This window comes from Trichechus manatus, unplaced genomic scaffold (assembly GCF_000243295.1).
Source record: "Trichechus manatus latirostris isolate Lorelei unplaced genomic scaffold, TriManLat1.0 scaffold00216, whole genome shotgun sequence".
In the NCBI taxonomy this organism is placed as follows: domain Eukaryota; kingdom Metazoa; phylum Chordata; class Mammalia; order Sirenia; family Trichechidae; genus Trichechus; species Trichechus manatus.
The window spans coordinates 2,551,281-2,623,369 of NW_004444152.1; the positions used below are offsets into that span (position 1 = coordinate 2,551,281).

Sequence of the window (72,089 nt, forward strand, 5' to 3'; positions counted from 1 at the left end):
TGGCCCCCAGACACCCTTTTAGCTCAGTGGTGAAGTCACTTCCGAGGTTCACCATTCAGCCGGGGAGTGGTCTGCCCCAAAAAACAAATCAGGACTAATGAGGCACAGCAGTCCAGGGACAAGGACTAGAAGGCAGAAGGTGACAGGAAAGCTGGTGATAGGAACCCAAGGTTGCATAAGGATAGTGTTGATGTGCAGCGGGGTTGTCATAGGGACATGTGTACTAACAGTTTAATGAGAAAGTATTTTGTTCTGTAAACCTTCATCTAAAGTGAGAATGGCAGCACAGCTGGAAGAGCGTAGTTGATGTCACTGAACTGTGCATGTAGAAATTTTTGAAATGGTGTATCTTTGGCTATGTATATTTTCACCAAAAAAAAAAAAAAAAGTCAAGAAGAGAGAGTGTTGACATTTTATGAGGTTGTTAACCAATGTCATAAAACAATATGCGTACTGTTGTTTAATGAGAAACTATTCTGTAAACCTTCACCTAAAGTATGATAAAAAAATGGAAAAAAAAAAAAGAATTATCTCTGGTGAAGTGAAGGACAGCACACAGTACAGGGGAAGTCAGCACAACTGGACTAAACCAAATCTAAGAAGTTTCCTGAATACAACCACTTTGAGGGACAGAGAAGCAGGGGCGGGTGTCTGGGGACCATGGTTTCAGGGGACATCTAGGTCAATTGGCATAAAAATGTTATTAAGAAAATGTTCTGCATCCTAGTTTGGTGAGTGGCATCTGAGGTCTTAAAAGCTAGGGAGGGGCCATCTAAGATGCATCAATTGGTCCCAACTCACCTGGCGTAAACCAGAATGAAGAACACCATAGACACAAGGAAAGTATTAGCCCAAGAAACAGAAAGTGCCACAAACCAGAGGCTGAATCGGCCTGAGACCAGAAGAACTAGATGGTGCCCAGCTGCCACCAATGACCACCCCGATGGGGAACACAACAGAGTCCCTAATGGAGCATGAGAAAAGTGGGGTGCAGAACTCAAATTCTAGCAAAAAAAACCATACTCAATGGTCTGACTGAGACTGGAATATCCCCAGAAAGCATGACCCTGGACTCTCTGTCTCCCCAGAAGTAAAACCATTCCAAGGCCAACTCTTCAGACAAAGATTAGACTGGACTATGGGACATAAAATGATACTTGTGAAGAGTGTGCTTCTAAGCTCAAGTAGATACATGAGACTAAATGGGTAGCTCTTATCCAGAGGGGAGATGAGAAGGCAGAAATGGTCAGGAGCTGGTTGAATGGACACGGGAAATCAGGGGGGGAAAGGAGTGTGCTGTCACAGTATAAGGAGAGCAATTAGGGTCACACAACAATGTATGTATAAATTTTAGTATGAGAGACTAACTTGAATTGTAAACTTTCACATAAAGTACAACAATAAAAAAAAAAAATCTAACAGGCTCACGAGACTGAAGGGGCACACCAGTCCAGGGGCAAGGACTAGAAGGCAGGAGGGGACAGAAAAGCTGGTAATGGGGAACCCAGGTTCCAGAAGGGAGAGTGCTGACAGGTCATGGGGTTGTTAATCAATGTCATAAAACAATATGTATACTAACTGTTTAATGAGAAGCTAGTTCTGTAAACCTTCACCTAAAGTAGAAAAAAAAAAAGTCAAATTAAAATTCTAACGGGCTCTCTACAGAAATGGGAAAGCCAATCCTCAAAGTTACATAGCATTGTAAGGGGCCCTGATAGCCAAATAATCTTTCAAAAGAACAACAAACTAGGTCTCACATACTGTAAACCTACAGGAATCAAAACATTCTGGCACTGGAATAATGATGGCCACGTATGTCAATGGGATAGAATTCGGAGTCCAGAAAGAAACTCATACTTCTATGGTTAATTGATTGTCAGCAAGAGTGCTATGTCATGTAATGGGGGAAAGAACAGTCTCTTTCATAAATGCTACACAGACACCTGGATTTCCACAAGCAAAACAATGAAGCTGGATCTGTACCTCACATCACACATGAAAATTAACTCAAAACGCATCAAAAAACTAAATGTAAAAAGTAAATGCACAGAGTTCATTAAAAACAAACATAGTGATAATATTTGTGATCTAGCTTTGAGCAATGGATTCTTAGATATGACACCAAAAACATGAGAATCAAAAAAGAAAATAGATCAACTGCACTAGACGGTGGCACAAATAATAACATGCCTTGAGAATAGAGGATAGGAGGATGACAGCAGCCAATTAGGTTAATATCCATATACTACTGAGGACTGCAGTACCGAATAGCTTTCTACATTGTACCTAATGATCATTTCAAGGAATTTTTTTTTCCTGTTTCTTCTTCTGGATACAGTTTTCAAATATTGTACATTTCTTCCTTTTCTTTCTTTAGCAAACAAGTACTGAGCACACCTAAGAATGGCTACTCACGTTACAGTTGTGTAGATTCATGAGGAAAGTCCCAGCCTTCATGGAGCTTATGTTCTAGTGAATGTTGGTTTTGATGTGTCCATCATTTTCCTTTGTAAAGACATGGTCAAACTCTTACTCTAAGGCCTATCACCTGAGTGATATTTGGCAACTCTCAAGGTTCTGACTGAAGCCTGTAGTGCACCACTTACACCGAGTTCTGTGTTGTGTTATCTCTTGACTACTGGGATTTGTTAAGCTATGGCTGAAACAGTTACTTTAATGACACAAATATTGTCTCGCCAATGAAAACTGATGATTACATAATTCAGGATACAAATGAGTTTTCATATAACATCATCTTATAAAATTTCTTTACTCTGAGGATTCTCTACATTGTTTCCACTCTCATCACTTTCATTAAATACATCATCATCATGGATTCTTTGATGTCTTATAAGATATGAACTTAACTGGAAGTGTTTACAACATGTCTCACATTTGTAAGATTTTACTCCTCTGTGAATTTTATACCAATTAGATGTCCAATGGAAGAGTTTATCACACGTCACATTTGTATGGCTTCTTTCCAGTGTGGACACTGTTGAGGACTTCAGCTATGACTGTATTAACACAGTACCCACACTTATTTTATTTCTCTTGAGTGGACTTTCTGATGATTATCTAGACTGTTGCTCCACTTGAATCCCCTCCCACACTTCTCACATCTGTATGGCTTTTTTCTAGAGTGAACTCTCTGGTGACATTAAAGTTGTGATTTCTGACAAAAATCTGTTCCCACACTCTTCACGTTTGAATGGTTTGTCTCCACTGTGGATTCCCTGATGGATGTCAAGACCTGAGAGCTGAATGAAGCATTTCCCACACTCTGCACAATTATAAGGTTTCTCTGTCTGGGTATGCCTATGTCTATGCTGCTCTTTATATAACTGAGAAGTGGTTAGGTTTAGGATCTACCCTACACTGGTTTGACCTCAACTGATTGATGAGTTACATTACATTAGATGGTGTTATCAAAGGCCATTACATTACATCCACAGGATAGGGGTTAGGATTTCAACAAGTATCTTGGAGACACAATTCAAACCATGACAGTTCCTCCAAAAGTCAAACATAAAATGACCATATGAGGAGTAATTAAACACCTAGGTGTATACACCATAGAATTGATTTGAAAATAGATAAATACTTGTACATGAATGTTCATAGCAGCACTATTAACAATAGGTAATGTGGAAACAACACAAATATACTTTAGTGGGTCACTGGATAAACAAAATGTGGTATATACATACAATCCAATATTTAGCCATAAAGAGAAATGAAATACTAATACATATTAATATGTGGATAAACATTGAGAACATTATGCTAAGTTAGACGCTAGAAAGAAGGTCATATATGATTCCATTTATATGCACTATCCATAACTGGCAAATCCATAACAAGTGTGTAGTTACCAGGGGAAACAGGAAGAGGGAAATGGAAGTTACTGCTGAATGGATGCAGGGTTTTCTTTTCGGGGGGGATGAAGATGTTTTGGAATTTAAGAAGTGGTGGTTTCACAACATTGTGAATTTACTAAATGCCAGTGAATTGTAGACTTACAACGGTTAATTTTATAGTGAGTTTCGCCTTAATAAAAAAGTTTAGAAGAAAAAGCCTACATTAAATTTTTTTTCCAGGCCAAACCTCCCACCCACCCCCCAAAAAATATCCAAAGATAAAAGACAAACTGGAAAAAATTTGCAATTTATTTAAAGGATAAAAAAACTAAACCAGTTGCCATGTAGTTGATTCGTATAACAGATAAGGGGCTATATGGTAGTTACTGATATGTGTCAACTTGGCTAGGCCATGATTATCAGTAGTACGTAATTATCCTCCATTTTGTGACCTGATGTAACTGTCCTCCATTTTGTGATATAGGGTAATCACTTCTATAATGTGATCTGATGTGATCATCCAGTCAGTTTCCTCGGGAGTGTGTCCTGCACCCAATATATACATGGACATTCTAGAAAAGCTCGTTTTCTTGCTCTGGATCCTGTTTCCAGGTTTTCATCATCTGACCTCCAGTTTTTGGGACGTACACCAGCAGCTTGTCGTCTGACTTGGCAACTTTCGGATTTGCCAGTTACATAGCCCTGTGAGCCATCAACCTGTTGTCTGACCTGCCTGCATTGGGATTCGCCAGCTCTGCAGTCCTGTGAACCAGCAGCCTGCCATCTGATCTGCTGATTTTGGGATTCGCCATCTCTGTAGCTCTGTGATGCAGAGTCTGTTGTCTGCTCTGCTGACACTGGGATTCACTGTCTTCGGCAGCTCTAGGAGCCAGCAGCCTGCTGTGTGACCTGCCAATTCTGGGTTTGTCATCCCCTAAAGCCATGGGAGCAATAATCGCACCTAGCACCTTGTTCTTGACCTAACTAGATTCTCCATTCATTGAAACCAGGGCTGTTAGAAGGATTGGCTGATCTCAGGACTGGGGCATGGTAAGTACACAATCAGCCTGAACTATATAGTATTAGACAGTAAGTATTCAGAGAGCTCAAAGCATGATGAACACAAGTCAGAATGACAGAGAAGATTGCTTGAACAGGATTTCACTAGCCAGATCTGAAGCAATTTGAGTGTTACATGAATAATAGTAGTAAATATGAATCCTTTCAATAATTCATAAATCCAAACTAGTATAAACAAAAGAGACGTGGAAAGCCCTTTGTTATAATAGAATACCAACTAATAAACATGGAATAAGTTGGAAAATCACCAATTTTATATCCATAATAGTAATAATTTAGGCCAGAAATATCAATAAATGTTAAGACAAATAGATGAAAATTTGATGGATAATATAACATTAACCTAGTCTGAAGTATCTATCCACAAAATTTATTGAAAGGGACTTTGCAGTGGAGAATCCTGGAGGCTTAATCAACTGTTCAAATGTAACAGCACCAGTAATTATAAACACTGATGTCTAGTACATCCTGATAATGATACCTTAAGAAGGACGATATCATTCCCATTAAATTCCTGCCAAAAATACATAATGTAAAATCTTATCATGATGAAATATCTGACAAGTTACCCTGAGGGATACCACACAAAATAGCTTTACTCTTTGGGAACATCTTTTTTTTTTTTTTTTAATTGTACTTCAGGTGAAGGTTTACAGAACAAATAGTTTCTCATTAAACAGTAGTACACATATTGTTTTATGACATTGGTTAACAACCCCACGACATGTCTACCCTCTTCCTTCTCGAACTTATTTATTTTGGTGAAAATATACATAGCCAAAGATACACCATTTCAAAAATTTCTACATGCACAGTTCAGTGACATCAATTACGCTCTTCCAGTTGTGCTGCCGTTCTCACTTTAGATGGTTTACAGAACAAAATAGTTTCTCATTAAACAGTTAGTACACATGTTGCCCTATGACAATGGTTAACAACCCCACTGCACGTCAACACTGTCCTTACTCAACCTTGGGTTCCCTATCACCAGCTTTCCTGTCCCCTTCTGCCTTCTAGTCCTTGTCCCTTGACTGCTGTGCCTCATTAGTCCCGTTTTGTTTTATGGGGCTGTCCAATCCCCGGCTGAATGGTGAACCTCGCAAGTGACTTCACCACTGAGCTAAAAGGATGTCTGGGGGCCATACTCTCGGGGTTCCTACAGTCTCTTTCAGGCCAGTAAATCTGGTCTTTTTTGTTTGTGTTAGAATTTTGTTCTACATCCTTCTCCAGCTCTGTCCAGAACCCTCTGTTGTGATCCCAGTCAGAGCAGTCAGTGGTGGTAGCCGGGCACCATCTAACTGTACTGGACTCAGTCTGGTGGAGGCCTTGGTAGCTGTGGTCCATTAGTTCTATGGACTAATCTTTTCCTTGTATCCTGTTCTCTTCATTCTCCCTTACTCCCGAAGGGGTGAGACCAGTGGAGTATATTAGATGGCTGCTCACAGGCTTTTAAGACCCCAGATACTACTCACCAAGGTAGAATGTAGAACATTGTCTTTATAAACTGTGTTATGCCAGTTGAGCTAGAGGCAACATCTTTTTTTATGAGAAAAACAAAAGATTCTTTCAATCTCCCAGTAGATGTTCCATTATATCTCACTGACCAGTTCTATCCATAGACATCCCTGGCTGCCAGGAAGGTGGGAAAGTGCAATTTAGCTCTTCTATGTAGTGAAGGCAGTAAGAAAGAAGGGCTTTGTGACTTGCAGTTGGTTGACAGCCTATAGTGTCTGTCCCAGATAAACATACATCGATGTATGTTGTATCTTCATTTAGAATAGCAAACCTACTTCTCATCAGGTAGCATGTGAAGTATTTTTTGGTTCACCCAAGAACATGTGTATTTGAAAAAGTTGGGTTTATTATATGTTGCTGCAAGGGAGTACACACACCATGAGGAACCATGAGGTGTTTACAAAGTTAAGATATTTTTAGAACTATTATGGAATTTGGGCTTTTGTGATCTTTTCCAGTGATCTGGGGGAAGGTCTAAGGAAGCTGGGCTTCTGTCTACATTGGATGTTCAGAAAAGCAGGAGCAAATCTAAGACTGAGTACCTGTATAAATGTTATCTATAGGGAGAACAGACTAGAGCAAAGATAAAGCTATAATTGGTACAGAAGCAGTCATTCATTTAGCCAAGAGAAGGGAATGTTAGCTATTTTGTGAAGGCACCAAAAAACCAAAATCCCACTACGAGTGAGACTATTACGACTTACAGCAACCCTATGGGATACAGTAGATCTGTCCCTAGCGTTTTCAAAGCTGTAAATCTTTACGGAAGCCAACTGCCACATCTTTCTACCATGCAAGGGCTGGTGGGTTCAAAAAAGTGACCTTTCAGTTTTCACCCGAGCACTTTAACCGGTGTGCCACTAGAGCTCTCTTGTGACGGCACAGTGAGCTTGTTTTAGTCTGTGCTTAAATGACATCATGAAGTGGACTTGTTTTGTCTCACTTTAGGATGGTCTCACAGAACCTTGACTGAAGTTGGTTTTTTTGTGAGGTCGTTTATGTCCAATTGGAAGTCCTAGTGGTATAGTGGTTAAGAGTTAGGCTGCTATCGAAAAGGTCGGCAGTTCGAATCCACCCAGTGCTTCTTGGAAACCTTGTGGGGCAGTTCTAGCGTGTCCTATAGGGTCGGTGTGAGTCGGAATTGACTCAGTGGCAATGGGTTATGTCCAACTAGATAATAATATGGCCTAGATGTGATCGCCAAGCCAGCTTTTGAATGTCAGAGGCTACTCTCTTTTTTTTATTGTTTTCTTCCTCCATCTGTTCACTGCAGCACTGTGCGGCCATCGATTGGGAGAAATTAGATTTTTTAGCGGTTGACACTGGAAAATATCTAGATTATATTGAGATTTTTAAATGGTTTTATTTTTGAAAAAGAAATACGAAGATGGAAAATGTATATCTTGGAGAAAGCATCTGATTAAGTAATATTTAAGGTGGAATTTTTCTTATCCTGCTTTATATTTTTAGTTCATTTGAACTTATATGTAAAAACACGTATTACTAAATACAATGCAGATATTTTAGCCAAAATATATGAAGGTAAAAACCTGTTAGCAGTAAATCATCTTCCCTCACCTTCACAATTCTCTTGAGTGCTCTCCCATCAAATCATAGGCTTTAGGGTTCAAGAATGACTCTAACGCCCAGCTATTCAGCAATTATACTTGCTTGGAGATGCCGGATAATGTATTAATTTCTCTGGAATTCAGTGTTTCCTCCTCCAAAGTGGGGAAGATGGTTTTTCTATGACCTCAGTGCTTCCCCTTTGGCGATCATAAATAGTGGTTGTTTTTCCTGCCAAACTAGTGGTACCAAAGGTACGAAGGTACCTTCGTTGCTCTTCGGTCCCCCTGCAAACCACTCTCCCTCTTCCATTCTTTAAACTGTAGGCTTATACTATAAGATTATATTAATACTAACCAGGTATTGTTGCGTGCTGTCAATTTTCCACTCCTAGCGACCCCAAGGAGTCAGAAATCTTGTCTGAATTTGTTATTTTTGGGAGGTTGTTTATGTCCAGTTGGAAACCACGGTGGCGTAGTGGTTAAGAGTTGCACTGCTAACAAGGTCGGCAGTTCCACCCACCAGTCGCTCCTTGGAAACCTTATGGGGCGGTTCTACTCTGTCCTATAGGGTCGCTACGAGTTGATATTGCCTCGAGGGCAACGGGTTTTGAGCGACCCCATGTCACAGAATAGAACTGCCCCATAGGATTTCCTAGGCCGTGAACTTTATGAGAGCAGATGGCAGGTCTTTCTCCGCGGAGCAGAATGGCAGGGTGGGTTTGCACCGCTAATCTTTGGATAAGCAGCTCAGAGCTTAACCACTGCAAACCCAGGGCTCCTTACGTTGACCGTTTCCCTTCTCCTTTCAGACATCTACTGATCCCCTAAAACGGACATTCTCCTTGATTACCGGGCACTTCCGCCCAGGAAGGCCGGTGTGCGGAATTCTGGGAAATGTAGTCCAGAAGCTGTGCGCAGTTACGGCACTTCCGTTCCAGGAACGTGAGGTTCCTGCCATGTTTTTCCTCGTGTTGGGCGTTCCGCCCGGCGTCTGGAAACACTTCCAAACTTTCTGGACCTGCGTTTGGCACCTGTAACGACTAGGACGTCGATTTTAGTGGAAAGAAGGCGCGACGCCAACGGAGGTTTGAAAGGCGAGGGCGGCGGTGCTTTCCCCTCCTGGAGACTTTTCCATTTGTGGCCGTTCGCGCGTTCCCGTGTTGAGGACTGGCTCGGTTCGTGCCTCGCCTTATTTGTGGGTCTCCCGGGCTCTCAGCTCGCCAATCCACTATCCTCCACCTTGCACACACGCTGCCAGTTCCTTTCGGTACAGCATTGGGCGAGTTACTTAATCTTTATGTCTCTGGTGCGCTTCTGTAAAAAGGGAATATTAGTAGTTTCGTGAAGGAGCTCCGGTGGCGCAATGTTAAGCTCTCGGCCGCTAACGTAAAGGTAGGCAATTCGAACCCACTAGCTGCTCCTCGAGAGAAGACACCTGGTGATGTGTCTGCTCTCATAATAAAATTGGTTTGAAAATTAAAAGAGGTAGTATAAATAGAAGTCTCAAAACAATTCCTGGGACGTGATGAATGGTGATTATCTCCTTGTTACCGTTAAAAACCCCGTTGCCGAGGACTTGTTGATTCCGACTCAAGGCGACCTTCTGGCTGTTAGTACTAGTATTAAATTTCCCGAGAAGCGCTCCTCTAGGGTCCCTGTTAATAATTAGGAAACCGAAGCCCAGATGGACACGGTGATTTCTTCCTTCACAAACCCATTGTGGTAAGACATAGGCAAACCAAAATCTTTTTTAATGTTTGTGCGTAGAGTTTAAATTCACCAAAAAGTAAATTAGCCTTTGCCCTTGTTTCATGACGGGACAATTCTAGGCCCTTGAAATTTCCTGAGTAGTTGAGGTGCTTTATTATTTTAAAACTTCTAGACTATGCCTGAGGAATTGTGCAAATGAGTGGGGGTTGGCCAGGCCTGAGACCACTTCGTATCCTGCCGCCAGCTGTTCTCAGAAAGAGGGCATTGTTCAAACAATCGGGTAAAGATTAGCCAGAGATATTTTCTATTGTATTTCCTCTTAGCCTTGAAAACCTCATTGTAAAAACTGTAATCAATGACAGTGAGTTGGAAATGTGGAGGTTGGAGTATTGTGGAATGTGTTTATGTGTGTATTTTAATCACAACGAGAAAAAAAGCAACCTCATCATAACTGCCTTTCATTGGGCCCCCCTGTTTTTCCTAAAGAGAAGGACTTCCTGTGTTCATAGCTATTAACCGCTGAAATGAACCCTGTATGTTTTCATTTCTTTGTTCTTTATTTTTTTTTAACACCTTAAGTTGGGGATATAGTCAGAGCTCCAACTGCAGTGACCCTGGCCCTCCTTGCCTCTGAGTAGGGCAGGAAGATGGATCTTCATGGATCCCTTATGACCTGTTTTCTTTAGGAAGGAGGGGGTTGCTTCTGGCTGGTCAGAAAACGAAATCCGTTGCCGATGAGTCGATTCCCACTCATAGTGACCCTATAGGACAGAATAGAACTTCTAAGGAGCGACTGGTGGACTCGAACTGGTGCTCACCTTTTGGTTAGCAGCCGAGGTCTTAAACCACTTTGCCACCAGGGCTCCAGCTGTTCAGAGTGAGGAGAATAAACTGTGATATCTAGGGAACAGTCATGCAATCATTCTGATTCACAGCCTCCTTTCTTTCACCAGCCTCTACTTCTCAAGGAGTGCATCGAGGTGGAGGCAGTGAATCCTTGGCTACTGGTAGGAGAACGCCATGTGCAAAGGTCTTGGTGTTCTTCCAGATAGATTTTCACATGTGTTGTAGAGTGTGTGACATGTGCTCTTGCATGGATTAAGATTTAGTTGCTAAGTTCCATTCCAAGGGTTTTATACAAATCAGTACTTTCAAAGACAAAAATTATTAACAGCCATCTTGCTTTGATTTTAAGGTTTTCTTACCCATGAAACTGAATATTCTCTGTAAAGAAATCCCCAATCAAATTTCATTCTGCCAATGGCTTTTCTTTTACCCAAAGTTTCTGATCTTTTCTTTCCAGTTCACAAGCCAGGCTTACTAAGTTAGAATTTCAAAATGCATAGCTAAAGGTTGGTGGAAGGCCTGAGACCACCTCGTGCCCTGATAAATCATTTGATCTCAGTGAAAGGGGAGGCCGGTGTTCAATCAGTTATGTTGACATTGACCAGTGGTTGATGTTCTGTTCTTCTCTGTCTTTAAAAGTCTCATAGTAACTGGATTTTCAAGTCATTTACTTTTTCTGGACTCAAAATGGTCTCCTATATGCATTTAGAATAACTGCTCAGAGTAAACCTTGTTTCAATTTCCTTGAATTTTGAATATTTTTAACACTACATGATTCCCCACCATGGCTCTGTGAAGTGGTGCTGTTTTTTCACTGTTTTAAAAATGACTTATTTACCCAGGGAGCACTGGTGGTGCAGTAATTAACAGCTAGGCTGCTAACCAAAAGGTTGGCAATTCGAATCCACCAGGTGCTCCTTGGAAAGCATATAGGGTAGTTATATTCTGTCCTGTAGGATCACAATAAGTCAGAATCAACGGGACGACAACGGATTTTGGTTTTTGGTTTGCCCATAGTCATCTAACTAGTAGGAGGTGGGGCTGGGGTTGGAACCTCAGCAGTATGTGACCTAAGCCCGAGTTCATTATCTCTCTGATATATTTCCATGAGCCACAGAGAACTTGCTGGAATCAAATTGATTGTACCTTCAGTGTAAGGCTAATGGGCTTGAATGTTTCTCTTGAGTTTTTAAAAACCATTCTCAACTATTTTATTTGATTTCAAACATTGCTTTATATCTTTTTTTTTTTTTGAGAGGCTCGACTCCTCTGTTATTAAAAGTTCTTGGCAGAGGTTTACTTTTTCTACTCGGTGGTTTCCTTGGCCCTCTTTGCATGGATGCCTAGAGCCGAGACTTGGCGCAGGCCATGAAAAGACTGACAAAGGCGATGAAGTCCTTATCTTCCTGTGTGATGACCCAGAATTTCTCCTTGTAGATGTTCCGTATGGACATCTCTGGTCACATCAGCTCAGTGGCCAATTTGAGTTCCTGAGTAGAGCTATCTCCCTTCTTACGGGGATTGATGGCTTCTGGGGGAAGAGAATGAGCTTGGAGCAGTTACTCCTTCTGCCGCTGCACGTTAGCCTGCAGGGAATCTGTGGACTTGTTTTGCCACAAAGATCCTAATGGTCCAGGCTACCTTCTTGTGGGTGCTGGCTGCCCTCAGCTTGTCTAAGCTGAAGCGCCAGGCAGCTTAGACTTTGGTGTGATACTACACCGTGTGGCACTGCACTACGGACAGATAGATCAGGACGCGGGGTCCTTTGGGCTTTTGCTTGTCAGGCCTTGTATCTGCAGATCTTCCACACTGGCTGGTTGAATCATGTGGCCATGCGCCGCTGCGCATCCTTCTGGAAGTGGTGCTTTAGGATCACACCATTCCGGCTAGGTGCCATGGTTGTTTAAGGCCCTCCTCCAAGTGGAACGGCCTAGCGGAAAAGCTGTTTCATATTGTTATAAAACCAAAGAATTGTGGAGAATTCAGAAAATACAGAGATAAGTAAAGAAAAAAAAAATACGTTTATATATCTATGACTCTAGAATAGAAAGAAAGTAATGTAAAACTTGAGATGCATTTCTGTATAGTGGTTGTTTGTGAATATTTTATATAAACATTTAACAGAATTGATATTATACTTTCCTTAATGTTTTTTCCCTTATCTTTTTTAACTAGAAATTTCCAAACTCCTGCAAGAAAGAATACAGTAATGAACTCTGATATATTGTCATCATCATCCTTATTATTTTCATTACTGTTGTAACTAGTAGGACTCCTTCCTCATATTTTTAATGTTTTATTTTTATATAATTTTAAACCTTTGGAAACGTTATCAAAGGAATATGAGCAACTCTCATATACCATATACGCAGATTCACCTGTTCTTTACACTTTGCTTCTTTGCTTTGTCGGTGACCATCAGCAAAGTACCATCAGGAATATACCTGTAATCAAAGCCAGGTTGTTGTATCTTGCTGTAGCTAGGAAGCCCACACATAGCGGGGAATGGTGCGATGCCATCTTAAGAGGAGATGAAGAGGGGCTGGTTATAGCGTTTTAGCATGATCTGTATTTGTTAGCTGCCTAGGTTAGCATAATGTATAGTTGTTAGCTGCCTTAGAATTGGCCCCAACTCTAAGTCACCCCTGCGCAATGGAACAAAACACTGTCCGATTTTGTGCCAGTCCTCTGGCTGTGTTTCTGACAATGTTTCATTGTGATCCACAGGGTTTTCCTTGACTGCTTCTTGAAAGTAGATCTCCAGGCCTTTCTTTCTAGTCAGTGTTAGTCTGGAAGGTCCACTGAAGCCTGACAGATGACCACTGACAGATGGGTGGTGGCTGTGGTGCATGAGGTGCATTGCTTAGAAATTGAACCCAGGTCTACTGCACAGAAGGCGAGAATTCTATCATTAAACCATCAGTTTCTCATAGGATAATATATAGGATGCTTTTAAATGCTGTACTAAGTAAAAGTAGTTAATTCTGTTGTTAAACAGTAGAAGGTATCTGTCTTAGTTATCTAGTGCTGCTATCATAGAAATAAGCACAAATATGCGGCTTCAATAAACAGAAGTTTATTTTGTCACAGTTTAGATGGCTAGAAGTCAGAATTCAGGATGCTGGCTCTAGGGGACGGCTTTATCTCTCTGTTGAATCTGGATAAAGGTCATTGTTGCTTTACAACTTAAGTTTCTTGGTTCCTTGGGGATCTCATGTGGCCTGGCATCTGTCATCCCCCAGCTCAGCTTGCTGCTTCTGTACCTGACATGTTCTTTTATATCTGAAAAAGTAATTGGCTTAAGACACACCCTACTCTACAGTAGTGCCTCATTAATATAACAAACAAAAGCCATTTCCAGATGGAATGATAACCACATGTATAGGGGTTAGGATTTACAACACGTATTTTGGGGGGACATAGTTCAACCCATAACATTCTACCCCAAAAATTATGTCCTTCCCACATGCAAAAAAAAATCACCCCATCACATTTCCCTAAATATCTTAAGTGAACTCTAAGTCCAAAATCTCATTTTTTAAGTCACCTAAATCAAGTATGGATGAGACTTGCATATTCTCTCCTGGGGGAAAATTCCTCTTCATGTGTGAACCTGTGAAATCTAGACTACATTTAGAGTACAGTGTTGGAACACTCACAAGGTCGATATTTTAATGAAAAATGGGAGAAAATTGGAAGGAAAGAAGGAATAACAGGAACCAAGCAAGTCCAAAACCAAGCAGAATAAATTACAGTAGCTCTCAAGGCTTGAAAAGAATCCTTTGTTCTTCCCAGACCATCTGGGCAATGGCCCCACCCTCAGACTCTGGGTGTTGCCAGTGCTGTCTGGATTCTGAGTGTAGGCTCCTCTGGCCCTAGGGAGAGGCACCACCTTCCAGGCCCTGTGGTATGGAAACCTTGCCACTTGTCACCAAAGGTAGATTACTTGGCTTGCTGCAGCAAGGAAGCCCCCACACAGCAGGATATCATGGGATGGCTTTGTAAGAGACAGGAGGAGCTGGTTATAGGGCTTTAGCATAATACATTGTTGTTAGCTGCCTTAGAGTTGACCCCAATTCATAGTGACCCCATGCAAAAAGGAATGAAACACTGCCTCTTCCTGTGCCATTCTCTTGATAAGTTGTGAATCTGACAGTGTTCCCTTGTGATCCACAGGGTTTTCATTGGCTGATTTTCAGAAGCAGATCACCAGGCCTTCTTTTTAGTTATTCTTAGTCTGGAAGCTCCACTGAAACCTGTTCAGCATGATAGAGTGGTATCTTTGCATGAAGTGCATCCTAGAAATCAAACCTGGGTCTCCTACAGGGAATGCAAGAATTCTACCATTAAACTACCAATTTCTCATAGCATAATATACTAGATGGATGCTGGAATATACTAGATATGGATGTCAGAAGAGACTATGAAACTTGCTGTTGAACATTGAGTAGCTAAAGCAAATGGAAAAAATGTTGAAGTAAAAGAGCTGAACAGAAGATTTCAAAGGGCAGCTCAAGAAGACAAAGTAAAATACTAAAATGACATTTTCAAAGACCTGTAGTTAGAAAAACAAAAGGGAAGAACATGCTTGACACTTTCCAAGCTGAAAGAACTGAAAAAAAAATTCAACCCTTGAGTTGCAATATTGAAAGAATCTACAGGGAAAATATTAAACAGCGCAGGAAACATCAAAAGAAGATGGAAGAAATACATAGAGTCACTATACCAAAAAAGAATTGGTCAATGTTCAACCATTTTAGGAGGTAGCATATAATCAGGAACTGATGGTACTGAAGGAAGAGGTCCAAGCTGCACTGAAGACATTGATGAAAAGCAAGGATCCAGGAATTGATGGAATACCAGTTGAGATGTTTCAATAAACAGAGGTTGCGCTGGAAGTGCTCACTTGTCTATGCCAAGAAATTTGGAAGAAAGCTACCTGGCCAACCAACTGGAAGGGATCCATATTTATGCCTATTCCAAAGAAAGGTGATCCAACCGAATCCAGAAATTATTGAACAATATCATTAATATCACATGCAAGTAAAATTTTGCTGATGATCATTAGAAAAGCGGCTACTGTGGGATGTCCACAGGGAATTTCCAGAAATTTAAGTAGAATTCAGAGGAGGATGTGGAACAAGGGATATCATTGCTGATGTCAAATGGATCATGACTGAAAGCAGAAAATACCAGAAAGATGTTTATCTGTGTTTTATTCACTCTGCAAAGGCATTCGACTGTGTGGATCATAACAAATTATGGATAACATTGTGGTAAATGGAAATTTCGGAACACTTTATCGTGCTCATGACGAACCTGTACATAGCTCAAGAGGCAGTCTTTTCTGGAACACAAACAGTGTTGGTGGGAATGTAAAATGGTACAAACACTTTGGAAATCGATTTGGCACTTCCTTAAAAAGCTGGAAATAGAGGTACCATACGATCCAGCAATCGCACTTGTTTGACTATATCCTAGAGAAATAAGAGCCATCACACAAATAGAGATATGCACACCCATGTTCATTGCAGCAGTGTTCACGATAGCAAAAAGATGGAAATAACCTAGGTGCCCATCAGTCCATGAATGGATAAACAAATTACGGTATATTCACACAATGGAATGCTATAATGATAAAGAACAACGATGAATCCGAGAAAAATCTTACAGCATGGAGGAACCTGGAAGGTATTATGCTGAGTGAATTTAGTCAGTTGCAAAAGGACAAATATCGTATAAGACCACTATTACAAGACCTCAAGAAAAGGTTTAAACACAGAAGAAAATATTCTTTGATGGTTATGAGGGTGGGGAGGGAGGGAGAGGTATTCACTAACTAGAAAGTAACAAGACTTATCTTAGGTGAAGGGAAGGACAACATACAGTACAAGGCAAGTCAGCATAACTGGACTAAACCAAAGCTGAGACATTTCCTGAATACAACCAAACACTTCAAGGGACAGAGTAGCAGGGGTGGGAGTCTGGGGACCATGGTTTCAGGGGACATCTAGGTCAGTTGGCATAAAAAAGTTAAGAAAATGTTCTGCATGCCACTTTGGTGAGTGTCATGTGGGGTCTTGAAAGTTAGTGAGCAGCCATCTAAGATGCATCAATTTGTCCCAACCCACCTGGAGTAAAGGAGAATGAAGAATGCCACAGACACAAGGAAAGTATTAGCCCAAGAGACAGAAAGGGCCACATAAACCAGAGACTTCATCAGCCTGAGACCAGAAGAACTAGATGTAGCCGGGCTATCACAATGACTGCCGTGATAGGGAACACAACAGAGAGTCCCTGATGGAGCAGGAGAAAAGCGGGGTATACAACTCAAATCTAGTAAAAAGACTAGACTTAATGGTTTGATTGAGACTGGAGGGACCCCAGAAGACATGGCTCCCGGACTCTATGTTAGCCCAAAACAAACCATTCCCGAAGCCAACTCTTCGGACAAAGATTAGTCTGGACTGTGGGACATAAAATGATACTCGTGAAGAGTGTGCTGCTTAGCTCAAGTAGATACATGAGACTAAATGGGCAGCTCTTGTCTGGAGGTGAGGTGAGAAAATCGTCAGGAGCTGGTTGAATGGTCATGGGAAATCTCGGGTGGACAGGAAGAGAGTGCTGTCACAGTATAGGGAGAGCAAGTAGGGTAACATAACTATAAAATTTTTGTAGGAGACACTAACTTGAATTGTAAACTTTCACTTAAAGCACAACAATTAAAAAAAAAACATCTTTTTAACAGAACAAGGGGATACTGCATGGTTTAAAGTCAGGAAAGGTGTGCGTCATGGTTGTATCCTTTCCCCGTACTTTTTCAGTCAGTACCTTGAGCATATAATTCAAGATGTTGGACTATATGAAGAAGAATGGGGCATCAGGATTGGAGGAAGACTCAGTAACAACCTGTGTTATGCAGATGACACAACCTTGCTTGCTAAAAGCGAAGAGGACTTGAAGCACTTACTAATGAAGATCAAAGACAACAGCCTTCGTTGTGGATTATACCTTAACATAAAGAAAAATCCTCACAACTGGCATCAAAAAGCAACATCATAGTAAAGGGAGAAAAGATTGAAGTTGTCAAGGATTGCGTTCTGTGTGGGTCCACAGTCAACACCTGTGGACGTTATCAGTCAGGAGATCCAAAGGCAAATAGCATGGGGCAAATCTGCTGCAAAACACCTCTTTAAAGTGTTAAAAAGCAAAGATGTCTTCTTGAAGACTAAGATGCGCTGACCCAGTCCACGGTGTTTTCAGTTTCCTCATATGCATGTGAAAGCTGGACAATGAATATGGAAGATGGAAGAAGAGTTGACACCTTTGAATTGTGGTGTTGGCGAAGAATACTGACTGTACCATGGACTGCCAAAAGAATGAACAAATCTGTCTTGGAAAGGGTACAACCGGAATGCTCGTTAGAAGCAACAATGGCAAGACTAAGTCTCACATACTTTGGTCATGTTATCAGGAGGGATGGGTCCCTAGAGAAGGACATCATGCTTGGTAAAGTAGAGGGTCAGGGAGAAAGAGGAAGATACTTACCCAGATGGATTGACACAGTGGCTGCAACAGTGGCCTCAGGCATAACGATTTTGAGGATGCCGCCGGACCAGGCGGCGTTTCATTCTGCTGTATATAGGGTCGCTATGAGTCGGAGCTGACTCAGTGTCAACCTAACAACAACAGTATACTAGGCGCTTTTAAATGTTACAGTAGGTAAAAATAGTTAATATAGTTATCTCTTAGATAATAGTAGGTGACATATTGGATAATGTACTGTTATCTAATCCACAATCCATATTTAAATTCATTCTCTTGTCCCAAAATACGTCTTCTATTAAGGTTTTCCTCTCGGTTCAGGGTCTAAATTATGTATTACCTTTAGTCGTTACATGTCTGTGCTCTCCTTTCATCTGGAGTGATTCTTCAATCTTCCTTTGTTTTCTTTTTTTCTTCTTGTTTTTGAAAAATGGGGGCAGGTGGTTTAGGGCAAGGCCTTCATTTGGGGGTTGTTTGGTATTTTTCATGTTTCTCTTCAGATGATGTATTATTGGTAGCAACACCACAGAAGTGCTGAGGTGTATTTCCAGTGCAGCACATGAAGAGGCCAGTAATGTGGGTTTGTCCCAGTATTGGTAATCTCAGCTTTGTTCTCGTGGTTTAGGTGAAGGCTGTCAAAATTCTCTGTTGAAAAGTTACTATTTTATCTTTTGTAGATAATAAATTTTGCGGAGGTACGTTTATTATTGGCATTCTGCTGTAAAGACCAACTTCTCCCGTGTTTGTTTATTCATTCAGATACAAATTTTATATAATTATAGACTCAGAACCCACTCTTCTCAGTTTTGGTCCTTTATGATTAATGCTGCTATCAACATACAATGCAAGTCTTTAAGAGGAAATGTGCTTTCATTCTCCTGGGTGGGTAACCTAGGCAAGAAGTTGCTATGTTGAGTGGTAGTTTCATGTTGAACTATTTGCAAAACTGTTCTCCAAAGTGGCTTCATTAAACTGTTGTTTCCAGAATATTGTGTTTTTTAAAAAAAATTAGAAATGAATGTGTTTTCTTTTTTTTCCTAGCATATTGATGTATTTTGTTCCTACATGTTTCAATTATTTTGATCATGGAAATGAATAACCCTGGTTGAAAACATTCAGGGATACTGTAAGATTTGCCAGCATTTGTGTTGTACTTTTTTATGTGCATAGAAAGTCCTTTTTAGGACCTTTTTGCTTAATGACAGAAAATCACTTGTTTTTCATACCTTTTAGAAAATAATTGTCTATGCCAATTTAAATATTATTGTTAAGGCAACAGTATTAGGGAATACAGTAAAGCCCATTTAATGTATTTTCAGCGGGTACATGTGACCTTCACTCGGCAGCAGTCACATCAGAAGTCCAAGTACATGACCATGTTATTTTGGTAGAAATTAAATCTGTAAGGATAATTGCCTACTGCAGAATATCGTGTGCTTTTTCTATAGCTGCAGAGAAATAAGAACCCTGATAGAGTTCTAATAGCTTCCCACCTTACAACAGTCCTGTCAGTAGTGACTCTGTTACTTCCAGTTTTACAAAAGACAGAAATGAAGCAAAGAGGTGTTATTAATTTGTCCAAGATGACACAGCTGGTGCGAAGTCATGGCAGGATCTCAACCCCCGTGTGTATATTGACCCCAGAGCTGACTCTTATTCCGTATATTATATTGTCTGAAGTGTTGTCATACCAGAATCACAGGTGCTACCTTGGGGGCCACAGGACAACACTGGTGATGGGGCCACTGTGTGTAGCTGTGCAGAGTGTTCATTGAACCTGGAACAAAAGAGGTTAAGGTCATCTGGTGTCCACGTCATGCTCTGCACGTCAAGCGGTGTACAGCTACAGCCACTCAGACGAGGGTCCTCTTGGCTAATTCACAGTAAGCCTCTGTGAAGGTGAGTGACATCGCAGGCCACCTTTTCATGTCTTCCTTCTCCTTCCCTAGTTGGGCGTTCGCAAGACTCTGCGTATCTCAGGACTCTGTACGTCACCAGAAGTAGGAAGAAAAATGAGCACATTCATGGTAAGTGGGACTTACCTTTTCTCTCTTAAAATTCTTTCTCACTACTCAAGGAGAACAGCAGACATTTGTGGACCTGTTATTTGCCGGGTACTTGCTTTGTATGTTTTTGGCTGACTTTGGATTTGTTTTTAGTTTTATTATTTTATTTATTTGTCAATTTTTCTCAAAAATCAGAGTAAAAGAAGGAATAGGAATGAGTAATTTTCACACTTTTATTACTTTCATAGTCACTAATTAAATTTTGATTTCCTCATATAATGTTCCACTTATGATTTTACAAATTATTTGTATTCAGAATATACATTTAATTTTAAATTGTCCATTTGTCGTTCACTGTTGTGACAGTTTTGTTGTTGCATCATTTTCCACCTGAACTGTTATTACACTTCTGTATTTTTAACTACTTCCTAGTCTTAGACGTTTAAGTGGCATAGTAATTTTGTCGTTTTATGGTAATACTTTACCGTGTTTTTGGTGAAGGCTTACACAGTAATTTACATTTCTGTTCAACAGTTTATACACAAATTGTCCTGTGAAACAGGTTACATTCTTCACCATATGTGCACATTCTCAATATCTGTGTTCTGGTTATTCATTTCTATTAATCTGCTTTCCTGCGCCATTACATTTTCACCTTTGTTTTAAAGTAATTGTTGATCACTTGGCTTCATATAGACTTTTTTTTTTTTAAAGGAGCACAGTACTCATAGATAATATTCTTTATTCTGTGAGTCATTCTTTTATTCAGCTGAAAGGTGATCTTTGGGACGAGTTTTCCATTTAAGGTTTCAAGAATATCTCAGGTCAGTATTCTCAGGGAGCATTCCGTTCTCAACCTGTCCAGTAAGTCTTTTTGTTTTAGGAATTTGTGTTTGTGTTTCCCATTTTTCTCCTATTCTGTCGGGGTTCATCTGTTGTGGCCCTCAACAGAAGGATCAGTAGTGGTAGCCGGATACCATCTAGTTCTTCTGGCCTCAGAGTAGATGAGGCTGTCGTTTTTTAATACTGTTCTGTTGTACGGCTGCTAACCAAAAGGTCGGCAGTTCGAATCCACCAGGCGCTCTTTGGAAACCCTATTGGGGCAGTTCTGCTCTGTCCTTGAGGGTCGCTATGAGTCAAGAGTCAACTCGACGGCAATGGGTTATTAGTTCTTTAGACTAGTTTCTTCTTTGAGTCTTTGGCTCTCTTTTTTCACTTTTGCTTCGGACAAGTAGAGACCAATAGTTGTATCGTAGATATCCAGGAATCTTATTATTTTAAATAAGACTATAATGAGATTGTTCTTGTATAAAATATTTTTCCCTTAAACTCGATTCTGAAAAAAATTCTCCTTTTCTTCGGCCAGTGTACCATATGTCGAAGTACTTTTTCTTTTGTTACATTGGGTGTCTGGTAGATAGACTATACAAACATGGCACAGTGTGACAGGGCCTCACTACTGCTTCACACCAGTATTGTTGGATGTTTTCACGTAGCAGGGCCTGGGTTCTGCTCTCCTTTGCTGGAGTCATTCCTTGGGTGTGTTTTATTTAATGGTCTATTTTTCCCTTTCTGTTTTATTTCATTTTCTCAACGTAATACATAACTTACTTTAGAATTTGCTAGCATAATACTAGAAGATTTGCCAGGTACTTGTGTTCTTTCACTGTATTTACTCCTCAGAGCAGCTCAGGTAGGGTGTGCTTGTTGTCTTCTTCATTGTTAACGTGTGAAATAAGAGAAACTTACTCAGATTCCCACAGGAAAACTCAGGGTCACAGGAATTAGGCATTCTGTTCAATGGAAGAGAAGAGGAACGAGAAAGAGCTCATCTTATAGGGACCTGCATCCAGTAGTGTGGGTGCCTGGAGTGACGTCCTGAGTGAGGATTTCTATAGGTGACGCTGCTCCCCCTCACTGTATACCTCTTTTCTCCCAATGTCCACCTCCTCTGACGCCTTCAGAGCCCCATCCAGGCAAGTAAAATGATTAGCCTGGTTGTCATATAAAATTTTTAAATTCCTCCATGGGGAGAAAACTACACAGTGTTATAAGAAAAACTACAACTTGGGGTACAGATATTTACCATCTATATGCCAGAAATAGACATAAAATTTATTGTAGAACTATTACGGTACCATAGTATAAAGGAAAATATCAATAGGAATACAGACAAAGGGCATGAATAGACAAGTTAAGAGGGAATAATAAAGATGGCCAATGAATATAGGAAAAGATGATGGTATTCATTTACAGTTGAATACATGAGATTTATAAAAATGAATTGTTTTTCCTTATCGGATCATCAAATGAATGTAAAATTTTTTAACCCATTTTGCCATCTTATGTTGAGTCAGGAATACATAACTCTTTTGAAAGATGAAGGAAGAAGGAAGAAAATCTATTATATCATCACAATTTAAATATGCTTATTTTTTGCCATTTTGATTTTCATTTGAAATTTATCTTCTATAATCTGACAGGAGCTAAGACTTACATAAAATGACATTCTGCATTTTTTTAGAACTGATAAATATACACCGTCAGTTCTGTGGTACAAATGACATCTACCTGGAAATAAGCCAGACTTCACAGGTTACTGCAACAGTTCTCCACAAGGTTGCTCTTACTTCAGACACAAACTGCAACAGCCTCACTTTTGACCAAGTGACTACAAATACTGGGGTTCTCACTAGTCTTTCAGGTTCGATAATTTGTTAAAATACCTGACAGAACTCAAGAAATACTATACATACAATAACGGTTCTATTATAGGACAGAAGTTCTAAATCCAGTCAAAGGTAGAGAGGCATAGGGCAAGGTTAGGAATTGTCCCCTTCAGGAAGTTTCCCTTCTCCGCAAGGACAGTTCACAATCCTGGCCCATCTGTGTGTAACAGTGCAAAGAATATTGTCAGCGAGAGAAAGTCACCTGTTTTTGGTGTATAGAATGTTGGGATTACATTACATAGTCATGATTGATTGAATCAAGGCCACTTGATGGAACTCAAAAGTAAGCCACGCCCCCATCCTGGAAGTTGGGCTGTGGTATCATGTGAGTCAAATCTCCAAACCTCTGATCATAGGGTGGTCTCTCTGGTGTGGCCTGCCTCCATCCTAAGTCATCTTGTTATAAACTACCAGGTGTGGTACCAGGGGATCATCATGAATGACAAAGATGCTCCAATAGCTGAAAAAATTCCAAGGGTTTAAAGGCGACCTCCCAGGAACCAGGAACAAAGGCCAATCAAATTCTATGTGTAACACTTGCATTTCAAACCTGGAATACTGTGCAGCTATGAAATGGGTTGAAATAGATGACAGTTATAATAATTCTAATAATAATGTTGTTAGGTCCCATCAAGTCAATTCCAATTCATAGTGACCCTGTGTACAACAGAATGAAACACTGCCTGGTCCTGCACCATCCTCACAATTGTTACGCTTGAGCCCATTGTTGCAGCCACTGTGTCAGTCCATCTTGTTGAGGATCTTCCTCTTTTTCACTGACCCTCTACTTTACCAAGCATGATGTCTTTTTCCAGGGACTGGTCCCTTCTGACAACATGTGCAAAGTATGTGAGATGAAGTTTCACCATCTTTGCTTCTAAAGAGCATTCTCACTGTACTTCTTGTAAGACAGATTTGTTCATTTTTCTGGCAGTCCATGGTATATTCAATATTCTTTGCTGACACTGTGATTCAAAGGTGTCAGTTCTTCTTCAGTCTTCCTTATTCATCGTCCAGCTTTCACATGTATATGAGGCGATTGAAAACATGGCTTGGGTCAGGTGTGCCTTCGTCCTTAAAGTGACATCTTTGCTTTTCAACACTTTAAAGAGATCTTTCGAAGCAGATTTTGCACCATGCGATGCGTCATTTGATTTCTTGACAGCTGCTTCCATGGGTGTTCCTTGTGGATCCAAGTAAAATGAAATCCTTGACAACTTTAGTCTTTTCTCCATTTATCATGATGTTGCTGCTTGGTGCAGTTGTGAGGATTTTTGTTTTCTGTATGTTGAGATGTAATCCGTACTGAAGGCTGTGGTCTTCCATCTTCATCAGTAAGTGCTTCAAGTGCTCTTCACTTTCAGAAAGCAAGATTATGTCGTCTGCGTATTGCACGTTGTTAATGAGTCTTCCTCCAGTCCTAATGCCTCATTCTTCGTGTAGTCTAGCTTCTGGGATTATTTGCTCAGCATACAGATTGAATAAGTATGGTGAAAGGATACAACCCTGATGCACACCTTTCCGGACTTTAAACCACACAGTATCCCCTTGTTCTGTTAGAACAACTGCCTCTTGGTCTGTGTGCAGGTACCTAATGAGCACAATTAAATGTTCTGGAATTCCCATTCTTCAAAATGTTATCCATAATAAGTTATGATCTACACAGTCAAATGCCTTTGCATAGTCAGTAAAACTCAGGTAAACATCTTTCTGGTATTCTCTACTTTCAGCCATGATCCACCTGACATCAGCAATGATATCCCTCATTCCACATCCTCTTCTGAATCTGTCTTGAATTTCTAGCAGTTCCTTGTTGATGTACTGCTGCAACTGCTTATGAATGATCTTCAGCAAAATTTTACTTGTGTGTGATACTAATGATACTGCTCAATAATTTCCACATTCTGTTGGATCACCTTTCTTAGGAATGGTCACAGATAGGGGTCTTTTCCAGTCAGTTAGCCAGTTAAGTCTCTTCCAAATTTCTTGGCACAGACGAGTGAACACCTCCACTGCTACATGTGTTTGTTGAAATGTCTCAGTTAAGAATTCCATCATTGCCTGGAACCTTGTTTTTCGCCAATTCCTTCAGTGCAGCTTGGAGTTCTTCCTTCAGAACCATAGGTTCTTGATCATATACTACCTCCTGAAATGGTTAAACATCGACCAGTTCTTTTTGCTACAGTGACTGTGTATTCCTTCTATCTTCTCTTGATGCTTCCTGCTTCATTCAATATTTTCCCTGTAGAATACTTCAGTATTGCAACTCGGGGTTTAAATTTTTCTTCAGTTCTTTCAGCTTGAGAAATGCCAAGCATGTTCTTCCCTTCTGGATTTCTAACTCCAGGTTTTTGCATATTTATTGTAATACTTTAATTTGCTCCTCAAGCTGCCCTTTGAAGTCTTCAGCTCTTACTTCATTATTTCTTCCTTTTGCTTTAGCTACTCGACGTTCAAGAGCAAGTTTCAGTCTCTTCTAACATCTATTTTGGTCTTTTGTTTCTTTCTTGTCTTTTTAATGATCTCTTGCTTTCTTCATGTATGATGTCCTTGATGTCATTCCACAATTCGTATGGTCTTGCGTCATTAGTGTTCCATGCATCAAGTCTATTTTTGAGATGATCTCTAAATTCAGGTGGGATATACTCAAAGCTCTCGTGAACTTGTTCTAATTTTCTTTACCTTCAGCTGGAACTTGCATATGAGCAATTGATGGTCTGTTCCACAGTCGGTGCCTTACCTTGTTCTGACTGATGGTATTGAGCTTTTCCATCATCTCTTCCCACAAATGTAGTCAGTTTGATTCCTGTATATTCAGCTTAATGAGGTCCATGTGTATAGTTGCCGTTCATATTTTTGAAAAAAGATATTTGCAATGAAAAAGTCATTGGTCTTATGAAATTCTATCATGTGATCTCCACCGTCCTTTTATCACCAAGGCCATATTTTACAACTACCAGTCCTTTTTGTTTCCAGCTTTTGTATTCCAGTCGCCAGTAATTATCAGTGTGTCTTGATTACATGTTTGATCAATTTCAGACTGCAGAAGTTGGTAAAAATCTTCAATTTCTTCATCTTTGGCCTTAGTGGTTGGTGTGTAAATTTGGATAATGTCAGTTTGTTGTACTGTGGTGGCTTGTGTGTTGCTGTGATAATGGAAGCTTTGCCACTGATATTTCAGATACCATCAGAGTCATCCTTGGTATGCAGGTTTCAGTGGAGCTTCCAGACTAAGACAGACTAGGGGGAAGGACCTGGTAATCTGCTTTTGAAAAAAATTGGCCAGCAAAAACCTCATCAGTAGCAGTGGAACATTGCTGCTATAGTGCCGGAAGATGAGCCCCTCGGGTTGGAAGGCACTTGAGACAACTGCAGAGGAGCTGCCTCCTCAAAGTAGAGTTGACCTTAATGACGTGAATGGAGTCAAGCTTCAGAGACCTTCATTTGCTGATATTGCTCAACACAAAAGGAGAAGAAACAGCTGCAGACATCCATTAATAATCAGAATACAGAATTTAGGAAAATTGGAAGTTGTCAAAAATTAAATGGAACCCATAAACATCAGTATCCTAGGCATTAGTGAGCTGAAATGGACCAGTATTGGGCATGTTGAATCAGACAATCATATGGTTTACTATGCAGGGAATGGTAAATTAAAGAGGAATGACATCGCATTCATCATCAAAAAGAACATTTCAAGATCTGTCCTGAAGTACAGTACTGTCAGTGATAGGATGATATCCTTATTCCCACAAGGAAGACCAGTTAATGTGACTAATAGTAATAGCTATCATTGATAAAGCACTTATTCTGTCTCATGCACTTAGGAGTGATGTGGCATGTGTGTCTGTGTATATACATACATGTATGTTTGTTTCCTTGTTTATCTTTGAAAGAAACTTGTGTGGAACAAACCATTGAACCATTATACAAAAAGGAAGCTAAGATAAATATGGGAAGTTGTTCAAGGTCACCTGGCTAGTAAGATATAGATCATTGGAGTATGCACTTGGGCATGGTAGCTACGGATCAGTTTATTGAGTGTTGGAATTCATGAATGTGGTGTGTGCCCTGAGAGTTGAAAGGATGTACTCCATACCTGTTCAAGATAGGATACCGAAACCTTATTAGTTTGCAAGCATTAAAAATAGTTCTACCAGCGTCAGTGTGTGGTAAGAGGATGATGGGTGCTAACAAATTATATACAAAATAAATGGACCATCTTTTCTGAAGCAGTTGGCAATATGAATCAGAAAGTAAACTATGTGTGTCCCAGCATGCAACATTTAGAGTTCTAGCGTTTACTCTCTGGACACCTAGTAAAAATACCAGGGCTTTCATACATTGCCACAGTCTGGTTGAAGCTAAGAAAAATCAGTGTATGGCATTGGCAGGATAGAAGGAGAAGGACTGGAAAATGTACACAATGACTCATGTTTGCCAAAATCTGGGACAACCTCTCCCATCCTTCCAACCTTTTCAAGTGGACAATAGTCCTAAGATTGACTATCCTTGTGCTTGATGTTGTAGGAATCGTTGACATTCAAGGACGTGGCTGTGGTCTTCACTGAGGAGGAGCTGGGGCTGCTAGACCCTGCCCAGAAGAAGCTGTACCGAGATGTGATGGTTGAGAACTTCAGGAACCTGGTGTCAGTGGGTGAGGACAGCCTCTCTGGAGGGTCTTTATCTCCTCAGATTTTCAAGGTTTTGAATGGTCTTGGAATGGTCACCTGAGTTTGGGGAACTGACTCTCGTACCAACAATTTTTTAAGAAATAAAACAGAGTGGAAAATATCAGGGTTCATTAGGAAGGAAGGAGCACATTGCAACACACACTGCAGCCAATTGCATGCGTGGTGTGAAAGCCAGTGAGAGGAGATTTAATGAAAGCAGACATTGGTTTAGAAGTAGGTCAACCTATGTTTCAGTAATACATATTTACGTGTATGTGTCTGGATCTTGAAATAAATGGCATTTCTTCAGGTGCATCATCTTAGGAGAAATGTTGGCTAAACACTGCTTCTGATTACTTTATGACTTTGCAGTAGGAACACAAATTGCCAGTAAATTGTACCATTACTGTGTTCATTTTAAAACGGTTACTTTTATCGTTCACAGTAAACCAACTCTTTATACATGGTATGTGGCACTTCCACCCAAAACCAAACCTGTTGCCATCAAATTGATTTCGACTCATGGAGACCCTGTAGGACAGAGCAGAGCTGCCCTATAGGCTTTCCAAGGCTTCAGTCTTTGTGGAAGAAGACTGCCATACCTTTCTCCCGTGGAGCGGTTGGTGGGTTCGGATTGCTTACCTTTTGGTTAGCAGCTGAGCACTTAACCATTGCACCACCAGGGCTCATATATGTCACTTAGAAGGGGGGGAAAAGGCTTTTGATGATGAAGACAGCAATCCAAACGGAAGGGAATTCATTTCAGAAGAAGGTACTGGGAATCCTTATATTTATCTTTCATTTCTTTTACTTTCTGCCCCCGCCCCCCCCCCTTCCCATCACCCTAATCCAAATTGCTAAACCTCTCGGATTATTGCAACAGCCTTTGTACTGATTGCCCCACTTGCAACCTTCCCCGCCTAAATTTCATTTACCACGTAGCCACCGAAGTGATCTGTGGGAAATATAAGTAAAATTACATCGTTCCACTACTCAGAACACTTGGTGACGTCTTGGTGTTTCTTAGAGTGCTTCGTAGAGTCCTACATGGTCTGGTCTTCAGGCCGTACTTCCTCTCTGAATTCACTATCTTTTTCCTCCTGTTCAGTGTCTGCCTACCACATTGCCCTCCTCGTTTCTCAGATGTACCACAGATGTTGTATTAGTCTCTTATTGGTGCTAAAACTAGTTAACTGCAAACTTAGCAGCTTCAAACAACACAAATTAATTAGCTCACATTTCTGTAGGTCAAAAGTCTCACATGGGCCTCACTGTGCTAAAATCAAGATGTCAGCTGAGCTACTTTGTTTTCTGGAGAATGTAGCGAAAATCCATTTCCTTGCCTTTTCCAGATTCTGGAAGCTGCCCAATTTCTTGGCCTGTGGGCCTAGTCCTTTAACAGCAAAGACAACAAGATTGCATCATTCTGACCATTCTTCTGTGGTCCCGTTTTCCTCTTAATCTCCTGCCTCCTCTACCACTTTTAAGGACCGATTTAAATACATTGAGCCCACCATATATTTTAGGATAATCTTCCTAATTGAAGGTTACCTGATTAGGAACTTAAATTCCATCTATCAGATTATTTCTCTTTGCCATGTAACCTAACTTATTCTCAGTTTGGGGAATTGGAATTTGGAAATCTTTGTGGCTCCATGATTCTGCTTATTGGATGCCTTAATTCATTCACATCTCTGGTCTGTTTTAATATGAGGAGAGAAACCTTGTCTGTCAACCCTATTAAAACACTGTCCTCTCTTTACTCTCCTGTCTTATTTTGTCACATCTGTTTTTGTTTATTTGCTTATCACCTGTCACCCCTACTGGAATGTTATCTCCAAGAGTGAAAAATTTTTGTCTGTTTTGTTTATTGCTAACTCCTCAGGGCCTAGAATTGTCCTCATACATGGCAGATATCTGTACGTGTTTGCTGACTTAAGGAATTGAGTTAATGTACACAGGGACCTCTCTGCCTTCCTGAGTCAAGGAGATAGCTAATAGGTGATGCACGAATCAGAGTGAATAAGGCTGTTGCAGAACAATTTGTCTTCTGATGAATGCCTACCCAAATTCTATTCTCTTGGGTGCCCTGTGGTGAGTGTGTGTGTGCGCGTGTGCGCGTGCGCACGCGGACTTGACCAACATTCTAGGAAAACACTTAAGCATTGTGGTTGTGACTGTGCTGAGTAATATGCTTTCCTGGAGCCTTCTATAGAGGGACATATTCATTTCTGGAATGAAAAACTACATTTTTATATGAGGATTCTCATGTCTACTGAGACAGGCCCTCCAAGAAGAAAAACAAATCTCTTTCCTGAGGACTTAGACCACCACCAGGCCAGGTTAATTTCCTTTGCAAGATTTGACACCTGTGACCCATTTGCTCTTTCAAAGTCCTCTCCACATCACTACCCCTAGTTTTCTCCTTCTTTGTGCTAGAGGGGGCCACCTTAAGATAAGACGAACATGGGTCACGCAGCTCAATGTTGCTTATATTTCTGATCATGTCAGTGTTCCATTAGAATGTTTACCTCAATTAAGTACTTAATGACTTCCTCATCTAAACTATTCCAACATTTTCGAGCTTAAGCCATAGTCAGAAAGGTGTCTTTTACAGTAACCAGTGGAAACATTTCATGTTTGTATAGATTTACATACGACTTCAGAAAGCATTTCTTATAATGACTTTGTTTTTGGCTTGTCATTATGCTCTGATATTTTCTTTTCTCTTTTTTTTAATGCTTATTACAAATCTTTAAATTTATTTTACAGCTCACTAATGGACTGCAGTCTTCAATTGGAAAACTTGTTGTCAGTGGTCAGTTTCTCTACATGCACAGATTTTCAAAGAGACAGCCCAAAAGGCTCAAAAGGAACCTGTGGATAGGCCCCCGCACTTTCTTTTCACTGAAGTGATTTTTTACCTTTGATTTTCTCCTCAGCAGCATCACTCTTGATGGACCCCTGTCTCTGGTATAGTCTTTCGATTTCCCAGCAAAACTCCAGTTTCCTGCTCCTTTCCTATTGTACAGAGCTTACTTGGAAACACCTTTTTGTTTCTGTGACTTGACTTAAATGTTCACAAAAACGTCAGACAGATTTATTTATTCATTCACCATGCATTTGTTGAATGCCCACCATGTGCCATGCGCTCTTCTGGAAATGGTTATAAAGCCGGAAATAGTGCATTGTAGTCAGAAAGACACAAGAAATAAAAATGACCTAGAGAGTATGTCATATGGTCACAAGTACTGTGTTTAGTTTAGTGTCAAGGGGGATGGAAATTGCCAGTGGCGAATTGGCCGTCAACAGGCTTTATTAGTTAGGCTGAACGTAACTCCCTTTATAGGATTGGCTTTCAAAAAATTCCACCGTGCCCTGTTCTTTTCATTCTTCCTAGCTGTGTGTCTATTGTCAATAGACACTTTTTTGGTTCCCTTTTTTTCCTGGAGATCATGAAGTTGTGAATTACCACCAGCTTTGAGAATAGTGTATGTTATGAGTTCAGCTTTTTTTTTCCTTTGTCCTCATGGAAAAATCTTCTCAGCAGGAGCTAAAGGAGCACTCTTTGCTTATATGATGTGTTTTAGTTAGTAAGAGATGATGTAGTTTTCTCCTAAATCTGGAAGTCATTTCAACCATTCTAGGGCCTCTCAGTTCCTTAGACATTGGGGCAAATTTCCAATGAAATAACCCAAGATAGAGTTCTACACAAACTAATTTAATGTCTGCTAACAAAAATGAGGCAGCTTTTAATTGACTCTTCCTACAGGGAGAAGAGTGACATTCTCTTCTGTAAAAATTTCCTTAGAGGGTATTGTTATGCCATTTAATTGAGCGGTTTACTAAAAATAATCTGAAAATATGCAATCTTTTGATTGTGTTATTGCTTTCCTTAAAATGCTTATATACCTTTAAAAAAAAACTGAATGTAGTGAACGTATATACAACAAAACATACACCTTATTAATTCGTTTGTATTTTCAGCATGACTTTTCTAACTACGTAATTTACTGGCCAAGATTCTACACTAACTGACATTCAGTAGAAATAGCAACAGGTGAACAATTTCTATCATATTACCAATTTTTTAAATTAAGGCTTTGATTTCTAAATTGTACCTCACATGGTGGATTTGGATGTAATGGATCTTATTAATGCCTGCTGGGTTGGAGGCCAGCGAACCTGCTCTTGGTTTTGATGCATGTAAACCAGAGAACATGATATGCAGTGGAGAAGATCAACTGATCTTCCTCTGGGTTAAGCAATGTCTCATCCCCTATCTAAGTGTGAAGTCTTAAAAATTCACAACAAATCTTTCACCTATCTATATCTGAATTCTCTATCCTTACAGGAGGCAAGAACCCAAGGCAGATGGAGACTGTTCCACAAGCAGGAGCACAGGAGGAGCTTTCCGGCTCACATATCTGGCAACAAGTTGCAAGTGACTTAACCAGGTGTCAAGATTCTGTGATAAATTATTCTCAGTTCTACAAACAAGGTGATTCACCTTCTCTGGTTGCAGGAGGACTGTTTATTATTCACACAGGAGGGAAAACTTACCAGTGTAAAGAGTATATAGAAACCTTCAGTGAAGTCCCCAGCTTTGATATTTATCACCGATTATACTCAAAAGAGAAGTCTGTCACATGTAGTGAGTGTGGAAAAGGCTTCCGTTATATATCAGGTCTTCGTAACCATCATAGGGTTCACATGGGAAAGAACTACTATATGCTTGATGGGTGTGGTAAGGAAGTTAGTCAGAGCTCACATCTGCAAACTTATCTTAATGCACATACTTTAGAGAAACCACACAAATGTGAGGAATGTGGGAAACGATTCAGGCATAGAGCAACACTTAATGTTCATTACAAAGGCCACACAGGAGTGAAACCTTATAATTGTGAGGAATGTGGGAGGGGTTTTATGTATCCTTCGCATTTACGGGAACATCAGAGAATCCACACTGGAGAGAGACCATTCAGATGTGATACATGTGGTAAGAACTTTCATCGTAGAGCAGCACTTAATACTCATTGCATGGTCCATACAGGAGAGAAACCATACAAATGTGAGGAGTGTGGAAAGGGCTTCAGGTTTGCTTCACAACTTCTCATCCATCACAAAGTCCACAGTGGAGAAAAACCATTCAAATGTGAAGAGTGTGGGAAGTACTTCAGTAGTAGATCAAATCTTCAGACTCATCATAAAATCCACACAGGAGAGAAATCCTATAATTGTGAGGAGTGTGGGAAGTGCTTCAGGCAGGCAATACATCTTTTGACCCATCAGAGAGTCCACAGTGGAGAAAAACCATTCAAATGTGAAGAGTGTGGAAAGAGTTTTTGTCAGAATTCAAATCTTCAAACCCATCAACGAGTTCATGATAAAAAAAAGCCATACAAATGTGAAGAGTGTGGGAAGGGCTTCTGTAGTAAACAGAATCTTCATGTTCATTACAGAATTCACACAGGAGAGAAATCCTATAATTGTCAGGAGTGTGGGAAGTGCTTCAGGCAGGCTGCACATCTTTTGACCCATCAGAAAGTCCACAGTGGAGAAAAACCATTCAAATGTGAAGAGTGTGGGAAGTACTTCAGAAGTATATCAAATCTCCAAGCTCATCGTAGAATCCACACAGGAGAGAAATCTTTTAATTGTGAGAAGTGTGGTAAGAGCTTCAGGGTTGCCTCACAACTTCTCATCCATCAGAGAGTCCACAGTGGAGAAAAACCATTCAAATGTGAAGAGTGTGGGAAGTACTTCAGTATTAGATCGAATCTTCAAACTCATCGTAGAATCCACACAGGAGAGAAATCGTATAACTGTGAAGAGTGTGGGAAGGTCTTCAGGCAGGCTGTACATCTTTTGATCCATCAGAGAGTCCACAGTGGAGAAAAACCATTCAAATGTGAAGAGTGTGGGAAGAGTTTCTGTCAGAATTCAAACCTTCAAACCCATCAACGAGTCCATAGTAAAGAAAAGCCATACAAATGTGAAGAGTGTGGGAAGTACTTCGGTACTAGACAAAATCTTCAGGTTCATTTTAGAATCCACAAAGGAGAGAAATCCTACAATTGTGTGGAGTGTGGGAAGTGTTTCAGGCAGTCTGCACATCTTTTGACCCATCAGAGAGTGCACAGTGGAGAAAAAACGTTCAAATGTGAAGAGTGTGGGAAGTACTTCAGAAATAGATCAAATCTTCAAACCCATCATAGAATCCACACAGGCGAGAAATACTTTAATTGTGTCTCAGGGCCATACTCTTGGGGTTTCTCCAGTCTCTGTCGCAATAGTAAGTCTGGTCTTCTTTTGTGACTTAGAATTTAGTTCTATATTTTTCTCCAGCTCTGACCTGTACTCTCTATTGTGGGCACCATCTAGTTGTGTTGGACTGAGTCTGATGGAGGCCATAGTAGTTGTGGTCCATTAGTCCTTTGGACTAATCTTTCCCTTGTGTCTTTGGTTTTCCTCATTCTCCCTTGCTCCGTACGAGGTGGGACCAGTGAAGTATCTTAGATGGCTGTTCATAAGCTTTTAAGACCTCAGATACTACTTACCAAAATAGGATGTAGAACAGTTTCTTTATCAACTATGTTATGCCATTTGAGCTAGATGTCCCCCGAGACTATGGTCCCCACCCCTTCATCCAGTAATTTGATCCCTCAGCGAGTTTCCATGTGTCTGTGGGGCTTCCATGACCTTGCCTTGGTCAACTTGTGTTGACGTCCCCAGTATTACGTACTATGTTACCCTTCACCAAACTTACCACTTATCTATTGTGTAGTTAGTGTTTTTCCCTCCCCACCCCTCCCTTCCCTTGTAACCATTAAAGATTGTTTCTTTGTGTAAACCTTCTCATGAGTTTTTGTAATAGTGGTGTCATACATTATTTGTCCGTTTGTGATTGACTTATTTCATTCAGCATAATGGCCTCCAGATTCATCCATGCTGTGAAATGTTGCACAGATTCATCATTGTTCTTTATTGCTGGATAGATTTCCATTGTATATATGTGGCCTGGTTTGTTTATCCATTTATCTGTTGATGGGCACTTAGGTAGTTTCCATCTTTTTGCTGTTGTGAATAATGCTGCAGTGAACATGGCTGTGCATGTGTCTATTTGTGTCACGGCTCTTATTTCTCTAGGACATATTCCTAGGAGTGGGATTGCTGGATCATATGGTATTTCTATTTCTAGCTTTTTAAGGAAGCACCATATCATTTTTCAAAATGGTTGTACCATTTTACGTTCACACCAGCAGTGCATAAGAGTTCCAGTCTCTCCACAGCCTCTCCAACATTTGTTATTTTTCTGTTTTAATGATTTGTGCCAGCAATGTTGGGGTGAGATGGTTTCACATTGTATTTTGATTTGCGTTTCTCTAATGGCTAGTAATTGTGAGAATTTCCTCACATGTCTGTTAGTGCCTGAATATGTTTTTTGGTGAAGGGTCTGTTCATATGCTTTGCCCATTTTTTAATTAGATTGTTTGTCTTTTTGTTATAGAGGTGTTAGAGATGAGACCTTTGTTGGATTTGTACTAGCCAAAATTTTTTTCCCAGTCTGTATGGTCTTTATAGTTTTAGGTTTTATATTTAGGCCTTTAATTCATTTTGAATTAGTTTTTGTATATGGTGTGAGGTATGGGTCCTGTTTCATTTATTGACAGGTAGACATCCAGTTTTGCCAGCACCATTAGTTAAAAAGACTGTCTTTTCCTCATTTAATGAACTTTGGGCCTTTGTCAAAGATCAGGTGACTATAGGTGGACTTATATCTGGGTTCTCAATCCTGTTCCATTGGTCAATGTGTCTGTTTTGACTACTATAGCTGTATAGTAGGTTCTGAGGTCAGCTAGTGCGAGTCCTCCTACTTTATTATTCTTCAATAATCGGTTACTTTCTGGGATCTCTTTCCTTTCCATATAAAGTTAATAATTAGTTTTTCCATCTTGTTAAAGAATGCTGTTGGTATTTGAATTGGGATTGCATTGTATTTGTAGATTGCTTTGGGTAAAATTGACCTTTTCACAACGTTGAGTCTACCTATCCATAAGCATGTTATGTTTTTCCGTTTATGTAGGTCTCTTTTGGTTTCTTGCAGAAATGTTTTGTAGTTTTCTTTTATAAGTCTGTTATGTCCCTGGTTAGATTTATTCCTAAGTATTTTAATTTGGCGGGGGGCAGGGGGAGTAGTATAAGCAGTATTGCTTTCTTGATTTCCTTTTTGTAGTTCTCTTTATTGGTATATAGGAATTCAACTGATTTTTTATGTTTATCTTGTATCCTGCTACTCTGCTGAATCTTCTATTAGTTTCAGTAGTTCTCTTGTGGAGTCTTTTGAGTTCTCTAGTATCATATCATCCACAAATAGGGATAGTTTTTACTTCTTCCTTACCAATTTGGATGCTCTGTATTTCTCATTCTTGCTTTATTGCTCTAGTTAGGACTTCAGCATAGTGTTAATTAAGAGTGGTGATAAACGGTATCCGTGTGTTTTTCCTGTTCTTAAGGGAAATGTTTTCAGCCTCTCTCTGTTGAGAATGATATCAGTTGTTGGTTTTGTATAGATACTCTTTATTATGTTAAGGAATTTCCCTTCTATACCTGTTTTATTGAGAGTTTTTTTAATCAGGAGTGAGTGTTGGACTTTATCGAATATGTATCTTTTCTACACCGGTTGAGATGATCATGTGATTCTTCCTTTTGTTTTATTTATGTGGTTGATTGCACTGATTGATTTTCTTATGTTGAACCATCCTTACGTACCTGGTATGAATCCCACTTGGTCAGGGTATATTATTCTTTGTGTGTGTAGTGCTGAATTCTATTGGCTAGAATTTTGTTGAGAATTTTTGCATGTATATTCATAAGAGGTATTGATCTGTAATTTTTTTTTTTTTTTTTTTTTTGTGGTGTGTTTGCCTGGTTTTGGTATCAGGATTATGCTGTCTCCATAGAATGAATTTGGAAGTATTCCTTTTTTGTATTCTGAAATAGTTTGAGTAATACTGGTGTGAGTGCATCTCTGAATGTTTGGTCAAATTCTTGTGTGAAATCATCTATGCCAGAGCTTTTTTTTTGTTGGGAGTTTTTTTTTTAATTACCTTTTCAGTCTCTTCTCTTGTTATGGATCTGTTCAGATTTTCGACAAGAAGATCGTCTGTTGTTTTATTTTGGTCCCTTTCTAGAGCTGTCCTATCCTGTTTTTTCTATGTTTTGATATTGTCTGCTGTCTTGGGGACTCTCAGGAATTATTTTCTTCATTTATTGATTGTAGATTTGTTTGTTTCGTCCTACTTTTTTATTTGGTTTTATCTGTTAGGGGGCTGGGTGTGTTTTGTTGCTTGTCCATCTGTGGGCATGATACTTATCACCACTGTGTCTAGGTGAGCTCAGCTATGGTGCAATAGCACAGGTCCAGTGGGGTTGGGTAGGGGTTGGGGGCTGTATGTGGTGGAGACCAAGGCTCTGTTCCAGTGCCACTCAGGGGTGCAGTGCTTGGCTCAGAGTGCAGATAGGCAGGAGGGAAAGGAGAATGATGTATTGGTGGAGCAAAACAGATGAGAGAAAAAAGGAAAAAAGCCAAAAAAAGAAAAAAGTAAATAAAATGGCACGGTAGGATTTGATAGGTGGGGGCAGGGCAGATCCAATGATGCTGTGTGCCAATGGCTCTCTTGCTGAGCGATTCAGCTTGGCCTGTTGAGAAGGGATATGGGCAGCCTGTGGAAGTAGGTGAGCGTGAGAAAGGAAAGGAAATAAGGGAAAGACAGACAAAACAAAAAACCAATTATGGTGCTGAGGGAGCTGGCTATCGGGGGCGAGGTGGAATTGGCGTGGCAGCAAACTGATGTCTGTCTTGCTGGGCAGCATGGCACAGCCCATCAGGATGTGGCAGAGGCAGTGCTTGGCCTAAGTGGGAGGGGCAAGGAATGGGGAGAAGGGGAAAGATAAAGAAAAATAAAAAATATGGTGCTGAACATGCTGGCTTGTGGAGGTGGCACAGACCCCGGGAGGTTATATGCCAGAGGCTCTCTAGCAGAGTGGTGCAACACAGCCTGTTGAGAAGGGGCAATGGCACACAGACCTAGGTGGGTGGGGGAAAGGAAAGAAGGAAGGGAGAGAGAAGAAACAACCACAAAAAGAAACAAACACAAAACAAATGATGCTGAGGGAGCCAGTCGGGGACAGCAGCGCAGATCCAGGGAGGCCGTGTGCCAGTGACTCTCAAGCCTAGTGGTGCAGCACGACCCTTGGAGAAGGCGCACAGGTGGCATACAGCACTAGGCGGTTGGGAGAAAGGAAGGAAGGGAGAGAGAGAGGGGAAAAAAAGCAAACAAACTAAAAAGTGGCAGTGAGGGAGCTGGGTGATGGTGGTAGTGCAGACCCGGGGAGGCCATGTGCCGGTGGCTCTGTAGCTGAGCGGCGCAGTAAGGTCCTCCAAGAAGGAGTGGGGCCAGTGCACAGGGCTCGGTGAGTGAGAGACAGGAAAGAATGGGAGAGAGAAGAAACAAACACACAACAAAAATGTAAGTCCCTGAGGGAGCCACCTGGTGAGGGTGGTACGAACCCAGGGAAACCGTGTGCTGGTGGGTTTCTAGCCAAGCAGTGCAGCACGGTTGGTCAAGAAGGGGTGGGATCGGCACATGGGACTTGGTGGACAGGAGAAAGGAAAGGAAGGAAGGAATAGAGAAGAAACAAAACAAAAACTATCGTGCCAAAAGAGCTAACTGGTGGAGGTGGAAGGGACCCTGGGAGGCTGTGTGCCAGTGGATTTCTAGCCGAGCGGTGCAACGTTGCCCATCGAGAAGGGGGAGGGCAGTGCATAGGGTTACGTGGGCAGTAGAAAGAAAGGAAGGGAGAGAGAAATACCCAAAACCAAAATATATGTATATGTACGTATATACATATGGTGCTAAAGGAGCTGGCCAGTGGGCCCAGGGCGGACGCAGGCGGCAGTGAGCTGGTGTGTCTCCAGCCAAGTGACCGGGGCCCATTAGAAAGCTGCTGCGGGGGCCACATAGAGGGAAGAAGGGTGGGTGTGGGAAAGTATGTATCCCTATTTACCGGGTGCTCTTGTCTCCTTTTGGGAGCTCCATGAAGTTGCCTTCCTGTACTTCCTATGTCCCTTGGCGTCTGTAGTCCAAGATGGCGAATCCATGCTGCATTAGCTGGTAGGGGACCTCCACTCCATGGCTCTCCTCGTTCTCTGTTCTCTGTTAGTTTCTTACTCCGTTTGGTGGTTGATCAAGTTCTTTATCCCTTCATTTGACACTTAGGGTTCCAGGACTGACATTTTTATGTGTTTTACTTAGTTTTTCAGGTCTTTGCTGCAGAGGGATGGCGCGATGCGTTTGTCTGTAGTGCCATATTGAAAATCACATATGCTAGTAATAAATTTTCTGAAAATGATAATAGTGGTAAGAACATCAGAGAATCCTCACAGGAAAGAATTCTACAAAATGAAGGTTTTTAAAAACTTATTTGCAACCTGAATTCTTGTAATCCTCAGGTCTCACAGAAGAGAAAACATTTTATTAAAGTCTAATTATCAATAAAGTTCATATAAGTGGTGCAGTAAGGGCTTCAGTAAGAACTTCGGAATTTATGATAACACTCAAGAGATAGGCCTTGTGAAGGATGAGATTTTGATAAGGTCTTTAAGAAAAGTATAACGTTGGGCATGCCAGAATTGATATCCACAAGAATGTAAGCTCCACGAGGGCAGAAAGTTTGCTCCTGAATCTTTGTAGTTATGCTCAATATTGATTTGTTAAATGAACCAAAAAGAGATAGTGTATAATATTTGAAAATTTTATCCAGATAAGATATAAGTAAAAATGAATATTGAAGGAAACAAACATTTGTTTAAATGTGGAAAACCACTCAATTCTGTAATCTGCAATATTAATAGGGTAGTAACGCATTGCAGAGGAGGCCTGGTGGTGCAATGGTTAAGAGATAGGCTTCTAAACAGAAGGTTGGCAGTTCGAATACAACAGTGGCTCTGCACGAGAAAAGCCCTGGCGATCTGCTCCCGTAAAGATCTTAGCCTACGAAACCCTATGGGGTAGTTCTACTGTGTTCCATAGGGTCCCTATGAGTCAACATGACTCAAAGGCACACAGCAGAACAGCCTATTGCACTTGGCGCCTTCGTCTCCACAGCCTGTTTTGAAGTTCAGTCTTAACTCTTTGGGCTTTGTGTACTGTTCAATTAGTTGTATGCAGTATAAATTGAACTTTCTTTTGTGATTTTTCTGGCAGTACAGACTGGAAAATTGTTAATCTCGCAAAAAGCCACTCCATATTAAGCAATTGAATGGGTATTCAGTGGTGTTAAGTAAGGCAGGTCTTTTCCATAACATTGTGAAAGTGTCAGAAGTAGTTACCTGTAAAAATGGCGTGGCATCAGAGCTCCTCTTCTTACTTCAGAATGAGGAGAGATAATCACCATCATCATCAGCCCAGGGCTTGTTCGTACAAGGTGGAGGTCAGATATACTTCTACTCTCCAACCTTTTTACCAATTCTGACACCAGCCATCCCTTGCATGGCACATTCTACCTCTCCGCTAGGTCGGTAATTCGTTGCAATGGCCGTACAGAACTCAGACCATTCTCAAGATTGTGACATTTATTAGGAAACTAACTGGTTACAATTCATGATCAGGATAAACTTGGAAGTAACAGGAACAACTCAGGATACAGTTCTTCAATTCAGACATCTGCTGCTTGGCTATTGCCGTTCCTCCCCAACTCTGCCTAGTCTCTGCCCTACTTGACAAGTGTTACAAAGTTCTTTAGCTCTGCCAGCAAGTACCCAGAGGTACCTCACTCTGCCAACAAACCTCCTACCTGAAGGCGCTCAGCTCTCTTCATGGACCAGCACACCCACTATAGGGGCCGCACTCTGTGGGCCGGGAATCCCACTGGACGTCTTGCTGTAGTCTCCTGGTTCTGCTGCCTCCATCTTGTTTGCTCCTGCTGCTTGCCATCTTGCAGCGTCTCCAGTGTTAGACTGTATCCTGGGTCTAGAAAGTTCTCAGTTCAGGGACCTTGAGTCCAAAATACACACTTGGCTCCAGGCTCTTCCTCTTTATGGTAGTGAGGTTTCAACCCTCCTACCACCAACTTCTGGGATTAGCTCCCTTTAAACCTAGCAGGATGGTAAATCTGATCAATCTGCCGCAAGGGTTCCATGTACCTTATTTGCATGGTCCCTCCCCCACCCCAATGATTTCATGTACCTTGTTTTCACTAGCAAAACTGTCCAATCCCCTTGGTGGGCAACAGGCACCTTATATGCACAGTCCCACCTAGACATTCTGTGAGAGTTACAAGACCATGGCTAGAAGGGCCATATAAAGTAATTCACTGCACTGCGTTACTAATTTCTTTTTTTTTGGTCAACGTTTGATTATTGATACCTGATTTTTTACATTTTCATCTATGTTTGATATGATTGTTTTCTAATTGCTGTAGAGTTTTATTTATTTTTTTGTAACCAAAAGTTCTGAGGTAGCGGCTATGCCATATTTCAAGTACATTAATATTGAAAAGTATTCTACCCCATATTCTTGCCACACACCATGAAAAATACCCAAAACAAACAAACTTGTGAGTTGGATAATTGTAACAAAAGTGTTAGTTATTGGGACAGGACTGACATTCATTTCTCTATTGGCAGTTTTTAGAAAGGAGCATATATGAAGATATATAAAGGGCTTCTCTCTGATCTGGAAATCATATGATTAAGAGATTAAAAAACAAAAATGAGTAACGCATCAATGATATCACTGAATTTTTTTCAAATGGAAATGTGTTCTACAGAATTTGAGTTGTAATATGAAGGCATGAAAATGATAACAGACATAATTACAGGATAAGAACTTTTGGAAAATTGTAGCATTCATAGTATAGTCAGACTCAAATTTGTGTGTGTGTGTGTGTGCATAAGGTAATTCTGAAGGAGATACTCACCATTAGTAATTTTCTCTGGAAAGGTTTTTAGGACTCATAACATGATTGCTCTCTATTATCATCTGGCATATAAAATCACAATGAATGGGACTTCAAATCAGGTTTTTAAAAGCAAAAATTCTCTGAGAGGGAAATCCTGGAAAGGAGAACAGAGTGGTTGTATGTTGAGGGTTAAAAAAAAAAAAAAAAAAGATTCCCTGAGGAAAAGGTGCGTGTAGGGAGACAGTATATCATGACAGTAGGGAATCCTCAGAGTGGGACCAGTAAGGACTAACAGCATGTTTGGGTACCATTGCACAATGATATTTTAAGTGTATTTGGTTAAAGGGCTTATACTATCGTGGTTGTGGAGTGCTGCCATAACAAATACCACAAATGACTGTTCTCAAAGAATAGAAATTTATTTCCCACAGTTCTGGAGGCAAAAAGTCCAAATCTAAGGTGCGACTTCAAGGGATTGTTTTTGTTGATTATTCCATGAATACCTTGGCATATGCCGTCTTCGTGTGTGTGTCTCTGTTTATTTTGCTCTCTTTTTATAACTCAGAAATGATTAGGTTTATGACCTACTCTGCTGGTATAACCTCATTAACAAATGGTCATATTTACAGGTACAAGGGCAGGGATCCAGTATATATTTGGGGGAGACAATTCATAACACTCAGCGAAGTATGTCTAGGAGGGAGACAGGTTTCCATGACTGAGTTTTGGGAGTATGCTTTCACAGGATTTTAGCTACTGAAAGAACTGAAGAAAAAATTCTGTTTTCTGCAACATTGCAGATGGACCACCTCAGAATGTTGAGGAACAAGTTATCTTGTTCAAGAGTGTGGTCATGGGTCATGTACTCTAAAAAAGATTAGCAGGGGCCTAGGACAAAATGGAGTCCAATTCAGACCTGTGGCAGCCGTTGAAGTTATGGTCAGGTGCCTCAGCTTCAGAGTGCTCCTTCACACTTCCCCGTTTTGATCATAAATGCCATGGATTTTTCTTAATCACCATTGTAATAGTGTTTTCTTCTGCATGGACTTCTCACTGGATTGCTTATTTTATAAGCTGGGTCTTTCATCAACATTTTCACCATAGCTCAGACACTCTGCTTTGTGTCCTTTTAGTTTGGGCATGTGTGAAGCAAGGCCATATTTGGAGGGACAACTTATTATCCAAAGGGCTAACTCTCGGTGTGAGGTCGATCTTCTCTAAGAACTTTAAGATACATAACCCTCTGCATAGCAAGGGGGACTACAGTTTGATTACAAGTATTAGGTATTTCATACAATATTTAATAAGACCTACAATAATTATTATAGCAATCAAAATGATTAACCTGTTTTGTAGTATAGAGCATGACCAGGAATGAACACCAGTGGAACTACTCCATAGGGTTTCCAAGGAGAGGCTGGTGGATTTGAGCTGCTGACCCTTTGATTAGCAGGTGTAGCATGCTGTAGCTCTTAACCATTGTGCCACCGGGTCCCTGTAACCTACTATAGATATATAAAAATTGGGAGTCATGCATGGGAGGTATTGAAAGTAGCTAAGTTGACTTCTGGTGGATTTTCCTAATATTGTTCTTCTCCTGTGGTATTTATCCAGGTGCAGCAGGAGATATTAGCAATGGCACAACCTCCTTGGTGGACTAGAAGGAAATCAAGAGCAATCCTATTATTTAATATAACCTTAGCAAGAGATTCTAAAGATTTCTGTTGGGCTGACATTCCATCTGCAATATCATTGGCAATTTAGGCTGTTGTGGCAGATAAATTGCAAATAGATTTTCTTAAGCTGAGGAATACCATAGTTGGGTAGAAGGGCCTGGAGGAATACCCATCCCATCCCAGGTTTTTTTGGCTATTATGTTGTGGCATAAAGTCTCTCTTATTCGAAAAGAGGATCTTTAAATCACTAGTCCAGTGTATACTTGGATTATAGGAGTGGACATCTAAAGGAACTCCTAAAAGACCTAAGGTAAATATTGACCCATTATGTTCCAGCTATTTAAGCAGGATAATGCCCACGCATGAGACTCACCACTTAGGTTTGGTTCCTTTATTGTGGGGTAATTTGATCCTCCACAGAAATACACACCCATAAGGAGCACAGATCAAGTTACTTCCGGTATAGTTATGTGGGAATTAAATGGCTTGACTGACTTGCTGTAGCCAATTTTCAGTTACAGAATTGTTAAAAATAGACAATCGTCCCATCCTTAGTGGGTTCCAGAGTCTACTATAGAAGAAGGACAAGTTTCTTAAATCTATTTTATTTCCCTTTAGGCAACATGATAGTTTTGTTGCCTGTACTGATGACTTCTTAAAGTAGTGGCATCTGAGTGCTGGACTGGAAAATCATTTCAGCAATAGTGATGAGGAAAGATTTCTTTAGCCCTAGAGCAATTTTTAGTTTCTTTATGATTTGGGTTAGATTAAAGCATGGTATCTGAGGTTGGGCCAACAACCCAGGGTAAAGCCACAGTCTTAACATATGGCCCATTTAAATGTAAGTAACATTGGGTACAAGACACTAGTTTAATATAGGAGACGCTAAAGGATCTGAATTTTCATGCCCAGATCGTGGAGGGAGATGACAGATCCAACATTCAGTCAAATTGCTGGCACTAGCTACACATTTGGCTAACTTAACAAATGCATTTTCTCTCCTAGCGTTAGAAGAAATTGTTAGGAATAGAAGAATGAGGCTTAAGTGGACTTTTCATGATCAGTGTAACTACCAGTGAATAAGACCACGGGTATATAAGGCTAATAGCATAACTACAAGTACTAAGCAAAGTCCACAAAATTCAGCAACATATATAAGGTTTGTTCCATGATCTTGGGGCTAGCTGTCTACTTCCACAGTTGTCTTCTGGTCAGCCTCATGGTAGGTGAAGTTTGAGGTCACCTGCTGCTGTACTTGTCCAGTAATCAGCAGGTTCATGTTTAAGTTGATTTGTGTATATCCACTGGGTTTTGCCATTGACTTGGTATGCACTGGTTGAACAGCAACAATTGAAATAGTCCCTTCCAGTGGGTTTCTAAGGTTTTGGAGCTGAAACTCTTCCAGCAGACTAGGTCTTCAGGTTTCAGGCTGTGGTCAGAGAAGTTAAGAGCCTTGAGATATTTGTCTGGAAAGATTCTTCTACTTGTGAGACATAAGCTTGAGAAAAGGCCATCAAACTCTTGCAATAGTTAAGGATATCTGCATTAACAACGTGTGGATCAGTGTAAGTAATGTGACTTAAGAGCATAGGTCTTCAGTGACTGTTTCATGAGACAGCTTGTGTTTTCCAAATGGAGAGAATCTAAGGTTTGATAACACCAAAGGAAGTATTTTAGGCCATGGTAGGTCTAGGCTCTCAGTTTGACTAATTGTTGTTTAATAATTCCATTGGTACGTTCTACTAATCCAGAGGACTGGGGACAATAAGATGTGTGCAAAAATGGAGTGATTGAAAATATTTTGCAAATTTATTTAATTACCTGTCCATTAAAATGTGTTCCTCTGTCACTGTTGAGTGCGGTGGGAGTTCCCATGATGGTATGACGTTCTCTAGAACCTTCTTGGCAAGAGGGTGTAAGTTACTTGACAAGTGGAAGAAACTTCATCCCAATGAGTGTACATAAAAATCATTACTAAGACAAATTTATATCCCATGAAGAGAAGAAGTTGAATGAACTCTTGTCTGCCATTCCAACATTGGACTCAGAAGTGGAGGAAATTCTCCTGGTGTTGCCTTCAAGGGCCTCCCTGGATCCTGCCTTTGACATGTTTGACATTGCATATAGACTTGTTTGGCTGCCCTGTGGAAATTCCCCCACCAATGTTTTTCCATAATTTTGACCATTTTATCCTTTGCGTAGTGGTTTAGAGAATGAATTGTGTGCAGCAGAGGCACCTTCAGGCTTTCTAGTAGTGTAGGTTTTTTATTTGGCCCCGTTCATAACTTTAGATTTTTGTCTGATTTACACCCTTGTGATTTCCATTAATTTAATTCCTCACAAGGCGCTTGTGATTGTTTAGTGGCCAGTTCATGGGGTGGAACTCACAAGTTAGGGGCGGTGGCTTCATTTAACTCACATATGTGTACATGCTGAGTAGTTACATTTGCAGCATTCCTAGCAGCATGATCTGCTAATGCATTTCCTTTAACCTCAGGAAAACTACCTTTAGTTTTAGTATGTGCTTCTGTCTTGATGAGAGAAATTTCTTTTGGTAAGAGTAAAGCATCCATTTTTTATGACATCACCATTAGAGGTTAAGAATTCTTACTGTTTTCATAGTATTCCAAAGGCATACTATCCATAAAAATATTAACTCTTTGATGTTTAGCTAGTTGGCAACTCGAGTTAAGGCTGTTAGCTCTGCTTGTTTGGCAGAGCATGCCCCAGGAAATGTAGACCTGTCTAATATATCAGTGTAAGTAGTTATAGCATATTCAGCTTGGTAAGAACCATTAAAAGTCTTTAAGACCCATCATTAAATAAAACAAGATCAGGATTATGTAAAGGAACATATTTAAGATCAGCCCGAGGAGCTAATAGTTTTCAGTCCAATCTAGGTCATCATAGTCAGGCATTCGATCAGCAAAAGTAAGAAAGTACCATGATTAAGTAGTCTGCTGCAGCGCAGATAATTGTGTAATTGTGCGCAGATAATTGTGTAATTGTGCAGAGGGGATAAAGGAAGAATTTTGTAAGAAGTGAGTCGGCTAACAGATACTAAAAACAGGATTTAACCCTTTCATGAACAAATTAATTTTTCTTTTAATTTTTTTGTTTATATAATGTTTTTCGTTAATGGAATGCATGCTGAATCATTGAGTGTGCCTGAATTTTTAGTAGGTAGTATGAATATTTTTCTGGCCTCATCCCAAAAATCCTGCCCTCAGAGTACAGAGGGACATGTGTGTCCTTCTAATTCTACCCCCAGAGTCCAGAGGGACATGTGTCCCACATAGACAATTTTCAAGATACATTTTTTAACTAAAAAAAGAAATTGATTCAGCATCACCCCATACAATATCCTGTAAATTCAGTAATTTGAGGCACACACCCATTTCTTCCATTTCAAACAGTTATACAGGTGCCCACCTGACAGCAGCATGTCAGGTACAGTACCTTACCAGTAAACCCTAGGTGAGGAAAGTATAGGTAGTGCATATATGTGTACTGCTGTTCATGAATTAATAAGGATTCTACCAAATGTGGAAGAAGCACATCTAAATAATTTCCCATAACAGTGTCAGAAGTGGCTTCAACCAGCTTGGCAGTAGGTGCAACTGCTTTCAGGCAAGGCGAATAGACTAATTACAGGATCTAATTGGAGCCTGTAATATCCAATAGGTTTATGTTGATTTCCACGTGATTGAGGAAGGACTTCTAAAACATTTCTGTTTCTTTCATGAATAATAATGAAAAAGCTTTGTCACAGCTAGGGAGTTTTAAACCCAGGGGGTTGGTCAGAGTCCTCTTAAGTTTATGGAAATGTTCTATTTGCTCATGAGTCAGTCGCAGAAGCCTTGGGATCTCTGTTTTATACAAATCAAGAGTGGTTGAGCAATCAAAGTTTTGAAATCTGTTTGTGGAAGTAGCCAAATAGGCCCCAAATCTCTAAAGCTGTTTTTTCGTATTTGGCAAGAGATAGCTACAAATGGCTTGAAGTCTTTGTGTATCTAATTGGATCCCTTGTGAAGTTAGAATATGGCCTAAATGTTTAACTTCACTTTTAACAAATTGAAGTTTATATTCAGAGAGTTTGTGCTCTCTAGCAGCCAAACAATTAAGAAGATACATAGAATTTCTTCACAGTCTGAGGGATTTCTGGAACAAAGTAGCAAATCACCAACATATTGAATGAGGATAGACTTATTTTGAAACATTAGATCCCCTAGATTAGCTTTTAAGGCTTGGGAGAAACAGCTGGGAGATTCAGTAAAGCCTGGAGGCGTAATGGGCCAGGTATATTGGTGTCCGTCCCTGGTGAAGGCAAGTCAATATTGACTATCAGGGCGGACTGGGATACTAAAAAACCACTATGTAGGTCGACTACAGTAAGAACATTAGCCTCGGCAGGTATTTAGGACAACAAAAATGAGGGTTTGGAACTACCAGAAATTGGGGAATTGCCAGACGATTTGATGGCCCTAAGGTCTTGAAGAAATCTACTCTTTCCATTAGTTTCTTAACTGGAAGTATTGGGGTATTTCATGGGATAATGCAAGGTATTATTAGTCCTTTATTGATTAATTCCTCAACTACAGTGGTTAACCCTTGAATTGCCTCCTGTCTTAGAAGGTATTGAGAATATTGAGAAATCTTCGGAAGTGGTTTCGGTGGGTCAGTTTGACCTCTGGTAGTGTACTGTGTATTCTTCCCACATCTGTTGAGGAAGGAGCTCATAAGTTTGGGTACACAGAGGATAACAATGGGCTCTCTTTCTAAAGTAGAGATATCTTTATCCATTGTCACAGGCACTATGCGATATAAGAGGTGTATTTTGTGCCTTTCCTGATAGAACTGACATGGATTGACTGACACAGGTGAGCTAGACCAGGTTAAGCCTCAATTAAAATCTGGAATTCCTCTTTAAATTTGGAGCATCCTGGATTTTGGAAACTCTTTAGCTATTGCTCTAAATTCAGGTTTAGATCAGGGAGAGAAAGTAATTACAGGGGGTTTGTTCTCTCACCATTCAACTGGTTTGAACTTAAAGGACTTCTGATACAGTGGAGGAGGTTTAGGGTCAAGAGGAAGATCATCATTTGCAAACAGCATTTCAGCAGACCAGGATCCTTTCAGGGATACAGAGAGAGCTGTTGTTGTTAGGTGCCATCGAGTCAGTTCCTACTCATAACAAGCCTGTGTACAGCAGAATGAAACACTGCCCAGTCCTGCACTATCCTCACAGTCTTTGCTATGTTTGATTCAGCTCTTTGCTGCAGCCACTGTGTCAATCCATCTCGTTGAGGGTCTTCTGCTTTTTCACTGGGGCTCTGTTTTACCAAACATGATGTCCTTATCCAAGGACTGGTCCCTTCTGATAACATGTTCAAAGTATGTAAGTTGAAGTCTTGCCATCCTTGCTTCTAAGGAGCATTCTGGCTGTACTTCCAAGACAGATTTGTTGGTTCTGGCAGTCCGTGGTATATTCAGTATTCTTCGTTAACACCATGATTCAAATGCCTGAATTTTTCAGGATTCCTTACTGATTGTCCAAAGAAGAAGTACAAAGATAGAGGAGGAGCTGAGGGGTCAGAAAGAGTGGACTTGTGCACTGGCTTGTGTTTTTCCTTGTTAAGAGACTTGTTAATCTTGGTTAATTTAGATACTGAGTCTTGTATAGAAGCCAATTTTGAATCATTTACAAGTTTAGGAGCTTCTCAATACTAATCAAAATAAGCACCAAAAACTTTTTGTTTGGTTCTATAGTTTTCTAGTTTAGATCTCAGGTATACCAATTTTGCCAATTCAGTCAAACCCAAAAGTAGCCACTGGTCAGACAGACTGTCTTTGGTCATGCCAGAGTTCTAAATACAAACATGACCGAGGCCCATGTCTTGGACATGAAACATGCAGGAGGTCCAGTGGGGAAATCTGTATGCTACGACTTGGCAGAACCCATGACCACACAAAAGACAGAGACAGCAACCAAAATCGGAATAAAACTGAACTGAGCTGCGGAGCTGGAGATCCAAGGGGACTCACCCAATGGCTGCCAAGGTGCCTCGCCAAGATGGAGAGTCTAAAGGGTTCTGGGGGATCCTTCACCCATGTTGGACAAGGGTTTCGAGGCCATAGGCTGGTTGCTTCTGTCCCGTTTCTGACACCAAAAACCCAAAACCCATTTCTGTCGAGTCAATTCTGACTCAGCCACCCTATAGAACAGAGTAGAACTGCCCCAGAGGGTTTCCAAGGAGCAGCTGGTGGATTCAAACTGCCGATCATTTGGTTAGCAGCTGAATGCTTAACAACTGTGCCATCAGGGCTCTTCTGACACCAAGTAATTGTTAACAAAACAGATTTTCTGTTAAAAAAAAAAAAAAAAAAAGACTTTTATTCAGATTCAGAGATTTGCAAATTGAGAAGCAACAAAAGAAAAGTTCAAAATGACATTTTGAAGAGGGAGCATAGTGCAGTCTTTCATATGCAGTTTTGCAGTATTTTGTATAGCATTGGGAAGAATATGGGGTACATTTGATTGGTTGACGTTCAGCACAGTCTCATAATACTCATTTCTTAAGAATTTCAATTGGCTAGGGTGCTAAAACTTAGTCACAGTTTCCTGCTTTCTGGAGCTGATTCCTTCTGTTTTCTACAACATTCTGGGTAGCCCACCTCAGAATGTTGCAGAACAGGTTATCTTGATCAAGACTGTGGTTATGGGTCATGTACTCTAAAAAGCAGTGACGGGGCCTAGGACAAAATGGAGTCCGATTCAGACCTGTGTCAGCCATTTTCGTTTTGTTAAGCTCTTCAGTTTTAGAGTGCTCTTACACAGGGCTTTATACAAATTAATATATTTAGCCACACTGTGGCTGTGTGAAGTGGTGTTGCTATTTTTCCTATTATAAAGAGGAGGAGACACAGAAAGCATAAATTATTTGCCCTTGTCACGAGCTGGTAGGAGGTATAAAGCTGGATTTTGAACCTAGGCAATCTGAGTTTAAATCTTGACTTTATAATCTCAATGTATTCTTGAGTCATAGGGAACTGAATGGACTCAAGTCACTAATGTAGTATTCTGTATTCTTAGAGAACAGTATCATTGTTGAGAATGCAGAAATATACTGTGAAAAAATTTTTATTACCCTTTACTCCAGGATGTGAAGATAGACACTATTAAGGTTTTAACTTGTTTTTTTTTTAGTGGTTTTTTGTATATTTTGGATATTTATTTATTTGTACGTGTTTTACAAAGTTGGTGTCATACCTTCTATAATGTTTTCCCCTTTTTTAATATGGAAATTTCCAAACTGCGTCAAAAAAGAATAGTCTAATGAACATATAGTATAATCGTAATAAGTATTATAATATCATTACTATTTTCATTACTGTGATTATATCCTGATTTTTTTAGTCTTAATGTTTTTAATATTATTTCAAATCTTTAGAAAAGTTGCAAAAAGAGTATCGAGCAATTCACATATACTCGTTACCCAGAATCACCAGCTGTTTACATTTTGCCTGTTAGCTTTGTTGACACTCATCAGCCAGGTACTATCAGGAATATACCTGTAATCACAGACAGATTACTTTAACTTGGTACAGCAAGGAAGCCCAACACACCAGGAAATCATAGGATGTCTTGGTATGAGGCAGTTAGAAGGGGCTTGTTTTAGGTTTTTAGCATAACATACTAGTTAGTTTATTCTAGATAACATTAGTTAATACTTTTATCTGTTAGGAAGTTATTAGAAAACAAACTGTTATATAATGCCCAGTTCATAATTAAATTTGTTCTGTTGTTTCAATGAAGTACTTTATAACTATTTCCCCCCAGGTCTAGAGTTCAATTTTATGCATTTCCTACCCTGGTGGTGTAGTGGTTAAGAACTCGGATGCTAACCAAAAGGTCAGCAGTTCAAATCTACCAGACGCTCCTTGGAAACTCTATGGGACAGTTCTACTCTGCCCTGTAGGGTTGCTATGAGTTGAAATTGACTCGACTGCAACAGGTTTTTGGTTTGGATGTGGGTAAAATGGTTTTTCTAAGGCCCTTCTTGCTTAACAAAGAAAATTCACCCATTTTAATAACTTTTAGGAAATACATGTAAATGGTAATTTAAATATTATTGCTAAGACAACAAATTATAAGGAAGACAGTGAAGCAGAGTTACAGGTTTTTCAGAGGTTATGAGTTTACTTCACAGGACAGAGTAATCATCAAGTCAGGTATCTTATGATGTTTCTTTGCTAGAAATAACGTATTTTCATACAACAGAATATCATCTGCATTTCTATACCAGATGTCTTCTATTCCAAAGAAATAAGAAACCCTGTCAGTATTCTAAGAGCTTTCCATCTCACAACAGTCTTGCGAGTAGAGGCTTGTCTTAGTCATCCAGTGCTGCTATAACAGAAATACTACAAGTGGATGGCTTTAACAAAGAGAAATTTATTTCCTCACAGTAAAGTAGGCTAAAAGTCCAAAGTCAGGGTGTCAGCTCCACAAGTGGATGGCTTTAAAGAACAGGAATGTATTTTATCACAGTTCAGGAGGCCAGAATTTCAAATTCTGGCTATGGCTCTAGAGGCAGGTCGTTCTTTGTCTATTTCAGCTTCTAGTAGCAGGCAGTCTTTAGAGTTCCTAGGTTTGTAAATACCTCTACCTTCCGCCTTTGTCAGCTAGTGCCTTTCTTCCCCTTGGTCTGAGTATTTCTGTGTCCGTGCTGCTCTTTATATAACTCAGAAGTGGTTAGGTTTAAGATCCACCCTAAACTGCTTTGACCTCACCTGATTGATTACTTACGTTAAATTAGATTGCATTATAGAAGGTCGTTACATTACATCCACAGGAAGAGGGGTTAGGATTTCAACACATATTTTGGGAGACAGAATTCAGTTTGGGAGACAAACAATTCAACACTTTCTCAAAAAGTTAAGCATAAAAATTACCATATGACCCAGTAATTTCACTCCTAGGTGTATACCCATAGAATTGAAAACAAAGAAATACGTGTACATGAATTTTCATGGCAGCACTATGAACAATAGGTAAAAGGTGGAAAAAACCCAAATATCCTGCCGTGGATGAATGGTTCAACAAAACGTGGTATATACACACAGTCTAATATTCAGTCATAAATAGACATGGAATGCTGATGCATGATACAATGTGGATAAACATTGAAAACATGCTAAATTAAGAAGCCAGAAACAAGGTCATACATGATTCCATTTATATGCACTATCCATAACTGGTAAATCCATAGGACAAAGAAATTTGGTGGTAACCAGGAGAAACAGGAAGAGGAAAATGGCATGTGACTGCTTAATCGATGCAGGGTTTTCTTTTGAAGGGATGAAGATGTTTTGGAGTTTAAGAGGTGGTGGTTTCACAACATTGTGAATGTATTAAATGCCACTGAATTGTACAGTTACAGTGGTTAATTTTATATGTGAGTTTTACCTTAATAAAAACATTTAGGAAAAAAACACTGCATTGAATTCTTTTTGCTAGACCTCCCTTCCCCCAGCAATAATGGAAACAAAATCAAAGTATAAAACTTGATGAGTTGTTTGCAACTTATTTAACAGATAAAGCAAACCAGTTGTGTACTTGATTCGTTTAATAGATAAAGGACTTATGTTACTAATATATATATTTAAAAATATAGAAAATGAAGAGGGAAAAGCAAATTCCAATATAAAAGTTAGCAAGAAATTTGAAGTGATAATTCACAAAAAATGTAATCATGACCCTTGAAAATATGTTCCACATCACTCAAATCCACATTAAAACTACATTAAGAAATCTACCGTTTATTACCATTATACTTCACCACGCGTATGTCAGTTTGTCATACTGTGGTGGCTTGCATGTTGCTGTGATACTGGAAGCATTGCCACAGGTATTTCCAATACCAGCAGAGTCACCCTTGGTGAACAGGTTTAAGCTGAGCTTCCAAACTAAGACAGACTAGGAAGAAGAACCTGGCAGTCTGCTTCTGAAAAAATTGGCCAGTGAAAACCTTAAGAATATCAGCTGAACATTGATATACTCGTTGCCAGCAAGTCATTTCTGACACATAGTGACCCTATAGGACAGTTTAGAACTGCCCCCACTGGGTTTCCAAGGAGAGGCTGGTGGATTCAAACTGCCAGCAATTTGGTTAGTAGCCAAGGTCTTAACCACTGCACCACCAGGGCTCCATTCATCTGATACAGTGCCAGAAAATGAGCCCTTCAGGTTGGAAGACACTCAAAACACTACTGGGGAAGAGCTCCCTCCTCAAAGTAGTTGATCTTAATGACGTGGATGGAGTCAAGCTATCAAGACCTTCATTTGCTGATGTGGCATGACTCAAAATGAGAAGAAACAGCTGCAAATATCCATGATTGGAAAGTGGAACGTACAAAGTACAAACTAGGAAAATTGAACGATGTCAAAAATGAAATGGAACGCATAAACATTGATATCCTAGGCAATAGTGAGCTGAAATGAACTGCTATTGGCCACTTTGAATCAGATAATCATATGGTCTACTATGCCAGGAATGACAAATTGAAGAGGTATGACGTTGCATTCATTGTCAAAAAGAGGAATGGCGTATATTATATATATATATACACACACACATATATATATAAACTCAGATTTTGAGTGGGAAAAGCAAACTAATAGCAAAGGGCCAACAAAATTGGAGGGGCAATTCACCCAAAACATAATTGTGACCCTTGAAAATATGTTCCACATCACTCAAAAGAAATGCAAATTAAAACTACATTAAGGTACCATATCTTACCATGAGACTGAGAAAACTTAAAAAGCTTAATGTCACATTATGTTGGACAATTTGGGCAAAAAGTTACTCTCATTGCCAGGTGGAATGCAAATTGATATTACTAATATGGAGGGAAATTTGAAAATATGCAACAATGGTATTTACATATATAACATTTGAAATTCTGCACACCCAATTTTATGAACTTATCTTTATGATATGTGAAAGTTGGAAACAAGAAGGATTGCTAGTTGGAAAATATGGCTTTGGTGATAGAAACGATGCCAGAGATGCATGATAGAATTTTTTAAGACCAATGACTTCTTCATTGCAAATACCTTTTTTTCAACAACATAAAGGGCTACTATACATGTGGACCTTGCCAGACGGAATACACAGGAATCAAATCAACTACATCTGTGGAAAGAGACAATGGAAAAGCTCAATATCATCAGTCAGAACAAGGCCAGGGGCTGACTGCAGAACAGATCATCAACTGCTCATATGTAAGTTCAAGTTGAAGCTGAAGAAAATTAAAACAAGTCCATGAGAGCCAAAGTATGACCTTGAGTATGTCCCACCTAAATTTAGAGACCATCTCAAGAATAGATTTGACAGGTTGAACACTAATGATTGAAGATCAGACGAGTTGTGAAATCACATCAAGGACATCAGACATGAAGAGAGCAAGAAGTCATTCAAAAAGTCAGGAAAGAAAGAAGAGACCAAAATGGATGTCAGAAGAGACTATGTAATTACTCTTGAACGTCGAGTAGCTAAAGTGAAAGGAACAAAAGACGAAGTAAAACAGCTGAACAGAAGATCTGAATGGGGAGCTTGAGAGGACAAAGTATTATAATTACATGTACAAAGGCCTAGAGTTACAAAACCAAAAGGGAGGAGCAAGCTCGGCATTTCTCAAGCTGAAATAAGTAAGGAAAAAATTCAAGCCTCAAGTTGGAATATTGGAAGTTTCTACAGGGAAAATATTTAATGACCCAGGAAGCATCAAAAGAAGATGGAAGGAATACCCAACGTCACTATACCAAAAAGAATTGGTCAACATTCAACCATTTCAGGAGGTAGCATCTGATCAGGAACTGATGGTACTGAAGGAAGAGGTCCAAGCTGCACAGAAGGCATTGGCAAAAAATAAGGCTTCAGGAATTCACGGAATACCAGTTGAAATGTTTCAACAAACAGATGCAGCACTGAAAATGCTCACTAAATGCTAAGAAATTTGGAAGACAGCACCTGGCCAACTGAATGGAAGAGATCCATATTCCTGCCTATTCCAAAGAAAGGTGTTCCAACTGCAAATGCAGAAATTATCGAACAATATCATTAATATCACACAAGAGAAAAATTTTGCTGAAGATCATTCCAAAGCAGTTGGAGCAGTACATTGACAGGGAACTGCCAGAAATTCAGGCTAAATTCAGAAAAGGAGGTGAAACCAGGTTGTCATTTCTAATGTCAGATGGATCCTGGCTGAAAGCAGAGAATACCAGAAAGATACTTACCTGTGTTTTTTTGACTGTGCAAAGGCATTCAACTGTGTGGTTCATAAAAAATTATGGATAACATTTCAAAGAATGAGAATTCCAGAACACTTTTTTGTGCTCATTCAGAACCTGTACATAGATCAAGAGACAGTCGTTGGAACAGGGAAAGGAGATACTGCGTAGTTTAAAGTCAGAATAGGTTGGTGTCTGGGTTGTATCCTTTCACGATACTTATTCAATCTGTATGCTGAGCAAATAGTCCAAGAAGGTGGACTATATGAAGAACAGTGGGGCATCAGGATTGGAGGAAGACTCATTAACAACCTGTGTTATGCAGATGACACAATCCTAATTGCTGAAAGTGAAGAGGACTTGAAGCACTTACTGATGAAGATGAAAAGACTACAGCCTTCAGTATGGATTACACCTAAACATAAAACAAAAATCCTCACAACTGGACCAATAAGCAATATCATGATAAACGGAGAAAAGATTGAAGTTGTCAAGGATTTCATTTTACTTGTATCCACAATCAACGCCCATGGAAGCAGCAGTCAAGAAATCAAACAATGTATTGCATTGGGCAAATCTGCTGCAAAAGACCTCCTTAAAGTGTTAAAAAGCAAAGAAGTCACTTTGAGGACTTAGGTGCACCTGAACTAAGCTGTGGTATTTTCAATCAGTTCATATGCATAGGAATACTAGACAATAAGGAAGACCTAAGAAGAACTGATGCTTTGAATTACGGTGTTGGCGAAGAATATTTAATATTCCATAGACTGCTAGAAGAACAAATCTGTCTTGGAAGAAGTACAGCAAGAATGTTCCTTAGGAGCAAGGATGGCAAGACATCGTCTCATGTACTTTGAACATGTTATCAGGAGGGACCATTCCCTGGAGAAGGACATCATGCTTGGTAGAGGGTCAACGAAAAAGATGAAGACTCTCAGTGGGATGGACTGACACAGTGGCTGCAACAATGGGCTCAAACATAGCAACGATTGTGAGGATGGTGCAGGACCAGGCAGTGTTTCGTTCTGTCGTACATAGGGTCACTATGAATCAGAATTGACTCAATGGCACCTAACAACAACAACAACAATGAACTATTTGGGGCAGTCAAGAAAACCAGCTGCCGTGGAGTCTATTCCAACTCATAGCGACCTCATTTGTGTCAGACTAGAACTGTGCTCCTTAGGGTTTTTAATGTTTTTTTCCCACAATTTATTTTTTATTGTACTTTAGATGAAGGTTTACAGAACAAACTAGCTTCTCATTAAACAGTACCCATACTGTTTTATGACACTGGTTAACAACCCTACGACCTGTCGACACTCTCCCTTCTCAACCTTGGGTTCCCTGTTACCAGCTTTCCTGTCCCCTTCTGCCTTCTAGTCCTTGCCCCTGGGTTGGTGTGTCCCTTTAGTCTTGTTTTGTTTTATGGGCTTGTCTAATCGTTGGCTGAATGGTGAACCTCACAGGGGACTTCATTACTGAGCTAAAAGGGTGTCGGGGGGCCAGACACTCGGGGTTTCTCCAGTCTCTGTCAGGCCAGTAAGTCTGGTCTTTTTTTGTGAGTTAAAATTTTGTTCTACATTTTTCTCCAGCTCTGTCCAGGATCCTCTATTGTGATCCCTGTCAGAGCAGTCAGTGGTGGTAGCCAGGCACCATTTAGTTGTACTGGACTCAGTCTGATAGAGTCTGTGGTAGTTGTGGTCCATTACTCCTTTGGACTAATCTTTCTCTTGTATCTTTAGTTTTCTTCATTCTCCCTTGCTCCTTAAGGGGTGAAGACCAAGGTGCTCCTGACCCCAGCCATGGTGTTTTCAATCGCCTCATATGCATTTGAAAGCTGGACAATGAATAAGGAAGACAGAAGAAGAATTGACACCTTTGAATTGTGGTGTTGGTTAAGAATATTGAATATGCCATGGACTGTCAAAAGAACGAACAAATCTATCTTGGAAGAAGTACAGCCAGAATGCTCCTTAGAAGCAAGCATGGCGAGACTACATACATTGGACATGTTATCGGGAGGAATCAGTACCTGGAGAAAGACATCTTGCTTGGTAAAGTAGAGGGTCAGCAAAAGAGAGGAAGATCCTCCACTAGTTGGATTGACACAGTGGCTACAACAGTGGGCTCAAGCATAACAATGATTGTGAGGATGGTGCTGGACCAGGCAGTGTTTTGTTCTGTTGTGCATAGGGTCACTATGATTTGGAACCAACTTGATGGTGCCTAAGAAGAAGAGAGAATGTACTTATATGGAGTGATTTTCAGGGTATATTAAGTGAAAAAAGCACTGTCAAAAGCATGCTACATGTTGTATAAGAAAAAGGGAAAAGAAAATAATTACATCTGATTGTTTTCTGAAGATAGAACTATGGGAATAATAAACCAGAAGATAGTTAATTTGATTGTGTACAAATTAGGTTAAACAGGAAGGAAGTGCTGTAGGAGTGAGAAAGGAGTGGAAGCGGTAGACAGAGTGGCATGTTTCAGAGTGTAACTTTTTGTATAGTTTTCATATTGGAAACGTGAATAATCTACATACTCAATAATATAAAATCAATTATGAGGATAAAACAAGTTAAAATCAAAGTTGCACATTAGTGTATCTGTATTTCAAATGAATAAAATAACCATCCTAAAGGGGGAAGCAAGAACAAATTTAAGGATTTTGAACTCAGTATATTGACTATATATCCTCAGTCTAAAAACAAAAAGACCAAATATTGAATTTTAGTTCGTTGAGTTTTTCACAGTGGTTGTTGTTATGTGCTGCTGAGTTGGTTACGACTTACAGTGACCCTGTGTACAACAGAGTTAAACACTGCCATGTCCTGCACCATCCTCACAATCATTGTTATGCTTGAGCCCATTGTCGCAGCCACTGTGTCAATCCGTCTCGTTGAGGGTCTTCCTTTTTTTCACTGACCCTCTACCTTACCAAGCGTGATGTCACAGTGGTATGGGTTAGTAATTCTGAAACTGCTCTATGTGTATTTTATGATTTAACAAATCAACAAATATGTTGGATAATGGAGTTAGTTACAAACATAGAAAGATGTATGCTGGATTGCATTTGAGTGTATCAGTATGAAAGCCGTAGAACTACAGATATATGTGTGGGTGTATGTATGTGTAGGTGGTTGTGGGTGTATAGATAAACATATGTATGCATATATTTGGTAGCTTTGATAGCTAAGAGGGTCTACATCAATGACAGCCCAGTAGCAATGATCACATCTAGCGCCTGGTTCTTGGCACTAACTACATTCTTCATTCATTGAAATCAGGGCTTCTGGAAGGAATAGCTGATATGAGGGCTGGAGTAGGGCAAGTACGCAATGAGCCTGAACCATATAGTATTAGAAATTAAGTATTCAAAGAGCTCAAAGCATGATGAACACAAGTCAGAGCGACAGAGAAGATTCCTTGAACAGGATTTCACTAGCCAGATCTAAAGCAATTTGTGTGTTATGTGAATAATATTAATAGTACGTGTGAATCCCTTAAATAAGAATTCATAAATCCATACTGATATAAACAGATAAGAGATGTGGAAAGCCATTTGTTATAGTAGAATGCCAACCAATAGACATGGAATAAGTTGGAAAACCACCAATTTTATATCCATAATAGTAAAAATTAATTTAGGCTAGAAATATCAATAAATATTAAGGTAAATAGGTGAAAATTTGATGGAGAATCTACTACTAACATACTCTGAAAGTATCTCCCCACAAAACTGATTGAAAGGGACTTTACAGTGGAGAATCCTGGAGGCTTAATCAACTGTTCATATGTAACAGCACCAGTAATTGTAAACACTGACATCTAGTACATCCTGATAATGATGCCTTAAGAAGGACAGTATCATTCCCATTAAATTCCTGCCAAAAATACATAATGTAAAATATAATCATGAGGAAATAGCTGGCAAATTAAACTGGGATACCACACAAAATATACAGCTTTACTCTTTAGAAATATCTTTCTTTGTGAGGAAAATTAAAGTTTCTTTAAAACTCCCAGTAGATATTGCTTTATATCTCGCTGGCCAGTTCTATCCATGGACACCCCTGGCCGCAAGGAAGTTGGGAAAATGCAATTTAGCTCTTCTGTGTTGTGGAGGCAAGTAAGAAAGAAGGGCTTTATAACTGGAAGCTGGCTGACCAGCCAACAGTGTCTGTCCCAGATAAACACAGATGGATGTTCGTTACAGCTTCATTTAGAACAGCAAACCTACTACTCATCAGGTAGCACGCCAAGTATTTTTTTGTTCACCCAGGAACACGTGTATTTGAAAAAGTTGGGCTTAATACATGTTGCAGGAAGAGAGTACACACACCATGGGGAACCATGAAGTGTTACAAGGTTAAGACATCAGTAGAACTATCATGGAATTTGGGCTTTAGTGGGGTTTTTTTTCTGTGATTTAGGGGAAGGTTTAAGGAAGCTGGGTTTGTCTAGATTGGATGCTGTCAGATAGCAGCAGCAATTCTAAGACTGAGTATCTCAGTAAATGGTACTATAGTGAGGACAGACTAGACAAAAATAAAGCTGTAATTGGTAAAGAAGTAGCCGTCACTCATTTAGTCAAGGGAATGTTTGGTATTTTGTGAAAGCACAGTGACCTTATTTTAGTCTGTGCTTAAACAACACACAATGAAATGGCCTTGTTTTGTCGCAGTTTACCATAGTCTCACAGAAACCTTGTCTGAAGATGGTATTCTGTAAGATTATTTATGTGTAATAAGATGCTAATATGACCAACTCGTGGGTGCCAAGCCAGCTTTTGGATGTCAGAGCCTACTCTTTTTTTTCTGTTGTCATTTTGTTTAATGAAGCACCATGGCACCATGTAGCCACTGATCTAGAGAAATTAGATTTTTAGTGATTGACACTGGAAAAATCTAGATTATACTGAGTTTAGAAAAAGAGACACACAACGTGAGATTTTTATATGACTTTATTTTTGAAAAGGAAATGTTAGGTGGAAGACGTGTATTTTTGCAGAGAAAAAGCATCTGGTTAACTTCAGGTCATACTGAAGGTGGAATTTTTGGCCCTCTCAAACAGCGGTGGCTTTTCCTGCCAAGCTAGTGGTATCAAAGGGAGTTGGTACCTTCTTGGTGCTGAATGCCCCTCCCGAACCATTTTACCTCGCCCATGCTTTAAACTCTAGCCTCATACTGTCAAATTGCACTAACCACTGTTGTTGTGTGCCGTCCTGTCGATTTTCCACTCTTAGAGACCCCACGTGAGGGAGCAGAACTGCCCCATAGGGTTTCCTAGTGTGTGACCTTTATGAGAGCAGAACGGCTGGGTAGGTTTGAACCGCTAATCTGTGGATTAGCAGCTGAGCGCTTAACCACTGTACGCCGTACCTTGCTGAAACTCGTTGCCGTGGAGTCGATTCTGTCTTATAGCGATTTTATAGGACAGAGTAGAACTGCCCCATAGGGCTTCCAAGAAGAGGCTGGTAGATTCGAACTGCCGACCTTTTGGTTAGCAGCTCTAGCACTGCACCCCCACGACTCCTTATACTAACCATTTCCCTCCTCCTTTCAGCCATTTAAAACCAAAACCAAACTAAACCTGGTGCCGTAGAGTCCATACGACAGAGTAGAACTCCTACTGAGCCTCTAAAACTGGCATTTCTCTCGAAACCGGGCACTTCCGCTCTGACACGCAGTTGTGCGGAATTCTGGGAAATGTAGTCCAGAAACTGTGTGCAGATACGGACACTTCCGCTCTAGGAGCGTGCGGTTCCTGTCGTGGTTTTCCGGCTGGTGTTTATTTCTGCTGCGTCTCGAGACTTTTCCAAACTCTGTGGACCTGAGCTTGGGACCTGCAACGACCAGGACATCGATTTAGTATAAAGAAGTCGCGGCGCAAACGGAGGTTTAAAAGGCGAGGGCGACTGTTTGCATTCCCCTCGCGGAGACTTTTCCGTTTGGGGCGATTCGCGCGTCCCCTGGTTGGGACGGGCTCGGGTCTTGCTTCGCTTTATTTGAGGGTCTTCTGGGCTTTCAGCTTCCCTATCCTCTTTTCTCCACTTGGCACACGCGCTGCCGCTGCGTCTCGGTACAGCATTGGGCGAGTTAATTCGTCTCCCCGGTGCGCTTCTGTAAAAAGGCGATGTTAGTTTCGTGAACGGGCGGGCCCTGGTGGCAATGTTAAACGCTCGGCTGGTAACCGAACGGTTGGCAGTTCAAATCCACCGGCCGCTCCTAGGGAAAAAGGACCTGGTGATCTATCTGCTGTCTTCAGGATTACAGCCTAGAAAACCCTATGGGGCAGTTCTACTCTGTCCTGTAGGGTCACTATGAGTCGGAATCGACTCGACGGCAAACAACAAATATTTTCATAATATAATTGTTTTGAGAATTAAAAGAGGTAGTATAAGTAAGCGTCTTAAAACACTTCCTGGCACGTCATGAATGGTACTGTCTGGTTGATTCCGAGTCATGGCGACTTCGTCGTTGTTAGTACTAGTGTTTAGTTTCCCGAGAAGTGCCCCTATGGGTCCCTGTTAATAAGTAGGAAACCGACGCTCGGGTGAACACAGTGACTAAGTCTTCCTTCTCACAGCCCTGTGTGATAAGACATATGTTAACCAAAACCTCATTTGAAGTTTGTGCAAAGAATTTAAGTTCACCAAAAAATAAATTATCCTTTGCCCTTGTTTCCTGAGGGGACAATTCTAAGTTTTTGAAATTTCCTGAACAGTTGAGGTGTTTTTTTTTGTTTTAAAACCTCCAGACTGTACCTGAGGGATTGTGCAAGTGAATGGGGGGTTGGTCGGGACAGAGAGCGCTTAGTATTCTGACGGGAGTTGATGGTAGCATGGTTCAAACAATCAGGTTAAGAGTAGCCGAAGGTATTTTCTATTGTATTTCTTCCTCCTCTCTTTAAAAACCCCATTGTAAAAACTGTCATCAATGACAGTGAATTGTAAATGTGGAGGTTGGTGTGTTGTGGAATGCTTTTATTGTGTATTTTAACCACCATTTTAAAAAAGAGCTTAATTGTAACTGCCCCAGTTTGGGCCCTCCTGTTTTTCCTAAACAGGGGTCTTCCTTGTATACATACTGACTTACCTGCTGGAATGAACCCTGTATGTTTTCATTTCTTCATTTTTTTTTTTTTTTTTCAACACTTTGAATCAGGGATACTGTCAGAGCTCCAACTGCAGTGACCCTGACCCTCCTTGCATCTGAGTAGGGCAGGAAGATAGATCTTCATGGATCCCTTTTGACCTCTTTTCTTACTAAGGAGGGGGTTGCTTGAAGCCCGTCAGAAAACCAAACCTGTTGCCGATGAGTCGATTTCGACTCCTAGTGACCCTACAAGACAGAACAGAACTGCCCTGTAGGGTTTCCAAGGAGCGGCTGGTGGACTTGAACTGCTGCTCACCTTTTGGTCAGCAGCAGAGCTCTTAACCACTATGCCACCAGGGCTCCGGCTGGTCGGAGTAATGAGAATAAACTCTGGTGTGTAGGGGACAGTGATGCAGTCGTTGTAATTCACAGCCTCCTTTCTTTCACCAGCCCCCACGTCTCCAACAGGACGGCACGGAGGTGGAGGCAGTGACTTCTTGGCTACTGGTAGGAGAGCCCCAGGTGAGGGGACTTGGTGTTCTTCTTCCACAGAGATTTTCATTTGTATTGTAGAGTGTGTGACATGCACTCTGGCATGGGTTAAGATTTAGTTGATAAGTTTCATTCTAAGGGTTTTAAATAAATTAGTACTCTTAAATAGAAATATAATGGACATCTTACTTTGATTCTAAGTTTCTTTTATCCACCAAACCAAATATTCACTGTAAAAACGTTCCAGACCGGTGGCTTTTACCCAGAGTTACTGATCTTTTCTTTCCTATGCAGAAGTCAGGCTTACTAAGTGTGACTTTCAGAAGGCATGGCTGAAGGTGAGTGGAAGGCCTGAGACCACCTTGTGACCTGATACAGTTTGATTTCAGTAAAGAGGAGAGGCCAGGGATCAGTCAGTTATGTTGAGATTGCCCAGTGGTGGATGTTCTGTTTTTCTCCATCCTCTTCTCTTTGTAACTGACTGACTTTGAGCCATTTGCTTTTTCTGGAATCAAAATGGTCTCTCTGTGTGTGTACAGAATAATTGCTCAGAATAAACCTTGTTTCAGTTTCTTTGAATATTGATTATTTTGAACACAACATGATTCCACACTATGGCTCTGTGAAGTGGTTCTGCTTTTTTCCCTTTAAAGATGAGTCATTTACTTGTACTCACACAACTAGTATAGGCGGAGCTGGGGTTGGAACCTCCCTCAGCTGCCTGAGACCAGAGCCCGAGATCATTATCTCTCTGCTGTATTCTCTCTGAGCCACAGAGACCTGGCTGGAATCGAATAGATTGTACCGTCAAAGCAAGGCTGATGAGCTTGAATTTTTCTACGATCTTTTAAAAATCACTCTCAACTATTTAATTTTATTTGATTCCAAAAAATGTTTTGTATTCTTTCTTTCTTTTTTTTTGAGAGGCTTTCCTGCTCTTTTATTAAAGGTTCCTGACAGAGCTTTTCTTTTTCTTCTTCAACTCCTATTCTGTGGCCTCCTCTGCCCTCATTGCGTGGATCCCAAATTGCCGAGCACTGGCATAGGCAATGCGGAGGCTGGCAAACGCTGTGAAGCCCTTATCTACCTGCGTCATGACCCGGAATTTCTCCTTGTAGACATTCCTCATGGGCACCTCTGGCCCTGTCAGCTGAGTGACCAATTTGAGGTCTTCAGTAGAGGAGTCTCCTTTCTTGGGGGTCAGATGGCTTCAGGGGAAGAGGATTGAGTTTGGAGCGGTTCTCCTGCCGCTGCATGTTGGTCTGCAGGGACTCCACGGACTTAATCCTCCTGTGGGGATCCATAGAGATCCCAGTGGTTTGGATGCTGGCCTCCCTCAGCTCTTCCAGGCTGAACTCAGCTTAGACTTTGGTGTGATACCGCACTGTGTGGCACTGCACTATGGGTGCATAGGTCAGGATGGAGGGCGTCGCGCTATGCTGCAGGATTTTACTTCAGGGACTTGTGTCTGTGGATCTGCTGCACTGGCTGATTGAACCCTGTGGCCATCTGCTGCTGTCCTTCTCGAAGTGGCGCTTCAGGATCATGCCATTCTGGCTGTATGCCATGGCTGTCTAAGGCCCTTTTCAAAGTGGAACAACCTGGAGGATTGGCGAATTCAGAAATAAGCAGAGAAAAAAAATTTTTTTAATACCTGTGATTCCAGGATACGACTATAGCAACAGTAATGCTTGAGAGGTGTTACTGTATAGTGGCTCTTTGTGGATACATGTATATTCATTTATACATAAGTGTTTAACAAAATTGATATTATACTTTCCTAAAAGTTTTTCCCCTTATCTTTAATAACTATGGAAATTTCCAAACACCTCCAAGAAAGAATACACTAATGAACTGCTATGTATCATCATCATCATCTTCATCATCATCCTTATTATCATTAATGTTGTAATTACAAAGACTACTTCCTGATTATTTAATATTTTATTTTTATATAATTTCAAACCTTTGGGAAAGTTGCAAAAAGAGTATAAGGAACTCTCATATATTCTGTACCCAGATTCACCGGTTGTTTACATTTCGCTTACTTGCTTTCTTGATGGCTGTCAGCCAAGTACTATCAGGAATATACCTGCTATCAAAGACAGGTTGTTGTAGCTTGCTGCAGCACGGAAGCCTACACATAGCAGGAAATAACAGGATGCCTTTGTAAGAAGCAGTTAAGAGGGGCTGCTTCTAGGGTTTTAGTGGAATATATTATTGTTAGCTGCCTTAGAGTTGGGCCCATCTCAGTGACCCTGTGCACCACGGAACGAAACAGTGCCCGGCCCTGTGCCGTTCTCTTGATTAATTGTGGATTTGACAGCGTTCTGTTGTTATCCACAGGGTTTTCATTGGCAAAATTTCAGAAGTAGATCACCAGGACTTTCCATTTAGTCAGTCTTAATCTGGAGGGTCCCCTGAAACCTGTTCAGCCTCATAGGGTGGTAGCTGTGTATGAGGTGCATTTCCTGGAAATTAAATCAGGTTTCCCATTCAGAAGGCAAGAATTCTGCCATTAAGCCACTGATTTGTCATAGCAGAATATACTAGATGCTTTTAAGTGTTACACTAGATAAAAGCACTTATTAGTGTTATCGCTTGGATAATGGTAAAACCTACTGCTGTCGAGTCGATTCCGACTCATAGTGACCCTATACGGCAGAGTAGAACTGCCCCATAGGGCTTCCAAGGAGCGGATGGTGGATTCGAACTGCTAACCTTTTGGTTAGCAGCCGTAGCTCTTAACCACTGCGCCACCAGGGCTTCTTAGATAATAGTAGGTAACATATTAGATAACATACTGTTATCTAATGTACAATCCATATTTAAATTTGTTCTCTTGTCCCAAAATAAGTCTTCTATAAAGGTTTTCCTCTCAGTTCAGGGTCTGATTCATGCATTACCTTTGGTTGTCATGTTTCTGTACTCTCCTTTCACAAGGATGATTCTTAAGTCTGTCTTTTTTGTTTGTTTTTGAAAAGTATGAGCAAGTATTTTAGAGAAAGGCCCTTATTTGGGGACTATCTGGTATTTTTCATGTTTCGGTTCAGATGACGCAGTATTGGCAGTGATACCACAGGAGTAGTGAGATGTCCTTCCAGGGCAACATGTCAAGAGGCCAGTGGTGTGGGTTTGTCCCAGTACTGCTGATCTCAGCTTTGTTCACTTGGCTTAGGTGATGTCTGTCCAAATTCTCTACTGAAAAGTTACTGTTTGCCCGTTTGTAGATAATAAATTTTGGGGAGATACATCTATTTATGGGCATTCTACTGTAAAGACCAACTTCTCCCCTATTTATTCATTCAAATATATTCAAATATAAATTTTATATCATTATGGACACAGAACCCACTCTTCTTTTCAGTTTTGGTCCTTTGTGATTAATGCTGCTATCAGCATATACATGCAAGTCTTTATACGGACAAGTCTTTAAGGAGACATGTGTTTTCATTCTCCTGGTTAGATACCTAGGCAGGGAATTGGTAGGTTGAGTGGTAGTTTCATGTTTAACTTCTTGAGAAACTGCGAAACTTTCCCAAAGTGGAAACAGTTATTTTCCAGAATTGTATTTTTCAATAAGAACTAAAGTGACTTTTTTTTTTTTTTCACTTCAAGCATGTTTATTTTATTTCTCTATGTTTCATTTAGTTGTATCAAAGAAATGCATAACGTTAGTTGAAAACATTTAGGTACACTATAAGATTTGCCAATGTTACAGTTCCACCTTTTTATGCTGATAAAAAGGTCTTTTTAGGACCCTTCTGCTTATCGACAGAAATTCACTTATTTTCACACCTTTTAGAAAATTGTCTGTGGCAGTTTAAATATTATTGTTAAGGCAACAATATTAGGGAACACAGTAAAGCCCATTTAACACAGGTTTCAGAGGATGCATGGGATCTTCAATTGCCAGCAGTCACATCAGAAGTTCACGTATCTGACTATGTTCCTTTGGTAGAAATTAAATTTGTAAAGACTATCGCATACTACAGAATATCATGTGTTTTTCTATACCTGCAAAGAAATAAGAAGCCTGATAAGAGTTCTAAGAGTTTTCCACCTTGCAACAATCCTGTCAGTGGGGACTCTCACTTCTGTTTTACAGACGGCAGAATTGAGGCAAAGAGTTGTTATCAATTTGTTCAAGATGACACAGCTTGTGAGAATCTGTACTAGGATTTGAACCCACATAGATTGACCCCAGAGCTGACTCTTATTTAGTATACTGTCTGAAATGCTATTGTAGCAGATTCACAGGACCACAAGGCAACACTGGTGATGGGGCCACTGTGTGTAGCTGTGCAGAGTGTTCACTGAACCCAGACTGAAAGGGGTCAGGAGCATCTGGTGTCCACATCATGCTCTGCACATCAGGCCGTGTGCAGCTGCAGCCACCCAGACATAGGGGCCTCTTGGTTAATTCACAGTAAGCATCCATGAAGGTGAGTGACATCCCTGGCTACCTTTTTATGTCTTCCTTCTCCTTCCGTAGTTCGGCATTCCCAGGACTGCGTATCTGAGGACTCTGTACATCACCAGAAGTAGGAAGAAAAATGAGCACGTTCACGGTGAGTGGGACTTAACCTTTTCGCTCTTAAAATACCTTCTCGCTACTCAGATTGGACACTTGGTTTTCTCTTGTAAACCCTCAAGGAGAACAACAGACATTTGTGGACCTGTTGTTTGCCAGGTGCTTGCTTTCTATGTTGTTTGCTGACTTTGGATTTGTTTTTCTATTATTTTATCTTTTTTATTTTCTTAAAAATAAGAGTAAAAGAAGGAGTAGGAATGAGCAGTTCTCTCACTTTACTACTCTCTTAACTCACTAATTAGCTGTTTGTATTTCCTCATATTCTTTTCCACATGTACTTCTTTTCCTTTTTTCCCATATAAAAATTTATACATACATTATTATGTGACCCTAATTGCTCTCCCCATACTGTGACAGCACACTCCTCCTTTCCACCCAATTTCCCATGTCCATTCAACCACCTCCTAACCCTCTCTGCCATCCCATCTCACCTCCGGACAGAAGCTGCCCGTTTAGTCTCTTGCTAAGAGACACAATCCTCACGATTATCACTGTATGTCCCATAGTCCAGTCCAATCCCTGTCTGAAGAGTTGGCCTTAAAAACTGTTTTAGTTCTGGGAGGACAGAGAAGCCAGGACAATGCTTTCCGGGGTTCCTACATTCTCAGTCAGACCATTACGTTTGGTCTTCTTACTGGAATTTCAGTTCTGTACCCTACCTTTCTCCCGCTCATCAGGGACTCTCTGTTGTGTTTCCTGTCAGGGTGGTCATTGATGGTAGCCAGGCACCATCTAGTTCTTCTAGTCTCAGGATGATGAAGTCTCTGGTTTATGTGGCCCTTTCTGTTTCTTGGGCTAATACTTTCCTTGTGTCTTTGGTGTTCTTCATTGTCCTTTACTTAAAGTGATTGGGGCCAATTGATGCATCTTAGACAGCTGCTTACAAGCTTTTAAGACCCCAGACGCCACTCACCAAAGTAGGATGCAGAACGTATTCTTAATGAACTTTGTTATGCCAGTTGACCTAGATGTCCCCTGAAAGCATGGTCCTCAAACCCCTACCCCTGCTGTTCTGTCCCTTAAAGTGTTTGATTGTAGTCAGGAACTTCTTAGCTTTGGTTTAGTCCAGTTGTACTGACTTCCCCTGTAGTGTGTGCTGTCCTTCCCTTCACCTAAGGTAGTTCTTACCTACTATCTAGTTAGTAAATAACCCTCACACTCCCTCCCCACCCTTGTAACCATCAAAGAATGTTTTCTTCTGTGTTTAAACCTTTTTTTTTTAATTGTTGTAATTAAATGAAGTTTACATTTCAGGTTAGTCTCCCATACAAGATTTTTATACATACACTGTTACGAGACCCTGATTGCTCACCGCATTCTGCAACAGCACACTCCTCCTTTCTACCCCTGATTCCCCGTGACCATTCAACCAGCTCCTAACCCTCTCTGCCCTCCCATCTCACCTCTGGACAGAAGTTGCCCCTTTGGTCGCTTGTATCTACTTGACTAAGAGGAACAGTCTTCACGAGTATCACTTTATGTCCCACAGTCCAGTCCAATCCCTGTCTGAAGAATTGGCCTCGGAAATTGTTTTAGTTCTGGGCTGATAGAGAGTCCAGGGGCCATGCTTTCTGGGGCACCTCCAGTCTCAGTCAGACCGTTAAGTCTGGTCTTCTTACTAGAATTTGAGTTCTGCACCCCATCCTTCTACTGCTCCATCAGGGACTCTGTTGTGTTTCCTGTCAGGGCGGTCATTGGTGGTAGCCAGGCACCATCTAGTTCTTCTAGTCTCAGGCTGATGAAGTCTCTGGTTTATGTGGCCCATTGTGTCTCTTAGGCTAATACTTTCCTTGTCTCTTTGGTGTTCTTTGTTGTCCTTTACTCCAGGTGGATGGGACCAATTGATGAATCTTAGATGGCCACTTGCAAGCATTTAAGACGCCAGATGCCACTCACCAAAGTAGGATGCAGAACATTTTCTTAATAAGCTTTGTTATGCCGGTTGACCTAGATGTCTTCTGAAAGCATGGTCCCCAGACCCCCTACCCCTGCTACTTTGTCTCTCAAAGTATTTGATTGTATTCAGGAAACTTCTTAGCTTTGGTTTAGTCCAGTTGTGGTGACTTCCCCTGTAGTGGGTGCTGTCCTTTCCTTCACCTAAGATAGTTCTTAATCTACTATCTAGTTAGTAAATAACCCTCACCCTCCCTCCCCACCTTTGTAACCATCAAAGAATGTTTTCTTCTGTGTTTAAACCTTTTCTTGAGTTCTTATAATAGTGGTCTTATACAATAGTTGTTCTTCTGTGACTGACTAAATTCACTCAGCATAATGACCTCCAGCTTCCTCCACGTTAAGTTTCACGGCTTCGTCGTCGTTCTTTATCATTGCGTAGTATTCCATTGTGTGGATATACCATAATTTGTTTATCCATTTGTCCGTTGATGGGCACCTAGGTTGTTTCCATCTTTTTGCTACTGTGAACAGTGCTGCAGTGAACACGGGTGTGCCTGTATCTATTCACGTGACGGCTCTTATTTCTCTAGGATATATTCCAAGGAGCGGGATAGCTGGATCATATGGTACTTCTGTTTCTAGCTTTTTAAGGAAGCGCCAAATCGATTTCCAAAGTGGTTGTACCATTTTACATTCCCACCAACAGTGTATAAGTGTTCCAGTCTCTCCACAACCTCTCCAGCATTTATTATTTTGTGTTTTTTGGATTAATGCTATCCTTGTTGGGGTGAGATGTTATCTCATTGTAATTTTGATCTGCATTTCTCTAATGGCTAATGATCGTGTGCATCTCTTAATGTGTCTGTTAGCCGCCTGAATATCTTCTCTGGCGAAGTGCCTGTTTATATCCTTTGCCCAATTTTTAATTGGTTTTTTTGTCTTTTTGTTGTTGACGTTTTGCAGTATCTTGTAGATTTTAGAGATTAGTTGCTGATCGGATTTATCATAGCCAAAAATTTTTTTCCATTCTGTAGGTTGTCTTTTGACTCTTTTGGTGAAGTCTTTTGTTGAGCATAAGTGATTTTTAGGAGCTCCCAGTTATGTAGTCTCTCTTCTGGTGCTGGTGCATTGTTACTTATGGTTCGTCTTGTGTTGATGCCATTTATTAGGGCTCCTAGCGTTGTCCCTATTTTTTCTTCCATGATCTTTATCGTTCTTGATTTTATATTTAAGTCTTTGATCCATTTTGAGTTAGTTTTTGTGCATGGTGTGAGGTATGGGTTGTGTTTCAGTTTTTTGCATATGGGTATCCACTTATGCCAGCACCATTTGTTAAAGAGACTGTCTTTTCCCCAATTAATGGACTTTGGGCCTTTGTCAAATATCAGCTGCTCATAGGTGGATGAATTTATGTCTGGATTCTCAATTTTTGTTCCATTGGTCTGTGTATCTGTTGTGCCAGTAACAGCCTGTTTCGACTACCATGGCGGTATAATAGGTTCTGAAATCACGTAATGTGAGGCCTCCCACTTTGTTCTTCTTCTTGAGTAATGCTTTACTTATTCGGGGCTTCTTCCCTTTCCGTATGAAGTTGGTGATTTGTTTCTCCATCTCAGTAAAAAATGCTGGTAGAATTTGGATTGGGATTACACTGTATCTGTAGATCACTTTGGGTAGAATTGACATTTTCACAATGTTGAGTCTTCCTGTTCATGAGCAAGGTATGTTTTTCCACTTAGGCAGGTCTCTTTTGGTTTCATGCAGTAGTGTCTTGTAGTTTTCATTGTATCGGTCTTTTACATCTCTGGTTAGATTTATTCCTAAGTATTTTATCTTCTTGGGGGCTATTGTAAATGGTACTGATAGAAGATTTCCTCTTTGAGGTTCTCTTTGTTGGTGCAAAGGAATCCAGCTGATTTTTGTATGTTTATCTTGTATCCTGAAATATTGCTGAAATCTTCTATTAGTTCCAGTAGTTTTCTTGTGGATTCTTAAAGTTTTCTGTGTATAAGATCATATCATCTTCAATCAGAGATACTCTGACTTCTTCCCTATCAATTTGGATGCCCTTTATTTCTTTTTCTAGCCTAAGTGCTCTGGCTAGGAACTCCAGCACTGTCTTGAATAAGAGTGGTGATAAAGGCATCCTTGTCTGGTTCCCATTGTCAAGGGGAATGCTTTCAAAGTCTCTCCATTTAGGATGATGTTGGCTGTTTGCTTTGTATAAATGTCCTTAATTATATTGAGGAATTTCCCTTCTATTTCTGTTTTGTTGAGAGTTTTTCTCATGAATGGGTGTTGGACTTTGTCAAATGCCTTTTCTGCATCGATTGATAAGATCATGTAGTTCTTGTCTTTTATTTTGTTTATGTGATAAATTACATTGATTGTTTTTCCAATTTTGAACCATCCCTGCATACCTGGTGTAAATCCCACTTGATCATGGTGAATTATTTTTTTGATACGTTGCTGTATTCTGTTGGCTAGAATTTTGTTGAGGATTTTTGCATCAGTGTTCATGAGGGATATTGGT

The 72,089-nt window shown here is 40.4% G+C and overlaps 2 protein-coding genes and 2 pseudogenes across 2 annotated transcripts in view; 2 read left to right on the forward strand and 2 right to left on the reverse strand.

Moving 5' to 3' along the window:
- Window positions 1-9,409: 9,409 nt before the first annotated feature.
- LOC111822839 (60S ribosomal protein L13 pseudogene) lies at window positions 9,410-14,756 on the reverse strand (annotated as a pseudogene).
- A 1,358-nt stretch (window positions 14,757-16,114) lies between these two features.
- On the forward strand, window positions 16,115-33,820 carry LOC101345328 (zinc finger protein 234-like; the record flags this gene model as incomplete). Its single annotated transcript, XM_023742734.1, has 5 exons — window positions 16,115-16,270; window positions 20,074-20,151; window positions 27,390-27,516; window positions 31,887-32,033; window positions 32,586-33,820. Coding segments are annotated over exons 1-5 (1,629 nt in total), but the record flags the coding sequence as incomplete, so codon positions are not given.
- Window positions 33,821-61,404: 27,584 nt separating this feature from the next.
- LOC101345841 (zinc finger protein 234-like) overlaps window positions 61,405-72,089 on the forward strand; it is a 23,175-nt gene continuing 12,490 nt past the window's right edge. The window contains exons 1-2 of the mRNA XM_023742726.1: window positions 61,405-63,096; window positions 67,562-67,637. Of these exons, the coding sequence (XP_023598494.1) occupies window positions 67,623-67,637 (15 nt within the window). The 5' untranslated portion in view covers window positions 61,405-63,096; window positions 67,562-67,622. The remainder of the gene's footprint in view (window positions 63,097-67,561; window positions 67,638-72,089) is intronic.
- LOC111822838 (60S ribosomal protein L13 pseudogene) lies at window positions 63,420-67,565 on the reverse strand (annotated as a pseudogene).